The following is a 69,847-nucleotide window of genomic DNA, read 5'->3' as shown; positions in this document are numbered from 1 at the left end:
ATTGCACTAATATATGTAAATTAAAGGTCTTCAATCCGTCTAAAGTTTAATTTCCCCAATTAATTGTTTTATTTTAATAATTTATTTAGATAAATCTATTCAAATGAGATGTAGAATTTGTAAAATATTTTGAAAAATGTAATTATTAATAAGATTTTTTGCCAATCTTATAGAACTGCTTTATAATATTGTAAAATTTACATTAGCATAAGAATAGATAATGAAAGATAGTTATTAGTCAGCCTCTATCAAAATAAACACAGTTATGTATAACGTACAGTACAATAGACATTATAATCTTTATATCTTTATCAATTGTCTTTTTGATTGTTTTTTTATGATAATTTCTGTAGCTGTGTTTAGTGCCCAGGAAAATAGGGATAGATGAAACAGCTTTTGACCTACCTAGTCTATTGACGTCATAGTAAAGGGAAAGAGAAAGGGAAGAAGGAAAAAACCTAGAAAAGAGATGGGGTATGGGATATTTACAGACGTCAATGGAATAGGTAGGCCAAAAGCAGTGACATCTGTCCCCATTTTGCTAGGGCATTACAGACAGCTACTTTATACCTTAACCAAACCTTGAATAATAAATTGATTAATATATCTATCTAATATCAATTTATTCAGATCTTCAGCTAATTCCTACCTGGCAACCTTGCTGGAATCTGGTAGGATTGAAAGGTTGTACCCATCTGGGAGGAGCCCATTTCTGTTGCTCACTTTCCTCCTATACAAACAAAATAAAAGAATTGCTCTCCTATCTCCAAGTTTCATAATAACTGAAGATTGTTGCCTTTTTCTAGTAGCAAGGCTGCACTAAAATATACTTTGTCTGTCTGACCTTCAGTCTATAACGTTATAGAAGGAATGTGATTCACTCGAATGCAATTTAAGATAGATGACTGATAGAATAATAGTTTATAAAACAAATTAGTGTTAAATTGTGAATAATTGAGACTTCAAAAATTTTTTTTTCAAAAATTTGGAGGAAGTATGCAAATTGTATTTATTTTCCTGTCTGTATGAAAGTCGGTCATCTCCGTACCCATTCAATTCCATTTCTACAATTATCTGAAAAATAAAAATGCAAAACATTAGATTTCCTCGGATATTAAAATAGAAAATTACGAGATCCAAACCAGTCTGGTTAGCCCTGCAGTATTAAAAAAAACGGGTGTTAATTTTATGATTTTTATTTTGATATTGTCTGTAATACGATGCTATACATGGTTTTTGGTATGACCGAAAACCGGTTCTAATCCAGTGGATATTACTCGGTTTGGAAGCTATACTGGAGACATTTCTTATACATACTGCTTCGACCATTGTTAAATCTTTGGGTTTTTTATTTCTAATCTTTACCTAACAATTAAAAAACAAAACAATATGCAATGATAGAAAATATGCAATTGAAAAGAAAGAAGAAAAGCTCAATGATAATGTTCTGTATATTTCTCCTGAGCGTGCATAAGATTAAAATAATAGAGGTTTGTATTTATATCATCACCGCTCCTACAATCTAAAGTATCAAACTAATGAAGTTGTTATAGAATTCATTAATCCAAAAATCAGATGAATAGGATAACTATAACATGCAAAGGTTGTTCTAAATTTTTACATGTTTAAATAAACCATTACGAACGGACGTACAGATCGACCCTAATTAAAGAAAAGCTTCGCTTTTAAAAAGAATATTTGTCCTTGTAACTATGTCAGAATCAAAAATATGCAAAAATTAGGGAAAAGGAAGTAAGTTTGAATTCCAAACAAATTTTAAACATTTCTAGATTTTTTTATAAAAGCTATTGTTGGGAAAATCAGGGTTCTAAAGGGATAAGACAATGGCTGATAAATTAATGTACATCCCCAATAATGATATACAAAATTAACGCCTTCTGCAGCTTAAAATTAATGGTTGAAACGCTTGAACACTCATCTTATTAAACTAACCAATCAAAATTCAATAAAAGTCCCCAACGTTGTTAAGCCAAGTAATAAGAAAACCCTTAGATAAAAATTTGGGAACTAGTGTATAAATAGGCACATTGTGCCTTCTCTCTCTGGGGGAAAAGTGTATCTTGTGTTAAAATATTTTATATTTTAAATGAATGAAACAAATAAATGCATTTAGATCATTTTAACATACCCAGGGCGCGGCATCTAAATTGTCCTAATTTTGGAATGTGCTATATAAAAATAAACTTTATTTTCTCAACTTGGAAAGAGATCTGTAGGGGCTTTGCCCCTCAAGGTAAGGTACTAACCTCCTATAGTTTATTTACATAGCCTAAAACTTTCCTCAGACCAATATTAAACAGACATTCTTTTACTTGATCAAAATTTAAATAATAATCATCTTAATCCATGAAGAAGCATTTTTTAATTGGACAATTTACGTGCCGCATCTAGTATATCCAGTTTTATACTTCATTTTCTTTTTAAACATCCTTCAATTTTTAACTCTAAATCTGCATTCTGTTTTGGTCAAAATTGTAGTAAATAAACAAACAAGGAAAATCCTATATTTATTGATGCGAAGCTAATTTGTTGAAATATAAAAAATACATGTTGACCTGGATAACGGGAGACAAAGACCAACCTGCTGCAAAATTGTGTCAAAAAAGATCCATGTGACGTCATAAAAATGAGGGAGATAAGAGGGGAAGTGGGAAAGAAAACCACTGAAAAAGAGATGGATAATCCCTCATTTTTATGACATCACATGGGTGATTTTTGACCCATTTTTGCAGCAATTTGGTCTTTGTCGGATGGGGAACACAACGAGATCTTATCTTTGTATATCTCTGAACTTAATGTTTGTAATGAAGTTAATGATTACACAGCCAAAGGTCCTACATACAACTAACCCTTTGATTGCACAACTCTTGTATGACCATTCTAACTGTGCCTTGTAATTATTTGCGCCTGTTTTGGGCAAAAATACCCCCCCCCCCCCCTACTTTAAATACAGTCTAAAGTAATCAGCTGAATCCTTGCTAATCAGCCGCCTTGATAAGATAATAAAAGAAATCTGGTAAAAATTCATAAAAATTTAATTTTTTCATTAAAAAATTAAAATTAAAAACAACTTTTTAATGAACAGTGTAACTTTTAAACAATGAATACATCCATTGAAATACTTTCTAAGGAATTTTTACACAAAATATTTTACAAATGAATAGTTTTTAACTATTTTAAACACTAAATGAGAGTTTTTTCTTTTTAACCGTAGAGAAATTCCAAGATTTTAATGGATTTTTAAACTAAAAACTCTATCCTTATAATAAAGTAACAGGATGTTTGTGTGTTTGTGTGTTTGTCTGTACCGAAGGATCTCGCTAACCGCTGAACCGATCGGGTTCTCCTTAACAGGGTAGCTTCTCATAGGTCTCGGGAAGGTTTATAACTATTTTCTTGGGGGGTGGGACACCCCCAACCCCCCCCCCCAATTTTTTTTTTTTTAAATTTTTTTTAACTAAAATTAAAAATGAGGGGGGGGCAACCCCCCCCCAAAAAAAAGAAAAAATTTCCCCCCCCCCAAATTTTTTTTTACTTTTTCTCCATAGAGAAAATAATAAAAGAGAGAAATCGAGGTATTGGAAGGACTAAAATAGGCAGTGGGCCTAGAGGCCTATATTGAGCAATTGCCGCGCTGAATTTTTAATGTTATTCCACCACTTTTCAAAATGGGAATATCTTAAAATTAAATATAATTTCAAGACAATCATAGTTGCTGTTTGAAGCATAAATCTAATTTTTGTAGGATGAAATAGAAATATTTTGAATTAACATCCATTCTGATGAAACCTAATAAAAGAATATAAAATTATCATTATTAATTTTTCATGACTTTGCTACTGACTTTAATCATAACACTCATTATTAGCTTATAAGATTTATATTGCAGTCTATCTAACTTATATTTTTTAATAGATAAACGTTTTTTTACAAATTTAATATGAACATTTGATTGTAAATTATAATAATCAGTTTTTCAGTGCCATCTAGCTTTGGATATAGAACTAGAATATCAAAGCGTTCATAAATTTTTATTTTGCCTGTATTTTTCTTGTTTTGGATTTTTGTCACTAAAGGGCCAAACCCTGAGGGGTAAATAACATCACTTGAAAATGTTACAAATATTGTATAAACGAGTATTGTCGGAGAAAGAACATAGATAGCATTACAGATTATTCACTTATTTAGATTATTCAGTTATGAAATTTTTTATTTAATATTTAGCCTTAGTTTTAATGTATGTCTTTGAAGTAGACAACTAGCGAACCTGGTGGCTGAGAGCTAAACTATTAATTTTTTATTAGTAAACATTTAAAAGTTTTATTATGTTAATTAGATTTTGTCTCAACCATGACACTTTGGTTGAGCTTGACTTCCGAATTAGCGGGAAGTTCACGAGATCAGTTGGCGAACATACAAACCCCCAATACCAGGAACCATCAAGTTTCAACAGCAGGTTTGAATATAGATTTATTGATGAAATTATTTCAAAGACCTGAAATTACAAGATCAATTAATAAACAGAATAAAATATTATTCGTTATCTTAAAACTTTGAGCACTAAAAAAAATCTTTTTCTTTCTTATGGTTAAAGAATCTTTGGAAACTTTGGCTTTAAAGGAAAATTATTTGGTTTAATAAATCATTGTTAAATGCAACAATAAGGCACATAAAAATTACTAAAACATATATTAATCATAATTAAGTTTCATGCTTAGCTGGCTAAAGCCTTTTTAAAACTACATATAATCGTCCTATACACCATACTTCTTAATCAAATTAACAAATTCTACCTGAAGCTCTTATGGTTTCAAATCCCTGATATACTAGGGTCGTTCGCACTCAATGAGACCAATGATAGGCCCAATTTTGTTCTCCGAAATCTTCACACTCTCATATCTCATTCAAAAGTGGAAAACGTGGGCGCATATAAACAATCCATGCTGCGTCACATTATGAAGGGAAAGCCAAAAAAGACGACATTTGCGCTTAGTTTTAGGATTAATGATAAGGAATTAATTTTGTACTTGATAAACACAAAGCTTCCTCGAAAAGAGGTTAAGACACACCCCCCGTTTGAAAGTCAAATTAACTTCCTTAACGAGATTCAAGGTTTTTTGCGCTGAGCACTAGCAACATTTCTCACTAAACTCAACTCACCATAATCACAAGAGAATGGCCACATCCCGAAAACGTGACAATTTTGCTCCTAACTAAATGAAACCCCGTGAAATGCATACACAATATTATACTCCTCACTAGGACTCATAATACCTCACATTTTAGGATAGAAGGATGGGGATTGGTTTGTACCATACAACATTCCATGCACATGACAATCACAAGATCACATACACAAATCCTAAAATAGATAATCCTATTAATCATGATGTTGTAAATATAACAACTATACTAAATATAATCATTTCATAATCAATAGGTAATAAATCATTATTATAAATCAATAAGTACCTACGAAATCAGGTTGAAATGTAAATGTAAACAAATAATGGTAAAAATAAAACGAAATAAATCTTAGACAAGAAAATTAAGATTTATAGGTACTTAAAACTAAATTTGTTAAGCATCAAAAAGAGTAGTGAGAAAAAATTTTTCAAAATCCTTGGGCAGAAAGTTTTTCAAACCTAATGAATAAGAACTGTAATATCTTAATCAACAATAAAACTTTTTAATACTTAAAGAATAGCAAAATAATAATATCTTCGTTAGAATTTTCATTGAAATTATGAAAAAAAATACCAATTTTTCTTTGTAAAAAATATATGAGACTTTAAATATGAATTTTCAATCATTCCTTGATCTGAATAAAATGTTTTACTTGATTGAAATTCATATATAATTTTAAAAAAATCTGCTAAAAAATACTTGATTTTTTTTTCTTAGAATAAATATCGAATCACGCAACCTCGACACATTTATTCTTTTTGGTAAACTTTTCAGGTAAGCTTTATAATGAATTGTACTTTTGAAAAGAAATTAAACTCAATAAAATTAAATTTGAGCATATGAAATAGAATAAAAATTAGTCGCATTTCATTTGATTCTTATTTTAGGCATAAAAATAGGCATCTGAAAAATGTGGCTTTTTTTTTACTAAAAAAAATCTCAATTTCCATAAAATAAGAATCAATTATTAATCATAATTTTTAATAACCGCTTTTATTTTAATATCTGCGATAAAAATGAAGGAAAGGTTAATTTAAAATATGCATAGTTTATCTTAAATTAATTCTGTGATATTCATATAAATAATAATCAATATTTTAATAATATCATACATCGTGTTCATTATTATAAATGCTTATCTCATAGAAAATAGAGTTTACATTTTTAAACATGAACGAAAATATATATACCTAGGAAAACAATTGCTAAAAGTATTTCTCAAGGTTTAAAATTATCCGAAATCGCTAGGTACGTATATTACTACGAATCTCTGCTCTCGGAATGAAGAAAAATCTTAACGCGTGGATTAATAGGAATCCTTGCCTCCGGAGTGAAAGAAAAAACTTTATTTGCTTACAAATTAAAACAAATATCTTGATTTTTTGCGATAATCTTTTTAAAATAATAATAAGAAATATTTTAAACATTATCATAATAATTTTACATGTTGTGTTCTTTACTTTAATGCATTATCTCATACGAGAATCTGAGAATAACATTTTTTTAAGCAAACGTGAACCATGAAAAAAAATACCTCGAAAAATAATTTTTAAAAATCTATTTTTCTCAATCTAAAAAATCTGCAAAAATCATTTGGTAGTTGATACACACAAACTTTTGCTTTTCAAAATCATACTTAAAGAAACAAAATCTTTTAAAATCTGCTTTAAAAGTCTAAACAATTTTGTAGAATTTTTGTGCTTAAATATGAACAATAAAATTAGTTGAATAATGAATACTTATTCTTTGCAGAACCTTTTTAGGTTCCCTTCACAAGCTTAATATATAACTTGTAATATTTTTTCTTTAAAGATCATTTTCACATAAATAGTTTGTGTTGTAGATTAGATATGTGTGGTTTGAAATTTTTCAATGACTTTCTGGCGGCAACACCCGCCATATTTCCACCCGCCATTTGCAGGCCTCTTACCCTGTATCAGGCGGCAAGGTTGGCAGCAGCCAAGTCGATTCTTGATTCATGACAGCACCAGGGCAAGTAATAAAAGTGTGACTGTCATAAAACTTAGAATCATCTACCGGCTTTTGTCCGGCCGGAACCGAAACTCCCGTCGGCTCTTGTCCGGCCAGAACCGAATTTCTTATTGGCTCTTGCCCAGCTGGAACCAAAACTCTGATCGGCTCTTGTCCAGCCGGAACCGAAACTCCCGTCGGCTCTTGTCCGGCTGGAACCGAATCATTCAGCGGCTCAATACCCGCCGTAACAATATTCTCAACGGCTACAGTATCGTTACCAATATCATCAGGAATAACTGCAGCACAACTAACATCATTATCAATAGCAGCTACGGCAGACCCAACCGGCTCATTATCAACAGCTACGGCAGTACCAACCGGCTCATTATCAACAGCTACGGCAGTACCAACCGGTTCATTATCCACCGCTACGGCAGCTTTATATGCAGATTTCTGCTGACCAGCTCCATAGTCAGCACTTGTACAGATAAAACCACTACCAAAAATGGTTCGCCACAACATAGACTGGCCCACTTTCTGGTAGGTTGATGGAAACACGTCAGGATGTGTATTTCCAATGATGATATCTAAGCCTCCACTAATATATGTAAATCTTTCTGGCGGCATCTTAAATATTTTGGCGGCGGTTTCCGGATGGACCGAGCGCATCTCGTTGCCACCTCCGAGGTTAGGCATAACAGCTGCCTCAAATTCTCTCAAGTTACCATCCCTGTCCTTCAGATAGAACACCACATTGCGGCAGGATGATTCACTACCGTCAGCAACAGAAATGTTTGTATATCTGCCGGTAGATTTCAGCTTCAACTTGTGGGACATCTTCTCAGATATAAGTGGTAGACTCGCACCAGTATCAAACATGACGGCGGCATGGCAGGCGCCGCCGCCAGGTGCTACAACTGGAACTATTTGCAGCAGGAAGGTACAGGTGCTAGGCGCAGAACTTGATTTGTAGACTGTATTCACACTAGCACTAGCCTCATGCAACATACGACTATGATAACCGTCGCAATTATTGGTGCCACAGACACCAAGCTTATCCGATTTATTACAATTGTCAGCAGTATGACCATCACACAAGCAGAGTTCACACAACTTATTCTGCTGGACAACTTTTTTTCGGTCAACAACATCCATCTTCCTAAATGTGGGACAACGGAAAATAGGATGTTTATCCTCGCAATTTTCAACAGGACATGCACTGTTCCACTTGGAAGCCTTGTCCTTTCCAGCCTTTCCATTCTCATTGTCACTGCGGCCAGACACTTGCGCGGCGGCAGCTCTATCACGATTTCTCTTGCCGGCGCCATTGTCATAGGACATATCACCGGCCAACATGGCACCCCTGGTTCTCTCCAGCAGTTCTACAATCTTCTGGATGTTTGGTTGGTTCATGCTACCTAGCTCCATCATAATTTTGTCTCTCAAATTTTCAGGGCACTTGTCTTTAAAAATATGAATAAGAGTTAGGTGATTGTAATCCTTAGCTGCAGAACCAACGATGGCTTCTACCTCCTGCATCATGCTCTTGAAGGTAGCAATTGCGCTAACCACGTCCACAGGTTTATCCACAGGTTTCATCTTGTTCAACTTAGTTAAAATCCTCATGAACCGGCGAGTGTTTGATAAAAACATCTGATCAAGAAACGCCCATTGTTCATTATGATCTCTAATCGCTGACACTTGCTTGCGTAGTTCCGGGTTGGTTATCACCTTCTCCATACACAACATCAGACTTAACCTCTGGTCAGCAAATCCATAACCAGAGCATAGATCCTTAAAGACCTGTTTAAAGTTTGGGTAATCCGTGTCAGTACCGTCGAACGACGGCAACAAACTGTTGTCCCAGCGCCCATACTGCGGGTTGGAACTCCGAATATCCACGGCAGACATACTTCTGGAGAGAATGGCAGGTGTCCCACTCTCATCCAAATTAGATGAACGACGTTCCATCTCTCTAAGCCTTCGGTACATATCACGTACTTCTTGGCGCAACTCCATGGAAATTTTAAGCACTCCCATGTCCATCTTCACCTTCTCAATGACGTCGAGGTTCCTGGCGACAGTGCTTGACCTCGCGTCGTCTGAATCATTGTCAAGCCAGTACAGAATTTTTGTACACTGCTCCAACGACGCATAAACTTTATCTGCAACAGTTTTCTGCTCACTAGCTTCATCCAAATCACGCTTGAACTCGCGCAGCTCACTAGTATCCACGGCAGGTTTTAGACTTTTTATTAGGTCAGATTGGTCCTTGACCTCACTAAAAATGTCACGAATTGATTTTAAATTCACATTTTCACATGAACTAAAACTTTGGCAGGCTTTTAGATTTTCATAAAACACTTTTATCTGTTCGTCAAACACCTCTAGCCTTTCATTGCCAATAGCGATAGCTCGCTCAATTTTCTGCTTTTTAGTGAGCACCATATTGATTCACTAGGTAATTATTTCACAGAAAAATTGTCAATGTTTTTTTTTTCATCAATACACTATATGCTATTGATTTATTGAAGAATGCTAACGCCTATTCTTCAGATTCTTTGAAGAATGCTAATGCCTATTCTTCAGAACCATTTGAAATTCGCTTGTGCAGCTCCTTCAAACTCCATTCATTTGAAATTCGCTTGTGCAGCTCCATCAAACTTGAGGACTTTGAAATTGTCTCAACCATGACACTTTGGTTGAGCTTGACTTCCGAATTAGCGGGAAGTTCACGAGATCAGTTGGCGAACATACAAACCCCCAATACCAGGAACCATCAAGTTTCAACAGCAGGTTTGAATATAGATTTATTGATGAAATTATTTCAAAGACCTGAAATTACAAGATCAATTAATAAACAGAATAAAATATTATTCGTTATCTTAAAACTTTGAGCACTAAAAAAAATCTTTTTCTTTCTTATGGTTAAAGAATCTTTGGAAACTTTGGCTTTAAAGGAAAATTATTTGGTTTAATAAATCATTGTTAAATGCAACAATAAGGCACATAAAAATTACTAAAACATATATTAATCATAATTAAGTTTCATGCTTAGCTGGCTAAAGCCTTTTTAAAACTACATATAATCGTCCTATACACCATACTTCTTAATCAAATTAACAAATTCTACCTGAAGCTCTTATGGTTTCAAATCCCTGATATACTAGGGTCGTTCGCACTCAATGAGACCAATGATAGGCCCAATTTTGTTCTCCGAAATCTTCACACTCTCATATCTCATTCAAAAGTGGAAAACGTGGGCGCATATAAACAATCCATGCTGCGTCACATTATGAAGGGAAAGCCAAAAAAGACGACATTTGCGCTTAGTTTTAGGATTAATGATAAAGAATTAATTTTGTACTTGATAAACACAAAGCTTCCTCGAAAAGAGGTTAAGACAGATTTAAATATTACATTTAGGCTAATTTGAAAAAAAATAAATTTTTGATCATAAAAGGTGAACCCTCCTATTTTTAAACTAGGCGAAACATACTTTTCTGCTGCGCTAAGACCGTCCGCGGCTGTTTGTTTTTTAAGATTCTAAATCAAATTGTATTTAAAATATTTTCTTTAATTTTTTTTTAAAACATAATAAATTACAGAAAAATAATAATAATTAATAAGATAAAATTTTTTTTATTTTTTTTTACATATATAGAATAGGTTATGATTAAGATGCAAAAAGCCGCGGACGGTTTAGATAAATAGCAGACAAATTATTTTAGTAGGGGGGAAGTAATATTTTACAATGAAATTGGGGTGAGTATTCATCCTCTTATCCTTTTTCCTTATGTTTTTCTCTTAAAATCTAAAATAAGAAATTGAATTATCAAATTCGACTCTCTCCTCCTCAAGTGCCCCTAGAGGCCTCTAGGGGCGTAGCCGCTAGTAAATAATAAACTAATATAAATAATATTTTTAGGAGGTTAAATGTAAGGGTTTCAGATGTTTGGGGGTATAAACTATTGTATGTTTTTTTAATTTTGTTTGGTGTAAGACTTTAACTATTAAAGTTAGGAGCTTTAAAGTTTGATTGTGGTAAACATCCTTCATCCCCATCCTTGGACGTCTATGGATTTATAATCACTGATACATGTGGAACCTAATTTTGCTGCGCTACTAAAAAAGTTACTAAATATTTACATAACTAATCACTAAGGACATTTCTTTTAGAACATTTTCTAAAGTCACTTTGATAAACACATACTTAGTTAACTGTTTCTTACAACAGGTGTAAAAGAATAAAGTGATCTAGAGATGTCCAAGCTTTTTATTTTGAGGTGGGTAAAATACATGGTTTCAAAGGTTTGATGGGGTAATATAATGATTTTCGTAAAAACAATTTAAAGGGTAAAATGAGGAGTTTCCAAGTTTTTTTATGGGGGGGGGGGGTAAACTTCTCACTTCCCCACCCCTTTTCGACGTCTTTGCAGTGAGCTCAACATTTTTAGAAGAGAGGCTACTCAAATGTTTTTCTTCCTTTCTCTCTCTCTCTCTCTCAATCTCTCTCAACTGTTTTAAAGGATGTTAAGATGTATCTTAAAATCAATTTTAGACTCAATCAAATGCTTTGTTGACATCAAAGTAACATTTATGAATAATTCGGTACTGCTAATTCTATACAAAAAATATTATAATAGGTAGTTTTAACGTTTGTCTGTACGTCGCATATATCCATACATCAAGATAAGTTTTATGACTGATAAATTCTTATTTACAAACAGATGTAAAAAGAAAATTCTTGTTAAAATTTTATGTTGTGTTACTATCAAACATTCTTCTTCCCTTTTCATGTATTTTTTGAGGTTGAACAAAATAGTAAAGTTTCAGTGTTATAGCTTTATCTTAACATTTTTAAAACAGTTTATTACAATCCTGTAGAAAAGGAATTAGGATACTTAATTTTAAGCAATAAAAATAATCTACCCCCAAAATCTTGACACTGCAATAATGCGTTTGCCAGTATTGCTTCGAAACCGATTATTATTCGCTAGATTAAAACCGGTTCTTAGCCATACTGCTTACCCGGGCCTTTAGCCACTTGGGGCTTACCATCTGGTTTTAATCTTAAAATTTTTTAACATAATATCCGCGGAAAGCTGTCTAAGTATCTAACAATAGAAGTTATTCTAACTATTATTTCGCTAGATCATTATTTTCACTTTATTTCACTAATTTTTTTTGGCATTTGATTTTGAGAATGTTTTTCACTCTTACTTGAATTTTATGTTAATGTTGCTTTCTCAGTGCAGTGCAGAGGTAAACTGACAGCAAAGCTACACTAAAGTGTTCATTCAATCAAACTGAAGTTAGGAATAGAATCTTTTAGAAATGGCACGTTAGCAAAAACAAAGAAAGTCTTTAAAATAAATTGCTATTTTATTCGTAGTTAAGGTTCGAATAATTTATAACTTTTGTTATGATGATGTTAAACAAGATTTTTTACTGATTTTGTTGAGCTCTTTACAAAAATGTAAGCATTAGAGGAAAACTAGAGAGTATAGATTATGGAGAAAAAAGCTTCTAACAGAATATCTAAAGGTAGCTGTAATTATATATATAAAGCTTATTTAATTTCAATTTTTTTCAATCTTGTGTGCTTCCTTCATATTTTTTATTTTATTTTAGAGCACATTTCTTATAGTATGTATTTAAAAAAAATTATCGTACCTACTTAAAACGAATCTTTAAAATTTTTGAAAGCGTATTAGCTCTACAAGAATTATCAGAATGTCAGTATATCCATTTTAAAAAAAATTTGTAAGTTTTATTGTTACTAAATTTGAAAGAAAGAACAATACTATTATCGAGTTTTGAAATGGTAATATGGGGAGTGTGATTCCTAACCCGATTAGGAACAATGTGATAAGTCTAACATTTCTATAGTTTTATTATGTTTAAATGTAAGTACGTACAAACATGCAATAATAAGCACTTCCAGTACGTAAAATACCCATTCTGCTCAGTCTATAACTGTTTTGTCTAATGATATTCTGTAGCGTAACATTCTTTGAGGACGCAATACTTAGGCTTTTACCTTTTACACAGGGATATGGGGATAAGGCAATGAACAATAAATTTATCGTCCCCCTTAAAAATATATTTAGGCTCTAGGGGGCTAGATGTCGCTTCAGGTACTAGACCTCACTCCAGGCACCTTGGAACATACATACAATACTTATGATTGCAGTGTAAAGCGTCCATTCACCCATCGAACAACCAACTCTCTGAGATGCACGACCTTTGTCTGAGAAGTCCCAACTGTGCATTGTAGCGAGTTGCGCCTGTTTGAGGCATTCCCCCCACTCTAACTATTTACGCCGCGCATCTGACATAGTACAGTTGGGACCATTTTTAACGTCTTTAGTTATGACGCGGTGTCAGACCGAGATTCGAACCTATCACCTTCCCGAGGTCGAGCAGATGCGCTACGAGTTGAGCTACGGTCGCGGGTTAAAAAAATATACTTACAATCTTACCTATAGATAGGTGGTAAATATTTTGTGGAAGAAAGTAGGTATGGATTTTTTTACAGTCATTGACCACTCCCTCCCCGATATTACATGATTCAAAGGGAAAGAACATACTAGAAAGAGTAAATAAAAACAAGAAACAAAAAAAACTTATATACAAAAGTTTTTTAGACATCTACCGACCACTGAAAATTAACCACGGCCCGCCTACTTAAAAAAACCAAAATGGTATCACTATAAGTAATCTTTTTTTCCGTATCCATAGACAACAAAACCTCACAAAAAAGTATCTTAGAACTGGCTCTGTTAATTATTCTGTTAATATATCTACTCTTTAAGAAGTAGAATGTTTGCTATTTGCTTAATGAATTTAATAACAAAAAGTGTCCATTTTGCTATTTATTTATTTAAGAGCTTCCCGCTTACAACTATTGAATTCCAAGTGTTATTATTTTAACATGGGACTTTAATAACGATCTAAAACAAATAAGTGAACCAACTTATAGTGTCTAACTTTTTATCTTTGTGACGTAACAAAAATCGAAGTATGAGACGGGAGGTGGGAAAGGAAACCCCTAAAAAAGAGATGGATTTTTGTTACGTCACAAAGATAAAAAGTTAGACACTATTACTAGGTTCCAAATAAGTAGCACAGCTAGAACTAGCAGACAATAGTGTATTTCATAATCATTATATAAAAGTAACTGGATGTGTGTCTGTAGCTTAAGATCTCGCTAACCGCCTGATTTATATGGTTCTCCTTTCTACTAAGAAATTTTAGAAATGGTCAAACATAACATAACATGTATGAGAAGTCATTCAGAAGTAATATGTTTGGTTGTAAGAATAATAGTAAAATTAGATGGTTTACAATTGGCAAAAAACATTTGAACGGAATTCACCAATCTAACTTATTTTGGTGAACCTTTAAACCAAATTTTGTATGATAATTTGTTAGAATGACCTTCAGATAACCAACCCTTTGATTGTGCAACCTGTGCGAAAGCTTAACTGTGCATTGTATTGAGTTGCGCCTGTTTTTGGTCAAAGCAATTTACCTTTAAAAACATATTTTTGTTGTGCACCTATCATAACACCAGTAAAAACCATTATTAACGTATTTAGTTATGACGCGGTGAGGTCCCATCCCGATGAGTGTTTTCAGAATTTTGAATACAAAACATAAAAATTAATAACCATAATTGATCATCAAAAAAATTGAATACATAACTTTGGTGACAAGAGTAACCACAATATTATAATTTAGCCTGCATGAGGTTCTTATTTCATACATAAACATTTTACTATTATTATTTTGTACCGTTGCGGCTGCGCCTGTTAGGGTTCTTCAAGGGATATATTAGCCTGATAAACACTTAAACCCAACCCCTCCACAAATATTTTTGGGTGGGGGGCTATTCGTTTGTTTGTTAATTATTTTAGGGTAGGTAGGTTAGGTCATTTTGGATACTTATTTCAATTATTTCATAAATAAGAATTTTGTTATCAACAGGCACTCAGAAGGGAAGGACTAGCAACAAGAAAAAAGCGTAAACCTTTTGGATAGACAGACAAATAGACAGACGAATGGAAACAGTGGTGTGCATAGGGGGTGAGTCTTCAACTCCTCCCTCCCCCCTTCCTTAAATTAAAATTGCTGTGCACGCCACTTGATGAAAATAGATGAAAATAGATAATATATTTCAAGCAGATGTTGGAAGCCCCATGCTGAGTTGCTATGGTTTTAGTCTAATGCAAAAAAATTTTCTTCATTTTTTTAGTCGTTCATTAATAGGTTCGGTTTAGAATAAGAACATGAATATAAATTATGTTATAGTAGTTTCTAAAATCTATGCAATTTTAAAATCACATTCACAAGAAAATTTATATCTTTGTAAAATTAGAATCAGATTTTTGTTTTAAAGTTTACAATATATGAATATATAGATTGGATTTATTATTACTTGGATCTTACACTAGATTTTCATGTGATCTAATAAAGTGAAACAAGCAGCTGACTAAAATTATGATTCTCCCTTCAACCCTCTTTACAATATTCCCTCCCTTCCTACTGTATGAACAAACTGACCAATAAATGACAGTGGAAATAGCGACCCAAGTTGACTACAAATTTTCCCCTGTCAATATAATATCCACGTATATTCTACTTCCATTGATATAAGAATTATTTTAGTCTAGATTGATAGGTTTTTATCAATTAAAGGCAACAAAGTCTAATTCAACATATTTCATTTATCTGTCAAAACATGTTTATGATCATTCTAAAAGTATTAACACTAATAATTAAGGGTCTAGTTAAGGTCTAGTGCCTTCCATATACAATTTTATTCCCAAGTATTCATACAAAACAAATAAATAATAAAAAATAATAAAATTTGATAAGCAGTTTATAATGCCTGGTGAGAAATGACGTCATTTAATGCAAATGACCAATGAGAGGCCAGAATACATTTTACCACTGGCCAAAAACAATGTAAACTGGCCTATCATTGGTCATATGTATTTTATAACGTCATTTTTTCTTAGGCCCTATCATCTGCTTCAAATTTCCAAAACAAGTTTTCATTAATATGATTAATTAATCTTCCCTAATAGAAATAGCAAAGAACTTTAAATGAAACTTTTAACGGAAATGGTAGATCTCCCCGTTTGAAATAATGCAAAGAAATGAAAAATATGTCAGCCAAGGCCACTTTTATGAGATATTTATACCGCATTGCTATATAAACAATGCATTTTACGAAAAAACAGACACACATCTTTTTACTTTTGATTATTCAGAACAAATAGTTAGAAAGATGTAATTTATGACAAATGTAATTTATGACAAATGTAATTCATGACAAACGTACCTTTATGACACCTATACCTTTTTGACAAACGTATCTTTATAACAAATGTACCTTTATCACATCTATACCTTTTGACAAACGTACCTTTATGACAAATGTTTTTATGGCAAATGTTTTTATTACAAGCCTACCATTATGATAAATGTATTTATGACAAATATATTTATGACAAGTGTATTTATTACAAAAATTACTGAGCCGAAAAGAATGTCTAAAAAATTAAGATCTGTGTAACGGCATTGTAAAAACATACTTTTTCTCACACTTTCTCAGTTAAAGTGGCTGCTTATACATATTAGCCATACAAGAGTAGAAAGATGACCATTAATATAATTCCAGGGATAAAGGAGTATTTCAATGATGCTATATGTATGAAACAGGGTTACAGGGCAAGGGTGTAAAGGGCAATGATTACCTATTCTGTAGATTATAATTAGTAGTTGAAACTTTTGGACACTCAACGAACCCCTATTCGATAAAAGTCTGCAAGGTTTTTAAGCCATCGATAAAAAAAAAGTTATTATAAGACTTTGGGGACTAATGTAAGAAAGAGTACAATGTTCCCTGCCTCTCCCCTATTTACAGTTACAGGTTGATAGTTTGTTTGTTATTTTACCAGAAGTTACTCTGTCTAGGTCTTGTTCGTTTGATATCTACTGCTAATATGGCGCAAGATATCATTAAAAATACAGTCTTATTATTCTGATTATTATTCTTCATTTAACTATCCTCTCTATGCGTGATTTATATATAAACTCTCACTTTAGCTCTAAATTACTGTGTAAAGAAAATTTGAAAGGTGGTTCCTTCAGTCGTTTTCTCATTTATATCACATAAGATTTCATATTCAACTTTATCTAGGACATTGCTGTGATTTTAGTAGGAGTTATTGACCATGGGATCCTATTGTAATTGAAACACAGATGTTCCTTGTTTACAATTTTATAAATTCTTTTTCTGACTAATTTCTTTTCATACAGGGTGTTTTAATAAATTCTGAAAATATTTTTTATAGCTGTAACCATCTCCTTTTCAAGTAGGTATACATATTTAGTACATTGGTCATTGGTGTACCATTTTTTGAAAACGGTATGCCTCTTAACTAAAATGTATGTATATAACACAATAATGATCGGTATGTAATTAATTGGATGTTGCACCAGAATTTCATTTACTCTAATTCAAGGGCCCTTCCAGCTGGCTAATATAACATTACCCCCCATTCAACCCTTTTACCTCATCCCCTCCCCTCATACTAGACAAACGAAGTGACTAATAAGTGAGCAACCTAAATTGACGACAAATTTTCCCCAGTAAAAATATCTTTAAATAACTTTAAACAAATTATCACTAAACCTCTTAAAACTTATATTTGACTCTTCTAAAATATAAGAACTGTAGTTTATTTCTATTATTTATTCAGACAAGAGACTTATATAAAAACAAAAAATATAACAATTATATTTACAAAAAAATACAAAAACAATATACTGTATCTATTTGGAATAGACACTACACTGTAAAAAATATTGCACTTTTATTGCACACTGTAAAAAAATATTGCAACAAAATATGGAAGGAAAACATATGATGGAAGACACAATAATAAAACTGACAAATTTTTAAAAAATATAACAACAAAAAAACAGTTAAAATGGTAACAAAAGTATAACACATTCAATTAACATTGAGATTCAACAACAAAAAAGCATACTAGAGCATAAAAATATACAATTCTAAAAATCAATATAAAAACAAAATTAATAAAAATACTAAAAATTACATTATTTTTATCACAGTAGAGTAAAATACATTAAAATATTGCAAAATAAACATATTTTATTATAAGCAAAGGAGACAACATAATATTTTGAAAAATACAGGGTCTTACTTTATTTTGGCCACTAATTATCAGTCAGATTATGACACAATAAGTGATGTGTCCAAAACGGTTTAACACACTGTAATATATAAGCATGATTATTTATATTTTGTATGTTTATCAGTCAAATGTAAAGTTTAAGCTATTTTGATTATTTTATAGTATATTTTGAAATTGTCTCCTTTATTTACTGGGTGATTATGAGTTTTATGAGATTTGCCATGAATATTTTTGATAGACTAAAATTGAGTAAAACTGTAAATACCAAAAAATCTGTGGATGAATTCTTATTTCTAAAAGTGTAGCTTTTTTATACTTGGGACTATGAAGTAAGTTTGTTAGTCTATTAAAAATATGCATAACAAGGATGATTTTATTCATGAGGGGATGATAATTGATATTGCAATTAGCCCGGCCAGTACATTAGGGTAGAGTCTCTTATTTTCCCAATGGGTGATCCATAAACCATCACCTCCCACTAATGATTCAATGGGGTGGGAGACAGTTGGAAGGCCCACTGTTAGCATAAGTGATTCTACCTACAACATTAACATAATTCATAATTTACAATAAAACATACAACAAAATTTACTAGATTTCCGCATTTTATTGCACATTTTAAAACTTTTTTTTATGATAGTTCAAAGATAATATATTATTAAACTGTAGAAAATTTGAAGTAGAAAAAAGCAACAAATTGATGCTTTATATCAATCAAACACAGTTAGCAAAGGAAAATACAAGAAACTACTATATAATCAAAACATTATGGTCCGTCCCAAAGATGTTAAATCAGTAAAATCACAATATTATTTTAGTCTTAATATAGACTGTAGTTCCCTGTGATGGTATAGTTTTAAAGAGTCTTAGAACCCGATTTAAATATTGCACTTTGAGAAATTTAAACTGATGTTCAATTTGTCTTTAAAAATTTCCCATCCAATCTTGTTCTTTCTAGTTGTAAAAAACATAAAATTGGTCCTCGTATAAAACAGCAAATAAAATATTTTTAAAAGATATGCATCATAAGATAAGAAAGATAAGAACTTATAGTTTCGAAGAATTTTCTTACGGGTTGTATGTATATAAATAGGTTTTGCTTTTTTAAAGTTAGAATAATGAGGGAAAAAAGTTTAGTCGAAGGGCCAGAACATTAGCAATAAGTAGTATTAAAAGTTCTGATGAAAGTATGACTTGTAGGATGTAGCAAATTGACGTTATAGATTACAATTGTACCTAAAATTTTCAAAGTTCTCATATTGTATGTTTTGTACGCAATCCTTCATAAAACATTAAAATAAAGTAAACGTAATTTCTCATCTGGTAAATAAAATTGCCTATTTCAAAGATAGAAAACTGTCAAATCAACCACAAATGGATATCTATCTATCTATCCACGTTTTAGCTATCCTAGTTATCTATCCATCTAACCAACCGCAAATAATCTTATGAAATAAATCATTTTAGGAATGTTAAACCAATGGACCTTAAAAATATGGACAAAGTCTAAACATATTTATATTATTGGCTGTAATTATATAATATTTATACTGATGGAATTACAGTTCTTGATATCATTCCGTTATTAATAACAATTTTAGCATGCTATTGATCTATTATAAGCATATTAACTTGTATTTCGCATGATTGATAAGCATTATGACTTTATCCTGTGATTTTGAAATGATTTTTCCTTAATTTTTAAAGCAAATATTACATTTTTTACAACTTAAAATATGGGAAATCTAGTAAGACAAATAATGAAAGTTAAATTGCACACATAAACTTAGAAAAATCCACACACACAAAAAAAACATTCATTTATAACATTTATACAATTTTCATTCATTAGTTAAATAAACTTTACCAAGGAATACAAAAGGACAATGGCTGATAAATTAACCTTCCCCTAATTGTTAACTGTGAGATTCTACGTTTTTTAGTCTGGAAATATCAAGGAGAGAAAGGGATGAATATTGATTTATCTGCCATGGTCCTGTCCCTCCCTGAGGACATATATTTCTACAATACAGACAATATTGCACATTAGCAAATATTTGCTATTTTAGTTTTGTCTGAATTTGTAAGAACATTATAACTACAACATTTGTAGCAAAACTACTCTATAACTATTAGAGATGGAAGCACTTTTTATATACAAATAAAATATTAGGAAAACTAATAAACGTATTATAGATATGATAGGAAGATAGTATGATAAACATACATATAATACAAATAAATGATTCATAGTAAGATTGGGAAGAATAAAAATCACAGATTAGATAACTAGTTAAACACTCATTTCTTTCAAATTGAGATTCTCTTTTTTCTATGTTTTTTTAGTCTTTTTATTGCTAACTAAGATCGTTGTTTTAGAAACCTTTTTAGATATATAAATCTTATATAGTTTGTTTTTCACTTTTATTATGGAAAATAACCTAGCTGCAAACCAGGATGGTTATTTGACCGGCCTCCGACAACGGCTGCCCGATGCTTAGCTGCGCTGCTATTGTGGTGAGGGTTGTGGCGGATGCTGCTGCTGGTAGTTGACTGCTGCGAGCAGGAGCACGAGTCTGACTCGATGCCGGAGGTTGTGGTGGTCGTGGGAGAGTTTAGTAACGGGTCCAGCATGTCTGATTTAGACCCTAAATAGATAAGATGGTTAGATAGATAGATATGAAACGTTAGATAGAAAATTGAAACTGATACACAGATAGAAGTAAAATGTAAAAAAATATGGATAGATAGGTAGATTCTTGATGTAGGAGATTTCTATCGGGAGGATGGAAGTACTAGTAAGATAGACAGGTATCCTGTTACTTTTATAAATGTACATATACATAGAAAGATAATTAGATGGAAAGATAGATAAATATTCACCTGAGCCGCTAGAGCTGCCAGGAGTGAACATAGCCGCTATTTCAGCAGTTTTCTTCATAGATAATATGTGCTGTTCGTCTGGACGGGTTATCTAAAATAGAAATATATGTTGAGCATTAATGTTATCGTTATTAAGACAAAATGGCTTATTGTATTTTATAGAAAAAAGGCATATGGTTTTTTTGAACTTTCAGAATAGTTTTTTTTTAGTCAGAGACGGGGAAGTCAATTTACCAAAACATTTAACGCTACCAAAGACATGCTTTAAAACCTAATAATTGGAGGAACGTTTATATGCTATCTTTTAAATTATCTGAAAAGTTGCATCGTTTTATAGCAACTTTCCACGGTTATCAAAATTAAGAATTATATTTGTGTTAGACTGAGGCCTGTGCTAACAAACTGGTATTAATTTTATGATGTTTATTTTAATATTCGTGAAAAATTGTCTGCAATACGATACTATACATGATTTTTCAATATTGCTGAAAACCGGTTCCAATTCAGCGGAAATCACTTGGTTTCGAATCAATACTGGAAACAAACTTAAAAATGAAATACCTTTGCACTATGATGCGAAGATCCTCTGTAGACAATGTTTCCTCTCTGGTCTACAGCGGACAGTAACAACACTTTCTGTTGGGAGCCATTAGAACCTAAATAAAGAAAAATGATAAATATTTTAATTTGATTTAATAACATTTTAATAAAAATCAAATATTTTCCAGTATGACTTCAAAACTGGAATAGGACCGGTTCTCAGCCATTCCGAAAAATAATGTATAGCATCGTTTTACAGACTACTTTTCACAAGTATAAAAAGAAAAATCATTATTAGTACCAGTTTTATTAGACCGGGCCTTAAGCTCATCGGGGCTAATAAAAACTGGTTTTAATCTTAAATATTTAATTTTAATATCGGCGGAAAGCTGTCTATAATACGATGCGATAAATAACTATGCCATATATCTTTCCCTGTAGCAAATCTGATTAAAACTAAATGTTCTAATAAAAAGTGCATCATTCACAACAACAATACATAAATAGGTGTATTTCAAAAGGCTTTTTTTTACAACTATATCAAAATAGGTAGTCAATGTACTTACTGCTGTAAAGGTATTGTAATCAAATGTTTTTTAGGCATATAAAACCCGGTATAAAAAGGCGTTGATATCAGCAATTAATATCTTTTTAATTATCTTTTTATATTCATCTATGTTAATTGGTTTCAGGCCTGCCGTAACAAATTAACTTTCGGCCTAGTTTTATAGAGTTTTATTAGAGTATGCTGCGCTTAGGTTTTTAACCATCTGCCCATTGTCCAATATTGTATCTCTATTTCAATCTCTTTTTTTAGTCTATTGACAAATGTAAGTGGTCACTCCCAGAAAAAAATGTTCAAATAAATCAATTTGTGACTCTAGAATTTTTTAGTCTAATGTTTAATTAAACGAAGAAAAGGAGAAATAAAAGAAAGGGTGAAGAATAAGAAAGATAGATGCATTCAGAGCAGTAGCTATTGAGAAAGTGTGTGATCGTTTCTGTAAATATTTAAATATTCTCGCCTATATTTAGTGTATAAAATTCTGTTTTCATTAATGTACCTCCTATAAATTATTTTTCTATTTCATAAGAAATTAAGTTTTAGTGAAATTGATTGGACACCAATGAGAAATGATAAGAATGGGTAATGAGTTTGCTTAATTACTTTTATATTAATATCTTTAACATAGGTAAAGTATGTCAGTTCATTAAATAAGTATATTTCAGAGATACAAGAAGAGAACAATGGTTGATGAGTTAATCTTTTCTTCATTTCTTATAGAGGAATTCTGCCTATAGAAACCCTTACAGATAGATTTAACTGCCATTGTCATCTGCCTTTCCTTAAGTCTAATTCTGCAGGGATGTAGGGAAAATTTGGCTTTTTATTACATTGGTCCCCAAAATTTTATAATAACATTTTCTTATTCGTTAGCTCAACAACTTTGCGGAATTTTACTGTATTTTCATTGGTCTGTTTATTTAGTAGAGCGTACAATGTTTTAACTGCTAATTGAAATCTACAGAAGGGTTAATTTTGTGTATCATAATTGGGGATGAACAACAATTTATCGGCCGTTGTCTTATTCCTTTAGATCCTTGGTAATTTTGTCTTTTGTAAAAAAAATTAGGAAAAGAAAAGGTATACGACTACTTTAATCCCCATTGTCCTATCCCACCCTGACATAGTATCCAATAATTAAGAATCAAATTCTAAATATTTCCCTAATAGCATAACTTAAGAGCAATCACATTATTAAGAAGAATTGTTATTACATATTATCATTAGAGTATCCAAAGGGGTTTAGTATTGTTATTAGGATAATAAGAAATTTTAGATAAGTAATTATTATCCAGTTGAGGGAAAAAGATTCGGAATAATCTTTATTAGAACATGAAAAGGGCGTTTAAGGGGGTGGTGTAACAAATATTTTTCTCTCGATATATTATTTTTATCTCGATCATTGCAATTTAAATATTTCTACTCAGGAGTCTACAGGGATAAGACCGATATGACCGATTTATTGATGTACTTCCCTAAAGATGATATAGAAAATTTCCCTTCTTTATATTACAATTAGTGCTCCAAACGTTTGGACACTCAACCTATTAATCCAACCAATAAAAATTCAACAAAAGCCCTAAAGTTCTTAAGCTAAGGAATAAAGAAACGGTATCATAAAACTTTGGGGACTAGTGTAATGAACAGACCCTTTTCTCCCTGATTTCTTCTAGTATCTGTTCAGTATATTGGAACTGTAACAAATTTTAATCATTAAAAGTATCATTTGATTAGCCACCTCAAATTTCTATAGCATTGTTGTCCAATTTCAATTTCTTACAATCCACTGGTCATGTTTGGATAATTTGTAAATATTTTGACTTTTTTATTTAGTAAGTTCTGATATTTTTTGGATTTGTGTGGTATCAAAAAAAAGGGAAAGAACTACTTAAATAAAATTGTGAATCAAAATATAATTTCATTGGAAGTAAACTTTTATAATGATTAATTTTTCTACATATTTTATTTTAAATTTGATATTGAGGCCTACTTAATATGCATATTGCATACCATTCATTGTTGGGATTAAGGGATGGTACAATGAAAGAAAATTTATTCTATTCAATTAAAAAAGTAAGATATTTTAATATGATATGAAAAAGTTTTGTTTCAAACGGAATAAAACAAGTAAGGAAAACCATGTGTTCAAAGGTTCAAAAGTAAAAAATTAATATGTTTAATCTCTTTCTTTAAGACCAGTCTTTGTGGCATAAATTTTTAAAAAACATGCAGAAATAATTTCCATTAACATTTACTTACATTTCTGACTTTATAAAAGGCTTCTTTAAAATATTAATCTATCTATCTATCTATCTTATCTCTTCTTATCATAAGATTTCGAGCCTTCTATAAAAGGTTTGAAACAATTTATTTAAAGTATCTCACATTTCGCGCGCCTTTTTATTTGATATGAGATAAGAATAAATTCTTTCATAAGATAAAGGTATATTTATTTACTATACATAGAAAAAAAACAGGGATCTAAAGGGATAAGACAATGGCAAATAAATTGATGTACATTCCCAATGATGATACACAAAATAACCCCTTCTGTAGATTACAATTAATGGTTGAAATGTTTGGACACTCAGCTTGACAAACCAACTAATCAATTAAAAATGATTTTTGTAAAATTTTAAATAATCCTTTTTTTGAATCATTAAATATATATTTATCAAAACATAAAGTATGCTTGCTAATTGCCTAAAATGCAATATATTTTAGCAAAAAAAAATGAAAAATGTTAAGATGCATTATAAGAAATTCCCAGTAAATCTTGTAAAGACAAAATTGATGGAAATATAATTGTAGGCTAAATACCCATGCAGCTTCAGAAAAAGCATCATTTTGACTTAATACTGTCTAAATTGATGATTTTCTCAGATGATTACAAATTTTAACTGTTTCTGTAGATTTTCACTTTAATTCAATTTCAATATTTGATGAAAAATCTCAATTACTTTTTGTTGTAATTTATTTAAAATTATTATTAAGTTTTGATTATTTTTGTGTCAAAAAAGTTATTGATTTATTGTTGAAATAAACCAGGCTTTTAAGAAATAGTCAAGAATCTTTTAATGTTTAGTTAAATTCCTTCAATTTATCTTTTAATATCTAACTAATAAAATGTTATGTAACTTATGGATGCGCCCCTTACTTTACTGTCTGTCTGAACCGCTGAACCGATATTGGTCTCCTTACATAGGTTCAGGGAGGGTAACTTATTGTAAATAATAAAGAAATATACACTAATCTTACTATTTCAAAAGAAAGAAATATTTAATAAAAAATACTATATGAGGGCTTATTTCATTTAAAATTTGCATTAATTTATGTTTCTAAGATCTTAAATAACATAATATAACACACACATACAAACATTCTATTACTTTGAAAACAAGATAACATGTCACAAAATATTTGATATTTTGTTGGGAGAATGTTTGAATGAAAATTCTCACTCCCTGTCAATTTCTTATTCTCCATTCTTGGGACAAAATGTTTTTAAATGTTCAGACAATTCAACATTTTATTAAAAAGTCTTAGGATGTGTTTGCTTTTGTTCCTTTATATTTATAAAACAGTAAAAAATGAATACAACAGACAATAATGTTCATAGTCAGCGCAGCAATAACAAAAAGAATATATTCAAGTTAAAAGGTAGATACTAAAAAAATTACTTCATTGTAAGAACATTTTCTAAGAAAAGATTAAATCAATCAGAGGCGTAATTAGCCATAAATACATAGGGATAAAGGGATAGGACAATTAAAGATAAATCATATTTTCCAAAATATTTTTTGGAAAAGGATGGCTTTCAACATGTTACCCATTATAATAAACCTTACAAAATAAGGCATTTAGTTAATTTTAATTAAAGGGGAAAGATTAATTGTCCTTTCCCTATATCTCTGAAAGACAAGCAACTTCAAGCTTTAATTATAAAGAATGTTTACTAAAAATACTTTACATTATTTGCTTTTAGTCTTTTTATTGAAAACAGTTTTACACTGATTAACTATGTGAAAAAAGTATTTTGAGTAAACGGTTTATACTAAAACTAAAAACCATTTAATTTCAGATTTAAGTTTTTGGGTGGTTTTAGGTAATTTTTGCTAATTTATATATTCTCAAATATGTAAAATGTATGTAGCAAAGTTATGAATTAAGTGAGGGAGACTAAGTTTAATATAACATGCAGAATATCTTTAAAAGCTAAAACATTACCTGTAGGGGAGGTCGATGAACGGACAGACAAATTTGTAGGCGACACTGAAGACCTTGCCGAGCCGCAAGAACTGCCTTCTGAGCCGCGGCCGTCGGAAACATTCCGCCGCGGACTTGTGGTACGGCTCCGCCATTGGCTATCGCCTATTTTTCATCATAGAATAATAAGTATTATAAAAGACTTCAAAGTTTAACAAGGACACATGCATAAGTAGCGCAACAATACAAACAAATTTTAAAGTTACTGTCAATAAATCATAGAATATTACATTAATATTAGTTATCCGAATAAATTCTTAGCTATTTTAGTTTATTTCTTTTTTATTCAAGTGTAGTTTATGGAGTATGTACGAACTTATTTTAATGTTTATTCTAATACTAATTATTCCATGCCTTTATAAGGACCACTACGAATAGTGCCACTGTCCGAAGGTATAGGGGGTAAGCCTCTTGATGACCTGATGCTACTCATATCATGAACAGAATATTCAGAACAAGAACAGCAAGTTGACCCATTGTCCTTCACACTTCTCAACGTTCCAAGTTTCACTGAAAATAAAAACAATAAGTAGAAGTTTTTTCTATGCTTTGCTTCCTATATAAAAATACTAACCCTGATTCTATCTATCAAACTACCGAACTATATATCTCTACAAACATAAATATCAATATAAATCCATATAACTAACTATTTTGCTATCTATCTAACTAACACTTATTTATCTAATTATCTACATATCTTAATAGTAATATTATTTATCTAACTAACTATCAATCTACCTAAATATTTATCGCGCTAACTATCTATTCTATACATCTATCTATCTACCTATCTATCCATCTACCTATCTATCCATCTACCTATCTAACTACACAACCATCTATCAGTCTAACTATCATTCTACCTACTGTCTATCTAACTAAAACTTGTTTACATAATTATCTAGTTAACCAACCATCTATCTACCTGACTATCTTTCTATCTACAAACCTAACTATCTATCTATCTATCTATTAAATCCTCTAAAACATTTGTAAAAAATCCACGTATTTATTTTTAATGAAAAAAATAGTCTCTTTCTGATGATTGCAGAAGCATGAAACTCTGAGTAAAAGAAAATAAAAATTTAAGATAAAATGTTGTTTTACTTTTAAGTATCTATCTATTTATATATCTGTATACCTGGAGACAAGCTAAGATGGCTGGCAGATGAATGATGATGGTTTGACCGGATAGTTCCGCTCATACTATAACTATAGCACGAGGTGTCCGTTACTGTGCCGCTATCCGCGGTTATCTCAGAGTAAACAGACGCGTTTGTGTCCACATGTTTGGCGGAAGATGCGGCTTTATCCCGCGGATCGCCGCGCATTGAGCAGTAGCATTTTTCCGAGGAGATACACGAATCAGCATCGCATTCTTGTGCTACTTCTTTCAGCTCGCCTAGGGATATGCGACGCAGCTTTTTGTCGCGACACGCGCATGAACCGTAAGCGCAAACAGACTCATACGCGCATTCGCTGCACGAGACATAAGCATCGTCTGTTTGATCGGCCGCGCTTTGTTTCAGCATCTCCATACTTTTGCTCAGGCTAGTCTGTTGTAAATCAGCGGGTAGAATCGGCATGGGGCCGCTTATATCTGCCTTAGTCAGCCCTTTGCTGCTGCGCGCCGATTTCCCGGATTTTGTGTTGGTGCTGCTGCCTAGGCCGCTAGTCCCGCCGCTGGTTGTTGACTTGATGCTGGTATCTAGGGTCGAGGAGTGCTTGGAGGAGCTGCCGGCCACTGAGTTTGCCTTGCTGGCCTGCCGAGAGAAGGATTTGAAAAAGCTACCCAAGGATCCAGATTGGTGCTGTTCAGACGACTTTTTGAATACCTAAAAAATTAAAGAAATGTTTTAGTGATCATGTCTTTTATCCTTTTGGGGGGTATGTTTTTTTGTTGTATGTTTGTCGTCTGTGTTTGTTTGTTTTAGTCTATATATCTGTCTAAGTGATTGCTTGTATGTTGTCATTCAGAGTGTATGTCCATTTGTGTTTGTCTATTATTAAACATACCTATATAACTGTCTTAACTCATTATTTAGAAATGTATTTATCTATCCCTACCTTTTTATTGCTGGCCATAATGGACTTTGACCGCTCAAATATTTCATCCTGGCTCATAGTCATGGCCAGCTTGAGTAGTAGCTCTCTGTACACTGGCTTGATGTCGTTGAAGGACATCCCGTTCGGGCTGATCACTCGCTTCAGCACGTCGTCGATACTTTCCACACCCTCCTTCTCCTTCAGCTCACGGAATAGTTCCTAGATAGATAGATAGATTGATAGATAGGTGATAGACAGATAGATAGATAGATAGATAGATGAATAAATAGATAAGAAGCTAGGACAGATAGATAGATAGATAGCTTGATAGATAAATCGCTAGATAGAGTGATAGTAGATGAAAGTATTTCTATTTAATTTTAAAGGACAAATAATAACTAATTTTTCTAACAATTATGACCTACTGTTTTTGTTAGCAATTAATTGGTATAAAAACAAATAAGCTATTGAGACACTTTAATATTTTTCGCAGCATGTCGAATCTTTTAATAAAAAAGACAAATCGATTCTTTTTAGTACATATGTCTTTTCGCAATACTAATTACTGGGAAATACTGTACATTTATCCAGGGGATACGACAATGAAAGAAGAATTGATCATGTACAAAATTAAATTAAATAAATTATTAAAATTATTGGTTGAATTGTTTAGACACAGGTTTATAAGGAACCAATAAAGTCTCCAACGTTTTAAAGCCAAGATTAAGAAGTTGTTCATACTTAAAACTTTTTGATAAAATAAAGACAGTTCTTTTTTATCAGTTACTAGATTATAAAATAGAGTAGGACTTTGCAAGTTATATTAACACCTATCTATAGTGTTATCCAGGGATAAATGGATAGGACACTGAATGTTAAATTAATAATCTCGCTCATCTAATTTTTTTTATGTAAAATTATGTCTTACATACCCTGTAAATTCTTTATCAAAGTAACAAGATGACTATATGTGCTTGTTTGTCTGTCTGTACCTAAGGATCTCGCTTACAGCTGAACCGATATGGTTCTCCTTTACATTGTAGCTTCTCATAAGTCCTGTTAGGGTTTTTAATTATTTAGGGTGAGGGTACCACCAACCTCCTAAAAGAAACCAACGATAATGTGGGAACTGAATCACCCCCTCCCCCCTTTCAAGTGGCCCTGGAGGCCTCTAGGGGTGTGCCCACTGGTATTGTAAAAGAAAGCGATATAAATTAATTAAAGACCTTTCCCTTACACCCTGTAAATTATCAGAAAGATATTAGTCGTTTTTATCTGTAGTTTATTTGTTTTTTGAAAGTATTAGAGACAGTTATTCTTAAATAAACATTCAAATTTAAAACAAATTAAAAGAAATTACTTTTCTAACTTTGCGGGCATCAGTTAGACTCGACATTAAAATACGGTAAAGGTTTTTGAAAAATGTAAGAAATTATTTCTAATCAATTTACTCTTACTTAATACTGTGCCAAAACACTTTTTTGTGCATTTTTCTTTTAATCGTTATCTATTATTTATCTTCTATAGACGACCATATTCTTTGACGCCAACAATTTCACTGCTCAGTGTGGCTGAGGATATAAATCGGTTTTAAAACCAAACTGAAAAGGAATATTATTACAACAGAAAAAAAATCCTTGTATCCTTAACAAAATCTTTAAACACTCCATTTATTTTTTTTGCAAATCTTTTTTTTTGTGCGAATATGAAAATATGCGAAAAAGAAACCACACCGCTTCATAAAGCAAAATTATTGTATTCAATAAAAAAGGTGTAAAAAAGAAGATTTTATCCAGAAAATTGAAACAATTAAGAAAATTAAATGAAACTCATTTTGGTTTTATTAATTTATGCAAAAACCAGAATGGTCTAAATAATAATATTTAACATTTACTACAGGAAAGAGACCAATATTATAAAAAAAAGTAATGCAGCAATAACAAGTTAACTACGTTCTATACAAAAACTAAAGTACTACATATAGTATTTAATCTTTTAGAACGAAAAATTAACTACATTAAGAATTATTTTATTGAAAATTTGGAGGTAAAATAGAAGTTTCTTTCCAAAATCAAATTAGCAAACAGGCAATTTGACCTAAATATATGTTTCCTATTTTTGATAAAACTTCAGACTTTAATTCCACATCCTTACCGACCACTACAGACCTCACACACACCAAAACATTTGTATTTTCAATTAAGATAACTTAAACCAAGGATTTTTAATTAAAAATGAAAAGATGTTTCTATTCTTAAACAAATGTTTTATTTTGCTCCCATTTAAAAGTTATACATCTTAGTCTTTTATATTTCAACCAACTGACCTAAAACATGCCCTAGTCCCACTAATAGATTCAGTGAAAATAAATATTCACATAAAATCTAGCAATTTTAGTTTATATATTAGCTCTAGGTTTTATTTAAATTTTTGTCGCTATTTTATTCAATTTTAATTTTCAACGTTTTGTATAAACATACAATTAAGGCCTACTTCTAATTTTAATTCAAAGCAGACACTATAGGCGCTAATGTAAATTTACAACGCAAATTAAGCAACAAATAAAAAAGGGAAAACAAGAAGGGGCTGGGAATGGATATAGCATACACGTGGATATATTGATATTGGACATTTTTTCGTCAATTTAGCTTGCTAATATGGTTCTTATTTACTGGTCAGTTCGTTCATCCAGTGCGAAGGAAGGTGATGAGGTAAAGGGGGTGGATGGGGAGTATCGTTATTTGAGCCAGCTGCGAGTATTCCTTTATCAGAGTACATGAAAATCTGATGCAACATCCAAGTAATAGTATATCGAATGGTTATATTGACCCGTTCTTTTTAGATATATGAGATTTAAAATGGTTTAGAGGTTTATCTAGATAAGAGGGGTCATTAGAAGAGTTTTATTTTTATTATTTTGCAACTTCTTTTTATCTAATCTTAACATTTTCTGTCTGCCTAAATTATTTTGAGAGAAAGAAAATAACTGTACTTTATTATTTTTTATGAAGCAAAGCTTTTCTGTAAATGAGTTTATTTTGTCAATTTAGGCATTGATCCCTATTAAAACTAGAAAATCATGCATTTTATCTCATTTCTTACATATGATTATTCAGTTGGAAAAAGTTGACAGATATACATAAAATCATCCTGATAATAACTTTTTGTCGAACGTGTAAGGCAGACAGGCAGACAAACATCCTCTTACTTTATACACATACATACATAAGTAAGGAACGAAACATAGAGTACCTATAAAGAGTAAGCGAAGCGTGCCAACAAAGTTCAATCCAATTAGAGCAACTTTACAAGAGTGTTTATATATTGTAAACAAAATAGATCACTAGATCAATTCAAAAACTATTTGAATAAAAAAAGGAAGCATAACAAAAATAAGCGAAACCTTTCTATAAATCTATCTTATTTCTTCGCTTGTAGAGCTTCATAAAGCATTAATAATGGATTAATCATGCTTTTTTGGATAATTTTGTGTTTTTTGTGTGGATATTGAGCCATTTTACAAACATTAACAGCATAAACTACAAATAATTAAATAATGCATTACCTTTAAAGTATATAATAAGAGTTATAAAATGTAAAACGTGTAATAATAATTAGTTGATTATGTTTTATTTCTATTTATTATTAGTAAGATTGTATGAACGCATGTAGGTGGACAAATAGAGTAACCCTTGTCATGGTCGCGTTGCTAAAAAGAGACACTCATACACATACTCATGTTCGTAAGTTCTCATTGAGCTCTTGGGAACGGCTTTACAATTATAATTGCAATGTTCATAAAAGATGCATAAAATGTTTTAAGGTCAGGTTTAATTTCAGGTTAATAATTTCTATCAATCTGGTGTCCAAATAAAAATATATTGTAGTTTCAAGTTCCAAGTTTGAAAAGGCTTTTTTAAATTAAATTTTTACCTAAACTTTAAGATATCTATTTATGAAGTAATTTCTTAATAAGATAATTATTTGCCTATTTAGCAACTTAAGTGACAATTAACTAAGATTTAAGCAGTAATAGGAATATTTATTCATCAAATTGAATCATATAATGTTTGTATGTATTTCTTTCTAAAAACACCACTTTTCTCTTTTAAAAATAGTATCAATATAAACGTAAAATGGGCCTAATTTTTAATTTTGTTGATTGATTTTAAAAATTTAAAAATAATACCTTCCGAAATTTTAAATTTTGCCATCTTATGTGTGTGTGTTTTTTCTATGATTTTTAATCATTTTGAGCTAATTATTGCCATAATTGTATTATTTTATAAATATACAAAAAAACACAAACATAAAAGCATTAAAATTTATGAATAAATGTCCCAATTTTCCAAGTATTAGGCAACTTTAAACCTTTAAATCTGCTCGTGCGAGATTTAGAATAAACAAAAAAGTTTATTTCATCAGTATTTTGTATAAATTGGAAACATTTTTTACTTAAAATCTCTAAAATGGTTGTACTTATTAATCTTTTTTTTCAACATAGCTAAGTATGTTTTATAGTGTCATTAGAAAATAGTCAATTGTCTTGAAAAAAAAACGAATATTGTATGCAGAAAAATATTCTTTATATAACTAGTTTTAGGCTGTTTTTTGAGGCAATTTAATAATATTACAAAAATAATAGAAGAAGCAAAATGTTGACCATTCAAAATTCAACTATGCTTACTTTTCAAGAGATTTTACAGGATTTCAAGGACTATTTTCATAAAGTAAAGTAACAGCATTGTAGAAACTAACCCAGGTATTTAATTCATTGTGATTGTAATGTGTGACAGGAACCCGGGTAACTATCCTAACTCATTGTTCCATGAAATGACCAACACACGTCCATCTTATCCAATCTCATTGCCTTTCTTTTTAGTAACAAAGCTGATCTATAATTCACTTTGTACGTCAGTTCGTAAAGCTATGAGGGAAAAATGATTTTCTTGGCTGCTATTTAAGAGAGACTGCTAATTTGTTGGTGAAGATACCAAAGAGCTAAGCCAATTTACTTTGTACGTCGGTCTGAATATCATTCTACAAGAGACATATATATTTATTTATTGAAAGATCTCTTTCTTTTGTGACCACTAAACATCAACTCTCTAATTCTTTTTTTCTGTTTGTCCATCCATAATTTTTGTTGTGCTTCGCTACAATTGAGTGTTATCACATTTATTTGTTTTTACTATGGAAAAGTTTAACCTTAGGCTAACAATACATATATATAACCAAAAGTATTCTTATATGTTTTGTTTAGTTTTTATTAACATGAAAAAAGAGGGACAGTAAAGTATTTATAATGCAAAATGAAGTATTTTTTGACACATATAATTATTAAAATGCGTAACTGAAAGTAAAAACATTTTTTTGGCAGATATAGTCATTAAATCACTTATTATTGCATTTAAGGACCAGTCATTGACATACATAATACCTATTGTAAGAATTAACAAAATTGAACTCATTATCATATTTTCGATATGATTTTCTAAGAGCATGCTTAAACTAAGTATTTTTTAATAATTCCATTTACATGCTATGTTGATATAATAGCAGCACATAAGTTAAACAGAGTAATATTTTTAAAAATGTTCACATCTGGCCCTTGAACAATGTTTATAAATGTCTCGGGGCTAACCCTCTCCCCCGCCAGGGACACATGAGTATAACACCCCCCACAAAAAAAAATTATTTCTGCAATTATAATAGAAGGGGCTAATGTAGTATTTTGTTTTATTTACTGGTAACGATATTAGCATTCTATTTTATGTATTGTATATAATACATTTTGTTTAAATTATGAACATTTTTGACATCTGTATATTTACCTATATCTTTTCTGCCAGCCAAATCTAACACTTACTGTTAAAATTTTTATTATTTAGTTGATAAATAATGATAGTACCAAAAAAGTAGATGAATAACACATTTTGTCTTAAAAATGATCCTTAAAATCCCTGCCCTCAACCTATATCATATAAATTAAAATTTTATTACACGTCTCTATTTAATAACTAGACAGAATCGCTCTTCTGCTCATTATAATTATTGACAAAAAAGTTTTTCTTCAATTGACATATATATGTAAAAAATTGCTTTTGTTTAAGATTTATTGATGTATTTCTAAATTTCTTATTGTAAAAGACATTTAAAATATAATATAAAAAAATGGGGTTCTCATATAAAAATCAAAATTCTAGTATTTCTTTCTTCATTAAATAATAATATAGATATTTATTATTTATGAACTGGATTAGAAATTTGCAAGTATTTCCCCCTATCATGTTAAAATTTAGTGCTGTTGTTATATCGACATTAAAAAGATATTTTTAAATTTCGAAATATTAGATTCTGACAATCTGAAATTTGTGAGCTATTACCACTTTTATAAAAAATATACATTTCTACTCCAAAACATAACATTTTATAAACGAAGGAGGGGACTCCAAACTACACTGGTACCCAAAGTTTCATAACCGCATAATCTTATTCATTGGCCCAAAAACTTTAAGTTCTTGAATTTTGATGGGTTGGTTATAAGGTAGTAGCGTCCAAATTTTTCAACCAATTCAATTCAATCTACAGAAGGGATAATTTTGTTTATGATAATTTGTCCTTCCTTTTTTTGCAATTGAAAGTAATCCTTACCTGTAAATTATATTGATTATTAGTCTTTGCAAAGCTCTTTGTTCTTCCAATGGTAACTTTTGTCAGTATGTCTCCTTTGACCTCCGACTGCTGGAAAGCCGCCGTCGGCCGCCGACTGCTTTTACGCCCCAAATCATCACGTGACATTTGTCCTCGGCGCGAAGCGCCAGAAATTGGATCATTGCGGCGACGGCCACTTTTGTTCGATTTATTGCTGCGGTTGCTTTTGACGCTGCGCGCGCTACCGCGTATACTTCTGCGGCGCACAAGGCCTGTGACTACGCGCGGTTCATCGCCGCGAGTGCGCTTCTTGCGTGGCGGTCGGATTGGAGGTTCGCCGCGGCGGCTTTTGCGGGTGCTCTTGCGCTCAAACTCGTTGCGACGCATGCTTCGCGGGGAATGTGGGTCAACCTAAATAGTAAGTTAAATTAAATTAGATAGGGGAAATGATAGAGGTGGTTAAATGGATAGATTGATAAATGTGAAAATAAAAGATGATCTTTTAGATAGATTTATGAAAATAGATTGACATGAATTGTTTATTAGATTAGTAAGATAGATTATTCCTAACTAAAAAATATTGATATAGTGTTAAATAATGGTTCATAGTGATATAAATAATATATAGAAATGGACAAAAAATTGAAAATTACAGGGAAATATAATAGAAAGAAAAAAAATAGATAATTTACCTTGCCGGCATTTTTATTCTTTTTCATGGTATCAACCAAAGCTTGGTAAAGATTTGCCGCTATAATAATCGCATCCTCCGCTGAGGAACAAATGAAACCGTGGCATTCCAGCTGTTTTGGCATGCCCGCGCGCCGCATAACGCAGGCAAATACTGGCGGATGGGGCCCCGCAGCGGCCAGGTTGATCTCCTCGTAATCAAGATCGTGAAGCACCCTACATTTTTCAATGTTCATAAAAATATATACTTTTAATAAAAAAAATTTGGTATATTTTATCAAAATTCAGTCAGGTTGTTATTGCTATCAAAGTAAAATAATAGAGGTTGCACAAGCGATATGTAATTGTACATACGGGTGTAAACAATGCGCAAATTATAAATGGGTCTTGAATATCAGCCAATAGCGTCGCAAATATAAACACAGTCAAGTTGCTAGTAGACGAAAAAGATTCCTACCACCTGAACCAGGTAGTTGTCTGGATTATACATCCATACTCATACATTTATTGCTGTTCTTCTTATAGACATTATTTTCTCTGGTTGACTAAAATTTCTTTTTATGCACATTCCTATTATTAATATCTTCTTCGCTGCTACCGCCACTGCTGTCCCTTATCAGCGGCACAAACGAAAATTTATGCCGCCGATCGCCGGACTTAGACGTTACCGGACGGTAGGCGAATTTAACAGCCGCCCACACGGCTATCGTAGGGAAGGAGTTGAATAGTTCTTGCACGCCTTTGTGAAGTTCTCGGATGTATTGAACTTTTAGACCTGTGCATGTTAAAAAGTTTAATTTTGTGGATCGAAATAAGGAGATATTTTTTACAAATAAGGTATCTTGAATACTTTATTTGATGATAGTTAATTTTCTTCAGTTTGTTACTTTTTATACAAAAAGTGCAAAAAATCAAGGACGCCCAAGCTTTTTTAGGGGTTAAAATAGGGTGTTTCAAATGTTTGAGGGGGGGGGGGGTCATCCAATCTATTAAAAATTTTCAAGGGGGTAAAATAAAGGGTTTTAAAGTTTGAGGAAGATAAACACCCCTTTACCCCCACCCTTGGACGCTTATGTAAATAACATAAACTTTATGTAGATCCAGGCAAAAATAATAATCTTTTCCTGTATCAGAAATTTCCAGGGTTCCAGGTAGGTTTGAGTGACCGAGACTCTGCAGGGCTTTGTGCTTGAAATATAGCTCTTTCAGGGGTACCTAGAATGTATGTTTAGGTTAAGTAGAGATTATATGAAATATTAAAAGGTATAGGTGCTCTGCAAGGTTTATTTTTGGCTTTAGGCACTCTCAGGGGTATCTAAATATACATATAGTTTGGTTAGATAAAAATAAGTTATTCCGCAGGGTTTTGTGCTTGAAATATAGCTCTTTTAGGTTACTTACATACAAATGAATTTAGGATAATTGTAAATTCGTTGAAATATGGTTAGCTTAGAGTTAGAAAGGCAAAAGAAAAAAAAACTTGTATACATTTCCACTGTCTAATTCTATGCTTTCTTGAGAGTTAAAATGTTTTTAAGGTTTCTTTTTCATAAAAGAAAGGGAAAATCATAAAGAAGAACATTTACTAAAACCAAATTTTAGTAGGAACCTACTTATAATTTGTGCATTATGGCCCTGTATCATCTAGTCAGTCACTGTAAAAAATTAAGAATTTCTCCGTAGCTATTAAAGATTGAGGTCTAAAATTCTCAAAGCAGATTCCCCTAGTTGAAATATTAATCCGAATAGCTGTCCTATTCCAAGTTGTTTGTATATGAAAGAGAGAGAGGACTTGGGGAGAGTGTGATTATAAAGTTATAATGATCATGACTTGGTAGTCATTACAAAGAAAAAGATCTTCCCACTTTTTTTCAGTTGAAATGCTTTTCTATAACAAGGGTCATACGTCCGTCAAGGTTTTATGACGTCACAGTAAACTAATTAAAGGACAAAAATACACAAGGTGTTTCATTAATGTAGAAATTTTAGTGTGTGTATATATTCATTGAGGTCGGAATATTATTCGCGTTGACTCAAAACTGACATATATCTGAATTATATGACAATGTAAAAATTGACGTCAATTTAGGTTGCTAACATGGTTATCACTTATTGGGCAGTTCGTTCATCCAGTAGGAGCGAAAGGGATGGGGTAATTGGGAAGGGTCATTATTTTAGCCGGCTATAAGTTTCATTTTATTAGAGTACATGAAAATCTGGTGTAAGATCCAGGTAATATAAATCTATTTCTATGTATAATATACCCTACTCAAAGAGTATCTACATTTGTTAGTATGCTGGTATGATTTTTTGTCCTTGTTAATCCTTTTTGAGTCTCTTTTTTCGGCATCTTATTTTCGTCTTTTGCATATAATGATACCGAGATAGAAAGATGCTTAATTTCATATTTTTCATGTATAAATTAATTTAAAATGTCGTAATATTCAAAAACCCTTGAGTCATATAATTTATTTTGAAAGTAAAAAACATAAATAACCTATCATTTTCACATAGTTAAATAATATTATGTACAAAAATTTTCATGTTTAAATTTTAAAAATCTAAAGTGATATAAAGTTTTTAAAATTTAAGATGACTCTATGAGATTTATAACTTTTTCGTTCATACTTAGTTTTACTTTCAATAAAGTCAGGAATTAATATTTTTCTTTAAAGTAATGAAGTTGTTTGAATGTTGTTTATAAGATCTGGAAAAGGGGGAGGGGATTTGGTAAAGGGGGTATCGTTATTTTAGCCAGCTGCTAGTATTAATTTATTAGATTACTTGAAAATCTGGTGCAACATCCAAGTAATAATATATCTATTTAACTAGCATAACAGACAGTATACTCCATTTCCCAATCCCTTGATGTGTGATTTTTTTTAAAGAAACTGTATATCAAAGCATGAAGTCCTCCTGTCATAAAGCTGTTTCTAAAAGCTTTAAATTTCTATAAAATAACATTAAGAAAAAGGCCTAGAGAAGAGGATAATTGAAGTGTTACATCATAAAATAATTACCCATAAAAACCACGTATTGTATTAAAATATAGAATGTCATGTATAAAAAGTTATATTGTCAAACCTAAGCACACTTGTTATATGATATAACATTTGATACTTAGTGAAGGTGCATCTGTAATAGTTATTTCTCGCATCGTATTATAAACGGCTTTCCGCGGATATGGAATGTACAATTATAAGATTTAAACCAATTTTTTAGCCCGTAGGTGCCGTAGGCACGGGCTAAAAAAACTGGTTTTAATCTTATGATTGTACATTTTTATATTCGTAGAAAGCTGGATATAATACGATGCTAGACATAGTTTTTTCGTATGGATGAGAACCGGTTCCTATCCACCGGATTCGAATGAATACGAGAAAAACTTTTTTTCCTCTAACTTTTCAACATTGTTAAACAGTTTACAAATTGTCATCATTAAGTTTTATAACGAGCAAGCAACATGTGTTTAAATTTTGGGGGGCCTGTTGATTTATTATTTTGCCCTTGTTTTTAATCATCCTAACGTCTGGAACGAGTATTTTGTGAAACAAATAATGGACAGCTTTTTGCGGATATTAAAATTAAAAATTATAAGATTGAAACTGATATTTAACTGAAGGCCAGGGCTAAAAAAAGTAATATTTATTTCATGATTCGTGGAAAGTTGCTTATAATACGATGCTATACATGATTTTTCATGATGCTGGGCACCGGTTCTAATCCATCGGATATTTATACACATTGCCCATAACTTTTTACTTTTTCTCATATTTAAAACATCTTTGCGGCTTTAAATCCATGTCCGAAAAAACCTGGCTTTTAAAATGAGTAAATGAGTCCATTTTAAACTTAAAAGAAATTTTAATTTTCAGTCATATGTTCATGTTAGGTTTTTTGTCTAAAATTAATGCAATACACTTTCAATTAACAAAGGGTGAAATGGGTATGTTGAAATTTTATTTGTCTGTCTGTTAGTTTGTCTGTATGCCTCTGTAGTTGTGTCTGTCTTTCTGTCATGCATTTATTTGTCTGTCTGTAAGTTTGTCTGTATGTCTCTGCAGTTATGTCTGTCTTTCTGTCATGTACTCATATGTCTGTCTATTAGTTTGTCTGTATGTCTCTGCAGTTGTGTCTGTCTTTCTGTCATGCAGTCATGTGTCTGTCTATTCTATATGCATGTCTCCTCTTTCTTTTAATTACACTACACAGTGTTAGGTTACTTAACAATCCTTTGACTGCAAAACCTTTCATAGTAGTGTTAATAACATACACTTGTGTCACTTTGTATATAAACAAACATAAAAAATCAATCTATTCTACTATTGATGTCTTCTTAATTACATATAAGCAGTAGATACCATATTTAACGTTTATATCATGAGGTCGTGTGTAAGTGAGTTAGACTCAGAACTGATACCTGTTAAACAACAAAATATGACAACTATCTATGTGTGTGTTTACCTATCTAACTGTCTATCTAATTATCTATCTAATTATCTATTTAACTATCTATCTAACTATCTATCTAACTATTTATCCAAATATATATCTAACTACATATCTACCTATCTATCTAGATATCTATCTAAATATCTTCTACCTATATAACAATATATCTATCTATGTATCTTTCAATCTATACCTGTAAAGACTCAAGGCTAGTTGCCTTGCTGCGGATAGGAACAGCCCCCAGGTATTCTATCTTATACTTCACCGGCTTAGACTTGATTATATTCAGACTTGACTTGTATTTTGTCTTCACCTCCACTCTGCTCTCCAAAGTGCCCTGCGGGGAGGAACTGTTGCCGCCGCCGCTCCGCCGATCCCCACTCAGCCGCGGCGATGTTGATGTATCAGTAATGGCGCTGAATGAAACGGAGGGCGGTGATGACGTTGGTGAGTCGTTAAAGTCCATCCGTTCTTGGTGCACAGAAATTCGGCGGACATTCTCATCCTGTTCTCTGCTACGTTCACGCCGCCGTACCATCGCCGCCAAACCTTCCTCTGCCTTATTATTAAGACCGCCTCCCCGTGGTCCCCCCAACTCAATATTGCCAAGATCAACGGAAGAATTGAATGATCTAGTCGACTGTGACAAACTGTCAATGGAGATAAACTTTTCTTTGCGCTCAATGGTTCGTTCAGCAATTGTGCTGCGCGATGTGAATCTTTCTGTTTTGCTTTTGTCTGAGTCAGAATGGAAAGGGTTGTCCCTGTCTTCTTCAAGGATGGTTCTGATAAAATTGGAATTTTCATTATGTGACTTTTTAAAATATATTATACGAAATGCCCTAATTGATTTGTTTTTATGTGTTTTTTTAGCTTTTTTCCTTAAAATGCATTGTTAAGCACAGGAACCCCCTCATATTGTTTTTGATAATTAAAAATAAAGCGGGGAGAGGGAAGTTTTTTTTGTTTAATTTAGGTTAGGTTATATTGGGTAGCCCAACAGTGTTAGACGCCCCCTGGGTGTAGGCATATATGGAAAAAATACAACCCCCCCCCCCCCTTTTGATTTATTTTTGATAAGGGATGAGTGGTTTCAGTAGTCGTCAGGCACTGTAACATCATTATTTTCTATTTACTTTTACATAAGAGTCACATTGTAATAAATCCATTCCTATTAATTTTACTATGATGGTTTGACTCTGTTATTGCTGCGCCCCTGGCCCTAATAACCTCATGGATTTCGGCGGTCGTGTTCCTGGCCTTGATGGCCTCCCCGACGCCATAGTGTGTGGGGGGCGGGGTCTGGTACATGTCCTCCTCCTCCGGCCTCACGTGGGACACCCCGTGCATTGTGTGCTTCACGTTGCTGCTTTGCCTGCGCGAGATCATTAAATTGATCATACATAAATTAGTGGGGCAGTATAACAAATGAATAACAACATGAAATGCTTTAAATTTAAATTGTTCTTTTAATACTACTTTGGTTATCGCAAATTTGAAAATAAAAATAAACATTCTCCTAATCAAGACTCATATAAAGCCTTTCTAAAATAGAAAATTGAACTAAATCAATTAAAAGCGGGATCTTAACGAGAAAAAAACCTTACTACTTTACTACTACAAAAGAAAAAAATAGGTGACTTAAACGAAAGTTAAAACAATATCGTTATGCGGCATAGACTAATTGCTTTCTATATCTTTCATACATTACGATTTAAAAGTAAGATATGTTACAGCTTTATAACTCAAGGTATTTTAAAATCGATAAAGCTAGTAATCAATCTAATTTCCTTTGTTTAATATCCGTGACATCAGTGTTTGCGTCTGTGAACATCTTCTCTATCTGTCTCTGTACAGCTGATCTTGCCTAGGGAAGGATGGGGTTAGAGATTTTAATAAACAAGCTTGACAACAGTAGCTGTCCATAGTGCCCTAGAAAATGGTTATAGATGTCACTGCTTTTGGCCTACCTATTCTATTGACGTCAGGTAATTTTTCCCCCTTCCCTCTCTCTTTTTCTCTACTATTACGTCAATAGAATAGGTAGGCCAAAAGCGGTGTCATCCATCCCCATTTTCCTAGGACAATAAACACAATAAGTAAGAATGCTCAAAAATAATTAATGGACGAAGTTGCAACGTAAGTTATAGAGCAAATGTTCAGTGATAATAAAAAAAGAATAAGAAAAGGTTTAGCATCACTGACAAACCGACGTGCCAAGTATTATATCCTATATCCTCATACCATTACTGACGGACTGACGGCCGGACAGACAAAGTTAATTATAATTAATCTACACCCTTATTTCCCTTAATATTTTCAAGCTAAAAAGGCAAAATTTATACAAATTTTATTTCACTTAGTTTTTGTTCACCTTTTCTACTTAATGCAAGAGCAAAAAATGCGAAATATAAATTTAAATTACTTTAATCAATGTCTTCACTGTTTATTTTCACAATTCATTTATGAAATCTTTAAACTAAAACATTCTAATTCAGCAAAAAATGCATTAAAAAGCGAAGAAAAAACACCTTACCTCTAGAAAAGATTTTCCGCGCTGAATATGCATAAAATTTGGCGGCGTTTCGGGCTTTCGCGGGCTAATGGTTATGTCGGGGCGCACGCGCGGACCTGACTCGGGGAGTGGGGGAGGCGGGTTCTTCGGTTGGGGAGGTGGGACTTTGGGTTGGGATGGTGCAACTTTAGGCTGTGGAGGGGGAGGGTTGACGGGTGGACGTAGATCACGCAACCTCTCATCAATTCTTGTTGGACTACTAAATATAAATAATACATTTTGAAAAAATATTGATTCATTTGGATTTTTAAGAATTTTAGAAATTATTAAGTTCATGTTTGTACATACGTAGTACTAGAATAAGATCAGATCCACGTATTAGTCAAAGATTTTCAAAAATACATAAATAATCAAAGAAACAAACGTAATTTTCACAATGTATTTTATAAATGATTGTCGGATTGATGAACATTGCAATTTTGATTTTATCCTCATTTATAGGTAAATATTGTTAAAGCTTCAAAACCATTTAATATTTTGAAAAACCTATAAAGGCCATTTCAAATTTATCAATGGACTAATAGACCTATGTGAAAAAGCGCTATTACAAACAAAACAAGGATAGTTATGTCCATAAATAGCAAAGCAATGATAAATATCACAATCTACATAAGTAAAGGAATTGTAATTTATCGCATCGTTTTGTAGAAAGCTTTCCGCGGATACTAAAATAAAAAAATTATAAGGTTAACAAACTGATTTCAATATTTGTGGAAAATTGTCTGTAATACGATGCTATGCATAAATTTTCAGTGTGGCTAGAACTTGTTCTAATACAGGAAAACAGTAAAAGTGCCTGACTATGACGTCAGAAAAAATTAACAATTAACCAATGAGAAGCCAGTATTCACAATGGTAAAATATATAGCGGCCTCTCATTGGTTAATTGTTAATTTTTTCTGACGTCTTAGTCAGACACTTTTACTGTGTTCTAATACAGCGGAATCGGATATTAATCGGTTTCGAAGCCATACTGGAAATAGCTTTCAGTCATTCTATCCAGTCAGGCTAAAAACCATAAGTTACAGTCATTTATAGCTAGATTTACTGAATAGGACGTACTGACGTATTGAAGTTATAGGATAGTAGCGCTACTAAAATGCCTATTGTGCCATTGAGCTTTTTCTTGCCTTAATGTTGAACAAATGTCGACATCATTTTTATATTAACTGTAATACAAATGCTCAATTTCAAACGCAGGGTAGGGATATGTTTCTAGAAGAATTAAGTTGACTCTCATACTCTAAAGTGATTACAGGACTTTTAATAAATGTTCATAAATGACATATTGTTGTAAGAGATATTTACGTCGACAGTAACTAAAGCAGGTTTAAATTGCTAGCTGAACGATTTTATATAAATGCATGTTAATATTAGCTTAAATGCTATAGAATAAATTTTCTCAAGCACATATTAATAAATTTTTAATAAGATTTTCATATTAGGTGTAAAAAGAACAGTAAACTGATTCACAGTATTCGTCAGGGAAATTAAAGTAAAAAAATTATGTCAGTAATATCAAAATGTGTTATAACAAGAAAATAAAAAAAAAACAAGAAAATAATCCCTAGAATATATCAAAACAATTATATGATTCAAATGGATTAGAACTATTAAATGTTTATCCATGTCTTTTCCTGACAATTAGAAATGGTTGTCGCTCTTTTTGAGCCATTTGAACATCAGACACATTTGCTATAGAATTTATTATTTCTCTGACCAAAGCTTTTCTTTACAAGTTGTGTTTATACGTCAGTATGTTATATAGTTTTCAAAACACATTCAGATTAAAAAGGTAATATAAAAACTTTTTTGTCTGAAATATTTCACCATTCAAAACAATTGTTGTAAATGTATTATATTAAACCACACTATCGTCTAATATAAAGCAGAATATTTTATTATAAACAAAGTTTGTGTGTGCTTGGAACGAATGGATGTTGTCATCATTGTTAGTATTAAAGCTCAATTGAAAACTAAATCAATGTGTTTTTTGGTAATTCGTTCACCTATATTAATGTTTGATGTTTAAAGTGATAAATGCACATATCATTTTATGCTAAAATATATAAATCTAAGACTAAAAAATCATTATATTAGAAATGTAAGGATTTAGGCCTGTTAAACTAGAGATCTGTTAATATGTCAACAAAATACTTTATTAAATAATCAAAGAATCTGATTTTAGGCTGCCATTATTATTGGCTAATATTATATTTAATTTTGATGTAGTCGTTATGTAAATTAGATCTGTAATACAAATCTAAGAAATTATAATAATACTTTTCAAGTTATTTTAGTCGACGAACACAAAGATATTGTATGTCAATAAAAATGCTTCCAGATATAGCAGGGTTAGTTAGTTGGGTTTAGATTTTTAAAGACCTTTTAATTTTATCTCACAAATAGTGGCATAAAAAACGAATATCCAGATAAAATTCAACATAAAAATAAATACTTTTAAACTCAATTTATACAGCTCCAATTTTGTAGACTGTTTTTTGAGACAAATTAAGAATAAAGTACTTTTTAAAATGCAGATTAATTTAAATTGTAATGATGCTTTGATTTTAAATATAAAAGACCTTAATAATTAGGAACTGAGAAAAATATGATATACCTGACGGGGTTAGGTCTTGGTCGGGGCGACACATGTCGGCTCTCCTCTCTCGCCAACAAGTTATTCTTGTTATCCAGGCGGGACCGAGAAAAATTAGAGGTAGATGGTTCGAGCCCGGGTAGGTTATTGTTGTTTGTAGCATTGGCGTTGATCATCGGCGAGATATCGGCGAGGCCCCAGCGGCGCGGTGTATCGCCGCTCTCCCGACTACCCGCCGACGAGAGAGTAGTGGCGCGGGAATTTGCGATACCGCCACAAAATTCCGGCGGCGGATCGAGCTGCAGCGATGGAAGGCGGGCGTGGTTAATGGCGGGTTGGGACAATGACTTGTTACCGCCGATCACGGTGGAGTTGGAGCGCATGGCGGATTTGTTGACGCCGCCGCTGGTTATGCCGTTGGTGTTTAGGCGGCTAGAACTTGCTAGGGATGACGGGATGCTCGGCGTTTCATGCCGCTCCGAACTTTTTAACATTTCCTACAAAATAATATCGAACATTAACTACAAAAGGAAACTGAGATCATAAAAAGATTAACATACAGATAATCAGAAGGACAGATGGACTGACAATTAGTCATACTCAAAATAATAAACATAAAAGTTTTACCTCAATCTGTTTTTGAAATTGTTCTTTGATTTGTAGGACTGTTGCACTGTCATTTGCCTTCCGAGTCTGAAAAAATAATAATTAGATAATATTTTTATTAACAATAATTATTTCTTTATAGGAATAAAATTTAATCTCTAGAAACATAAAAATCAAAGTTAAATTTGTTTATGATCTAATGTATATAACAAATAGATAGGCAGACAATTATCAAACCTCTACTAAATCAGGATTATAAATATCCTTGTTTAAAAAAGGTAAAAATAATTCGACTTTCTCCTCTCTCTGTCAATGAAACTAAAAGCTGAAAACAACGAAAAGTTATTTGAAAAAATATTAAACCTGCGGTTTTTACTAAATATTTGGTGAGAAGATATGTTGGTGTTCATTTAATGTAACATCTTTATAAATATAGCAAAAAGATATACATTATAATAATGGATGTAGAATATACGTGGATATTATGACAGGAATTTTTTTTCGCAAATTTAGGTTGCTAACATGGATATCATTCATTGGTCAGTTCGTTCATCCAGTTGGAGGTAAGAGGATAGAAAAAAGGGGATGAATGAGAGGTTTCACTTTATTAATGATCCAAGTAATAATAAATCCATTTATATAATAATATTATTATAAAGTTATAAAGTTTTGGTAAGTATTGTAAATTAATCACTGAATATGACATTTTTGCAAAAAATCAGGTTAAATATTTTAGATAAGAGATCAATTTCATATCTTAAATCGTAGTCAATGAAATACTTTTTTTCTTTAAGAGATTTTTGCTTAAAAATATGAACACTAAAAAAATTAATAAGATTTTCTCTTGGTAGGTATTATGAATCTTGTTAAATGAAAACTTATTTTTCAAAATACAGACATGTATCAAGAATATTCTTTTGTCATTTTTAGTCAATGGAAATCTTATAATTCATACCAAAAACTTTATTAATTTACAATAGAAAGATTGTGTGTTTCTTTTGTTTACCTATGCCTAATTTATTTCCAAAGTATATATATTCATTTTTCTACATTTTTCTTTCTATCCTTAGTTTTTGAAAATATGATTATTGTATAAGTACTATATGATAATATGTTTCTTTCCTATTATTTGGTTCCAAATTTGATAAGGCGTTTGTAAATTTAATTATGAATTAATCTCATAAAATCTCAAAATTTCATATGTTTGTTGATAACAAGAGAATGAAAACGAAATTGAGATAAAAATATAAATATAAATGTTAAATGTTTAAAATTTAATTTAATTAATGAAATTAATTTTATTCAAAGGCTATCATTATATGATACTAAATTATTTTTTTTAAATATCCATGTCTGCCCTGTTTTCCTGAAAATGAAGCCATCTGTAAAAATGCCTGTATATAGGTTACAATATGGATACAGTTAGATCTTATGAAATAGTTTTGCCATTTCCCTTAGTTTTTCTGCCAAATATAATGGAGTTATCATAGAGAGTGATGAAGGTTAATTTAAAATAGCAATTGGAACAATGTTCTATATTATGTTAATAACAGTGCTTTTTGTACAAGGTCTTAACCATAGCTGCTTGTCAAATTTTGGAAGGAGTTATTTTTTTTCTTAAAAATGCGAGATAACCAAAAGAATCGAACCTAACCTGACATAAGAAGCAAACAAATAACTTCATTTTTAAAATATAAGGGTGTGGGTATTTTTGCTCAACACGGTACTTTCAGGGATAATATCTTGAATTTTAATATGCAGTTGCAGAGGGGCCTATCCAATTAATGCTTGATCAGTTTATAACAATTTTGTCTCAAATGTACAAATATTTTTCCTTTAGTTTTGCCAAAAATATAAAGATGTTTCAGATTAAAGATCACTATAGAGTTCTCTTTCAGCTTAATAACATTACAATCGCAGTTTATTAAACGTAGTTAATGTTTCAAATATTTCTCCAGAAACCGCCAATACTGCTAATTGACTATCTCGGAGACAAATATTTTCTGAACATTTTGTACGAGTTACAAATGTTACATTTTTATAACAATTTTCCTGTTTGATACCAAAAAATGATTCTGTAGTTGTCATTTCTATAATTTCACAATAGAAATTAAGTCATCGTTGCCCTGTGATTCTATTGTAATACCATTATCTTTAAATTTCCTAAAAATGTTAGCAAAATTGTCTCAGCGCAATTAAGATTAAAGATTATAAAAATGAAACATGCTGGATTTACACTAATTCAATTATAAACAAGGACAATTATGTCCACCATCATTGGTGTAGTAATAACAAGTTAATAAATAGCCAATTAAGAAAGAAAATTGTCATCGATAACTATAAGGGAAAGTAAAATATAGACTAAAACCATCCAAAGATTTAGGACTCAAATCTAAACATCAAAGAGCTCAAAACCAACCCAGAACCTATGAAAAGCTTCCATAAAATGTAGTACTCAATCTTAAGCTGCAGACCAAAAAAACCTACTATTCTATATAATAGGATAATTTTTCTGCAATTAATTTCTCACAAGTATATATCCCTGTCCAAAGGAGACTAATCCTAATGAATTTACTTTCCCTTATGGTTGATATCGCCGCCATCATATTTAGCCAACAGAAGGCCAACTTAGGCTTTCAATTTCATATATAGTTTGTGCGCTATTTATTACAGCGATAGGTCAATGGCAATTAAAAATTTTATCCAGTACGTTTGAAAATATATTCTCCCTTAAATTTACATTTGAAAAATTAACTTCTTACTCCAAGTAAATAACATAACTCAATTATGGGATGGTTTTATTATATTTTATTTCTATACTAAATCTTGGGATGATTTTTGGGGTGTTTTTTGCCCCCTTCATACTTTTTCGAATACTGAGTAATAGACAAAAACATGCTTAGAAGAAAACTGTTTTGACTGAATAAAAAGCTGATTGTAATAATAAATTTGCATTAAAATTAGAAGAAATTTATTTTTGTAAATAGTCTAAAAATGCAATTTTCACCTCAGACATGAAGAACTTAATAATTTTTGTTTTATTTTCTACCTTCCCTTTCAATATTACACCATGTTTAGATTTTACTATTTAAATATGTGAGAAAATAATATTATACGGGGGAAAGTATATCCTACAAACCTTGGAGTTTCTATTATATCGACATTAGGCTTATGGTTATAATGTCATTATTAGAAATGCGATACAGGGTATATTAATGATGGGAGCTAAAGGGATAAGACAATGGACTATAAATTGATGTACATCCCTAATGAAGATACACATAATTATTCCTTCTAAACAAGTGATGGAAATGTTTAAACACTCAACTAACTGAACACGTTATTATAACACTTCGGGAACTAGTGTAATAAACAGACCATTGCCCCCCCCCCCTTCCTCTCTCTCTCTCTGATAGTAAAGATTTCATGCAATAAAAGTTATGAGTATTTTTGATGTTGAAGTAAATTGCATATTGTCGAAATAAACCAATAAGGTTTTAAGTCAATTTAATGATCTTAGGTCTAACAGAGGGGCGGTGAGAGAGATAGCACTTTTGTTTTCAACTAATGAAGTTCTATAACCGAGAAAATAAGTCATGTTTTAGCCAATTGCCAGGGAATTATGGATAAGGCAACATTATAAATACGTGAGGAAAACAGGGATAGAGCAATAGGAAAAAATATATTTGCCAAAAGGCAGGGTTTAAGTAATAGGACAAAAGAGGCATATCATAATATTTAAACTTCAAAACTTTAAGGAGTCATATTTATATCTTTTTTCCGTGATTTATTTCTATATTTGCACATACACTCACACACACACGCACATACATACACAGAGAAGAAGAATTCTTACACCATCTGGCCAAATACACACACACACACTCACACACAGACACCCTCATACACACAGAAAACCATTTATCCTATTAATTTAATTAGTGTAAAAAAATGTTTAATTTCTGAAATGTTATATACTAACTTACACACTGACAGAGATAATTATATCTAAAAATATTTAGTATTATATTAAATAGAAGGATTTATATGCAGAATAGATCATTATTAAAATAATTTTTCCATAACCTCATAAAAAATATATTTTCTTTATTTAAATATTAGTTTTAAAACCCCTTCTAAACATAAAAATTCATTAGAATTTTTAAAAGAGATACTTTTATATAATTAGGGTAGGTCCTTCCGTAACGGTTAGCTCTTTTCATTCATTTAGAAATGATACAATTGTCGATTTCAAACTTTGCATGTTTATTTCTATATTAGTCAGGTATTCAGGTATAGGAACCGTGGCAACTCTATAATTAGAAAGTCCGTACATTCATGGATGTTGTTATCCTTGTTTTTTTATACAATCTTTATAAAAAACTTAGCACTCTATTAAAATATTTTTTTTTAATACATATCTTTATCCTTATAGTTTGCAGATGTTTTATTTTAAGATAATGTTTTGTAATTTATTATGATTCTTTTTACTTTCTTATTTTTATACTGTACGTTCTCATATATATTTTAATTTAATTTAATTTTCATAAAAGATAGCGGTAAGGGGAGTAAATAAAATAGTAGGATAGGAAAAGAGATATAAAGAGAGAGAGAGAGAGAGAGAGAGAGAGAGAGAGAGAGAGAGAGAGAGAGAGAGAGAGAGAAAAAGAGAGAAAAAGAGAGAAAAAGAGAGATAGAGAGAGGGAGAGAAAGGGAGAGATAGATAGATAGAGAGAGAAAGAAAGAGAGAGAGAGAGAGAGAGAGAGAGAGAGAGAGAGAGAGAGAGAGAGAGAGAGAGAGAGAGAGAGAGAGAGAAGAGAGAGAGAGCAAGAGAGAGAGAAAGAAAGTGAGAGAGAGAGAGAGAGAGAGAGGAAGAAACAGAAGAAAGAAAGAGATAGAAAAGCGAGAAGAAAAAGAAAAGAAGATTCTATAAATGAATATAAAATCATCCAAGCTTCGTTAATAATGGGCATTATTGTCCCTGTTATTTATCAATCTTTGTTCATACTTATATGAACAAGGATGACAACATCCATAAAAGCGAAGCACTGAAACAGTAGGACAAACGGACATTAACACTTGTATAGTGTTAGAACTTAATTATCATAATATAAATGTATGTCAAAGCAAAATTGTAAGTAAATTTGTTGTAAACTGCTTGATACAGTATAATTTTTATGGACATACTTACATTTTTAGGGCTTGATTATAGAGTTGCTTCGCTTATTACATTATACTTTGTTGTCCCAGGAATCAATATACAAAAAATCAGATAAATCCGATGATTTGATCACATAAAAATTTGTTGTTAAAAAAGTAAAAAAATCAACATGTTTAAAATGGACGTACGGACATTTTGGTAATGATTATAGAGTTGCTACGCTTTCTAAATCGTACCTAACTACTAAAGGAACCACCATGCAAAATTTGAAATCGATAGGACAATTCTAACATGCCTAAATTAACGGAAAAAGCTATCCGTTACGGACGTACGGACGGACGTACGGACGTACGGACGGACGGACCTACCCTAATTATAGAAAAGCTTCGCTTTTAAAAACGTTATCCTTGTTTTTATCAATTTATTTGCTTCATATTTTTATCTGTAAACAAGGATGACAATATCCATCAAACAGAAGAACAAACAAACATGAACATGTAGAGTATCAAAACATGATATCAATCTAAAAGTTTACAAAATCGGACGTAGTCGTACAGACCCCAATCATAGAAAGGCTTCGCGTTAAAAATATGTTTTAGAACATAGTTATTCTCACACGCATAGAGAGTAAAGCAAATTCAAAAACAGTGAAAAATAATCAGAACAAAAATTCATGAGTAGAATAGGTAGGTATACGTTTCGGGTAGTAATGTTTAATGCTTGCTTTAGGAAAGATTAACATACTTATCATACATGGTATTATTTACAACACTTGTATGATAGTCTGTCAATTCTGACCATTGATAATTAAAGATGTAAATGATCACATTCATTTAAATGAACTTATAGATTAACTTTTTGCCCATAAACTTTTATTTTGCACTTAAAGCTTTGTTTGCCCCCTTCTTCAATTCATTTTTTTCCGTATGTCTGTCCGTGTCTCGTATAAAAATAGATTTTGATGGCAACAATTTTATTATGAGAACTTAATTATAATAGGAAAAAAATGAAGGATTAAAATATTTAATATTTTTTTGGTTCTACCAAAATTTTTGGTTAGCTAAATATTTGTCCTAGCCGTTAACAATTTCTTATAAAATGTTGCATAACTTCTACTTTAGACACATTCTACTTGGCAATTAGTTTTCATGTTATTTCATGCCCCTTTTTACTGGCGGATTTATATTGCTTTGCGCATTATTTTTTTTGCAGTTTCGAAGGGACCTAAAAATTCTCATGTATTTCAAAATATATTTTCTCAAACTAAAAAGATGGAGAAAGTAACAATTATTTTTGTCATTTTTATACAAAATTTAGGAACTTTAATATCATATTATTTGAAGCGAAGCTTCCACACACAGGGGCGTCCAAGCTTTTTTTTTTGGGGGGGGGTAAAATTTTTTTAAGGGGGGGGTAATTTGGTTTTGGGGGGGGTAAAATGGCGCGCGAAACGCGCCGCAATTTTTTTTTACCCCCCCCAAAATTTTTACCCCGGGGGTAAAATTTGCTTGGGGGGGGTAATTACCCCCCCTGACATCTGTTGGCAGAGGTAAAATTTGTTTACCCCCCCCCAAAATTTACCCCCGGGGTAAAATTTTTGGGGGGGGTAATTTAAATTTTATAAAAAATTTAGTATTAAAAATGCGCGCGAAGCGCGCAAAAATTTTTTTTGTTAAAGATTTTCTATTTTGGGGGGAGTATTTACCCCCCCAAAATCGTTTGGGGGGGGTAAATACCCCCCCCAAAATCGTTGGGGGTGCCTAAGGCACCCCCAAGGTAGGGGTAATTTTTTTTTGGGGGGGGGGTATTGTTCACAAAATTTGGGGGTGCCTACGGCACCCCCAAAATCGTTTGGGGGTGCCAAATGGCCCATTACCCCCCCCCCCTTGGACGCCTATGTCCACACACTTAGGACCAATCCGTCCGTCCGTAGTATTTGCACCAGGAAGAGAGGGGACATTGGGTTGTTTATTGCACTAGTCCCCAAAGTTTTGTGATAATGTTTTCTTATTTGGTGGATTTAAAACTTTGGGGGCTTTTAACAAATTTTAATTGGTTGGTTTATTAAATTGAGTGTCTTTCATTAACTAATTGTATTATACAAAAGGAGTATTTTTGTGTGACATCATTGGGGATGTAAATCAATTTATTAGCCATTGTATTATCCCTTTTGACCTTTCTTGGGTTTTAAGTCTATGGGTGAAGCCAATAATTGATTTACAATAACTAATATTTTTTATCGTTAAAAAACTAATAAACATTAAACATACATGTAATTTAATTATTTTCTTAACTATAATTGACTGAAAAAAGTAATAATCATTATATTCTAAGTATCCTTTTTTTAATTAACTAAAAACACATATCCACAAAAGTCAATTTCTAATCAATTTGTTAAAAAAAAGCTAAACACTAAAATTATTATTATTATTAAAATTATTATTATTACTATCAGTATCCCTTTTTTTTAATTAAGTAAAAACTCGTATCCACAAAAGCCAATTTCTAATCAATTTGTTAAAAAAAGCTAAGCTCTAAAATTATCTTTCTTTCTAAAACAACAAAAATGACAACGACAAAAAAGGCGAAGCTTTTTGAATAAATAAATAACATCTTAACATATCTTATGTGAAGCTACCACAAAATGGCTCAATCGGTTTATTACTCATAGAAATCTTAAGTTATAGACAACATAAAAAACCTCACTACTTATAAAAATATTGGTATATCAACAGCTGCGCCCCTAGCATCTAGGGGCTCAATATTCGAAGGGAAGAAAAATAGCCTAAAACCCTACCCAGACTTATTTTTAAAAAATCAAATAGCCTAAAACCATCTCAGAGCCTATAAGAGGCTTCACTGTAAAGAAGAACCATATCGGTTCAGCGGTTAGCGACATCTTTCGCTACAGACAAAAAAAAGCTTATTACTTTGTTTTATAGGATTAAATACTATAGATACATAAAATACTGACGTACAAACCTAACCATAGAAAAGCTTAAGATGGTCCAATTATCCTTTTTATTTTATTATTTGTGTTGGTATAAGTTATCATATTTTCTTCGGGGCATAGAAGAATTTTACTAAATTTCTTAATTATCCACTTGGAGCATTAGAGTTATTTAGAATTGAAGCCTTTTTTCTTGGAGACATTCTTTTGAGATATTTAATTTTATTTATTTTTATTTTCATAGGCATCAAATGATTCTAAAATGGGGTTGTAAGTTTCTGATTCTCCTAAATAATTAAATTTCCTAACTCTTTTACTACTCTATTGTTATTCTAAAGTAAGAAGTCTAATTAAGGATTTTTTTGATTTTTCAGTTTACTTTTTATATTAGCAAAACTTCTCAATTCGTTTAAAAGTATTGCATCTATACTCTAATATAAATTAAATCTCCTTTTAGCGGGTCATTTCTCAGGTACCCTCTCCCTTAAATAGTTTAAAAGCCTTCCCTTTGCCCATATAAGCTTCAATTAAATAGGAGAATCATATCGGTAAGCGAAACTTTTATACAAGTACTATGTCCATTCATCTGAATTTAATAAAGCTGTTTTTTACTACTAATGGATATTGTTATCCTTGTTTAAGTTCTAAGACCCTTTAAGAAGCGTTGTTAGCAGATTATAATTATTTTGGGTTTCCAGGGCAGACAAATAGGTAAGGATAATAGCCATTATATCACCCTCCATATTTGCTATAGCTAGCCAGTGCAGAGATATGGATTCAGAATATCAGAACAGGAAATATTTGCTATGGCTAACTAGGGCACAGTAAGCTGTAGCCAATAGCTGAAACAATTTTAGATTAAGTTAATGTGGATAATGTTGTTCGATTTGTTAATCTGGATTCTTATTTTTAAAAATTTGGGGTATAGTCCCTTTTATGAATTCGCCTGTTTCGTCGTATTTTACAGTAGATTTTCTCCTATTTCTAGCTCCTATGAAGGGCTCTGACCCTGCGAGGCATTAATCTAACCTAACCTAAAATAATCAAAAGCTACTGTGGCAATACGACGAAACGCCCCTTAAGAGGCGTTGTCACGAAAGGGACTATACCCAAACTTTGTTTTATACATTAAAAATCTCTGCTTATTTCACTCACAGTTATAAAACAGAATAGATAGATATAAAAAGGCCAGTTAATTCAGATTTTCCTGTATTTTTGCTAAAAATTAACATATTTATAGGCTTTTAAGTAAGCCATTAAGATTTTATTACATTTTTAAATAGCTTTTGAATAGAATATTAATAGTAGGATCTTAATGAAGATATTATATTTAACTAAAGCGGTCAATTTTTGAGATTTTAAATACATATTCAGATTACTTTCCCAAAACGTATGAAAACTAGGTTTCTAAACAAGATATGACTTTTAAAATTAGTAGAATATTTTAAACATACACCTCAGAACGCCTGTTTAACATCGTAAAAATTGATTTATCACCTTTTAGGCAAAAACAAATGGGGCATAAAAATGGGGTTGGGAAATGAAAATGTTATAATTTTTGTGTCCATAATGTTTTTAAGAGTAAGGTTGTTATATGTATAAAGGATGTGTCCGTCCGTTCGTCATTAACGGATAGCTCATATAAAAATTTACTATTATTACTTTTCTAACACCCAATTTTGATTTGTTAGATTTATTCATATAATATGATATTTCAAATGTTGATTCCTAGGACAACCAAGCAGAATCATTAATGTTTAGACTTATAAATGTTGTTCAATTTTATTGATTTTAATAAGAGGTTGTTTTTATGGATGTTGCTATCCTTGTTTTAGGTCATTTTGGTGTTGAAAATACTCTAATTTTAGTTTTGCAAGTTAGGCTCGCAATTTAGGGGGGAAGTAGGTGTGTAGAAAATATATCTGATCCTTTTCACTTATCTTTTTTATTCACTAGGTGCTATTTTACCTCCTAGTGGTCTTTCCCGGACAACGGATCTACAATGCAAGAATAAGAATACAATTGACTCATTTTCAAATATTTGATTCCTTTGTATTCTTTAGCTATAAGATACGGCAAAATTTTTAGTACTGAAAATCCTAGGTTTTATCTCCCCCCCCCCCCTGAACCAAATGTCGTCTTTTCACTGAAAGTAAAATATACACAGCTGACTCTTGTTTACTTTTTACACTTTCATTTTTCCCGCATGGAGAACTGCTGCAAAAAAACTTTTCCCTTATTCTTCTTTTCTTTTATACTTTCGGTGAAATAAAATTAAATAAAAACTAAAGATATATTACCTCCACACTTAACCAGACCACCCAAAAAAAATTAAAGCTTCTCCCGCAGACAACATATGATTTTCTTAGTGTCGAAATCATATCTTTAGGTCTAACAGGCATTAAACCCAACCCATTTCAGATATGTCAAGCACAAATAATGTTCAACCTACCTGTGATCGGAACACAGGGACCCAGATTGGCCGTGGTGCCGGCAGCGTAGCCAATCTGAAGGACGGCAATAACGCCGTTCTGACAGTTACTGACGGGGCAGGGGGGCCTGTGACGACTTTGGCAGCCCCCACCCAGCAAGCGACGAAGTCCGTTGAAACCCCAAGAAAAAAGAGGATTCATACTGCAAGAAAGGTAGGAACTTTTAGTAATTGCAAAAGTCCTCTGTTATCAAAATATAAGAATGAAAATGAAAGTCTCTCTAAACTGAAAAATTTTAAGGATCTGCAAGAAAGCTTGAGATCTTCTCCAAGACTTCAAGGTACAAACAAAACCTTTGTACCATTGGTCAGGGGAGACACAACCGGAACTGGTGCTACCCCTGAAAAGGGGAGCAAGGTAAAGGGAGTGTTGCCTCTGTCCAGTAGTACACCCCAAGCGGAGGCGTCAGCCAATGCCGAGTACAAAGAGGAGGCCTTGACTGAAAAGTCGCCCACCTCGAGCAATCTATCTATCCAGGGGGAAGGGTATCCTCCCTTGCCCCTGGCTAGTGAGATAAAAAAAGGTTTTTCAAATGCCAAGTACCTAGAATTGTTGAAGAAATCAAAAGCGAAACTGCAGGACAGAACTGTTGCTGGGGAATTTGAGCCAGAATCCGGTTCTGGCTCAGATTCTTCATCAGACAGTCATTCCAAGTACCTAGCTAACTTTGCAACTAGTATGGATGAAAGTGGCGGCGGTGGCTTCAATGGCTTCACTCAAGAAGAACTTGGTGCTGCCCAAGAAACCAGGGCAGCATTGAACAAAAGCTTTGGAAGTGATACCATTGAATCCACCAAAGCCAAACTTCATGAAGTAAATGATACTAATGAGAATGACTACGTTGGGGAATGGCAATCTGCTACTGGAAAGGGAAGCAAGGGTGAAAAGGAAAAGGGCAAAAGTAGCAGACAAAATCCTCCAACCAAGCCAGACTCTGATAGTACAAACATGCAAAAATCTAATTCTGTAAACATTCAGGAAAGGAGAAAAAATCTGGCAAGGAAAGGTGGAGAGGATGGAGAAAGGCAAGGAGAAAAGCCAAAAAAGGTTAAGCTGGATAACACCTCCTCCTTCTCAAATGCCCTAAAAAAAGGCATGAAAATTGAGATTCGGTCAACAAGATCAAACTCTGACTTAGACCAGGTAGACTTTAACCATCTTGAGCTGTATATGACCAACACATACATAGCAGCCAAAGAAAAACCTGACTTTAATATAGTTAGAGACTTGGTGGATAGAGGACGTTCCATGGGAGGTGTTTGGTACACCCTAAAAAACGAAAACTACGTAAATTGGATTATGGATTGCATCCCTAAGGCAGGTATACCGGAGGGCAGAACCGACTACCAATATAAAGTCTTTGGTCCAGGCTGCAGGCCCTACAGATACTTTCTGATAAAGGGTATAAAGGAATGCCTCTGGAGACAAAGGGAGGAATTTGTTGCCCTCATCAGAGCCTTAAATCCTCATCTAGACTACATAGTCGAGGACTTTGAGGATGGCCATAAAAGGGATACACACATCAGAGTGTGCCACGGACTTCTCAATAAAAAGAAGGAGGTAAATTGGAAAGGTCATTTCTCTATAACCTTGGAACTGGACGAGTTCATGATCAAGGACCTCATAAAGGAGGGGAACCTGGTCTCCGTTGCTCTCTTCTCACAGGTTAAAGCTGTGGGTGGTGGCATTGAGAAGGCCATGAGACAAATGGGAGTAAAGGTCTTAGAAGGCACTACTAGCCTAGAGGATCTCCTGGCTGATACTAAGCTGCAGGATGACATGGAGGACGTAGTTGGAATGGATGAGATTGGAAAGGCCAGAGAAATACTGGAAAACACAAACCAGGAACAGGCAGGAACCCAAGAGGAATCTGCCATGGATAATGGTGAATAGGTAAGAATTTGATCTTCAATAATCTGGGTAGGAATAGATCAGGTGTAGCCATAAAAATCTCACAGTTAAATCTCCATCACTGTGTGACGGCTATGACTACACATGACCAATTTTTACATAGAAATTACAACACTGGTAAATCGCAAATTAAATATTCCGGCTCCATTTCTCTCATACAGGAGCCTTATTTTAATGCAAGAAATTTTAAGGTCCAAGGCTTTTCAAAGGACTTAAAACTCTTTGTTGGTACTAATAACAGCAAACTCCGGGCTTGTATCGTTGTAAGTAAAAATATTGATGCCTGGCTTATCAACCAATTCTCAAATGAGGATATGGTAACAATAGGGATCAAACAAAACAATAATATTAACATTTATTGCTCTGTCTATTTACCATATGATAGTCCATCCCCGCCCCCCAGTGACTCACTAATTAAGTTGGTGGATCATTGTAGGGCTAAGGGTTGGGGTATCATTATAGGATCAGATGCTAACAGCTGGAACCAGGTCTGGGGCTCCTCAGACAACAACCCCCGGGGGACAGCCCTCTTGGACTGGATCCTGGGGACACAACTTCATATTGTAAATAAAGGTAATAAACCAACTTTTAATGATATTAGAAGGGAACAGGTTATAGATATAACCTTATGTAGTAATAATATTGTGGATAACATTGAAAACTGGCATGTCAGCAATGACGTCACTCTCTCTGATCACAACAGAATAGAGTTTGACTTCATTCTTGAACATGCAGATAACTCAGATGATACCTACAGAAATATTAAAAAAACCAATTGGTCAACTTTTAAAAATGAATTAAAGGAAAATTTTCAGGACTCAGGTAGCGAGGACATTGATACAATGGCCACAGAGCTTGAAGAAGCCATAATTAAGTCTTATTTAAGTAGTAGTAAGTTACTTAAATTCAAAAAAAATAAAAAGCCACCCTGGTGGAACAAAGACCTTACTATACTCCAAAAAAAGGTCCATTCTACTAGGATAAAGTGTAACAGGTATAAAACACCAGAAAACCAGGAGGAACATAATTCCTTCAAAAGGGATTATAAGTACAAAATTAGGAAGGCAAAGGAGGAGGGTTGGCAAAAATTCTGCACAGAATTAGAAGATCTGACCTCTGCAGCTAGACTACAGAAAACATTAAAACAAGGTAAAAAACAAATGTTGGGTACATATAAAAAACCAGATGGATCATATACAGAGACACCTGAGGAAACTCTAAAACTGTTACTGGACACTCATTTTCCAGACAGTGAGGTAAATATAGATCATATTCCAAGAACATATGAACCAAGTAATCTAGATGTCAACAAGGTAATAAATACCCAATCGGTAAAAGCAGCTTTTAAATCCTTCAAACCATATAAAAGTTGTGGGCCAGACGGGATTTACCCAGCCATGCTACAGCAAGGTATAGACACTATCTATAATACAAAGTAGAACGATGTCTGTCTGTCCGTCTGTCCGTCTGTCTGTCCGTCTGAAGCTTAAGATCTCGGTAACCACTGAACCGAATGAGCTCTACTCTTCAGGGAATATACCTACTGGTCCTGTGGTGGTTTTAAGATATTTTCTTGAGGGGTGGGACACCCCTAACCCCCCCAAAAATAAAAAAAATCCCCCCCTTAGGGGAGACTTCAACGTCAAATAAGGTGGTATCGTACATAAAAAATTAAATTTAACAAACAAAAACATTTAAAGTGCCACTAGAGGCCTCTAGGGGCGTAGCCGCTAGTAGTACAAAAGGTAGTTAGTATCTACAGAAAAAGCCTCCAGACGGGAATTATCCCAAAGGCATGGCTAAAGGTAAAAATTGTCTTTATTAGTAAACCAGGTAAAGTAGATTTCAGTGATCCCAAGTCGGTCAGACCCATCAGTCTTACATCCTTCTTGTTAAAGGGTCTAGAACGTATAATTTTCTGGCACCTTAACAAGACAACCTTCAAGTACAACAAGCTTCACCAGAATCTTTTCTCATACCAGGAAGGTAAAGGTACAGAGGATGCTTTGCACTCTCTAGTTCATAAGGTTGAAAAGGCCTTGGAGAAAAAAGAATTTGCAGTTGCTCTATTTCTAGACATAGACGCTGCTTTTTCAAAGGCAAGTATTGAGAGTATTCTCAAAAACATGGAAAGGAAAGGTATTGATCCAGGTATAGTACGCTGGTCTGAATACATGTTAGTACACAGAGAATGTTTTGCAACCTTAAATGGTGAAACAGTAATGAAGGTACCAACTAGAGGCACTCCCCAAGGAGGTATTTTAAGTATCATTTTCTGGAACCTGGAGCCAGATGACCTTCTGGACAGGTTCCCACAGGTACATCCCAGTCTTATAAACTGTTTTGCAGATGATATTGTGGATATCATATCAGGTATTGACATGAGCACCATAGAGTGCAGACTCAGGCAAGACATAAAAATTTTAGAAAAATGGGCCACAGACAGCGGCCTCAGTTTCAGTGGCCAAAAAACCAAGGTAATGGTTTTCACACTGAAAAGAAAGTACAGAAACCCCATATTGTTTTTACAAGGTGAACAAATAGAGGTGGTACAACATTTTAAGTATTTAGGTGTCACCCTAGACAGTAAACTGACCTGGTGTAAACACGTTGAGAACATCACAAACAAGGCCACCAAGACTCTGGCCATGTGCAGGTCAACCATTGGCAGAAATTGGGGACTTAAACCTAAGGTATGTAGATGGATTTATATCAGCCTTATTAGGCCTATATTATCCTATGCAAGTGTTGTATGGCTAAAGGTTGCCATAGAAAAAAGTAAGTTTTGTAAACTTGAAAAAGTTCAAAGACAAGGTTGCCGCCTCACCCTTAGTGCAATGTGCACCACAGGGTCAGAATCAATGGAGACCATCCTAGACATCAGACCCATTGAGATTCATCTCAAAGAAGTGGCCCTAAAAAGCTACATCAGGTTAGTAAGGAATGGAAACTGGAAACATAAACCTGGAGAAACCCATAGTAAGTATAATCATTCAGTTATTGTAACTGAATTAAGCAAAGAAATACAAGATATTTCAATGCCAACGGACAAACTTCTTCTTAAAGAGAGGGAGACCTGTGATTTTAACACCATCATTAAATCCAGGACAGAAATGGAAAGTATTAAAGTTCATATGAAACCCAGAACCCCAAATACAATAAATGTATTCACCGATGGTTCCAAAACAGGAGCAGGTAGCGGTTATGGTTACATTTGTAAAGGCACAACAGATATCAAGGCACAAAACTTTGATCATCTAGGTAAGCTCGCCACTGTTTTCCAAGCTGAATTATCAGCACTGGAACAAGCCGCGGCAAAACTTATTCAACTCAATATTTCGGACAACACTATCAACTTTTTTGTTGACAGTCAGGCCGCCATTATGGCAGTAAGTAATTTCACAGTGGTAAACAAGAGTGTTCTTAATGCAAAGAAAGCTCTTAATATTCTTAGCAAAGATAATATTGTTAATGTAAACTGGATACCAAGTCATGTCGGCCACCTTGGCAACGAGGTGGCGGACAGACTTGCCAAGCTAGGTTCCTATGGAGGCGACAGCCATAGGACCAGGCCAGAACCATACTTACCTGTGTCGCTAACGTACATTAATTCTACCATTAAGGAATGGGGACTCAGAGAACATCAGAAAAAATGGCGAATCAGGAAGAAAAAATCAGACTGCAGGCAGACAAAAATGATGCTACCCAGCATACGTAATAAAGCCTGGAATTTTATCCAAAATTGGACAAGAAGAGATGTCATGTACATAACTCAAATTCTAACAGGACATGCATGTGTTAACAAACACCTTAAAGAAATGGGGTTTGCTGACACAAAAGCATGTGAACATTGCAATGACCCCATTGAATCTATTGAACACATCTTAGGAGATTGTCCCAAATACAATCAAATAAGAGTAAACATCTTCGGTAATAACATTATATTAGCTAAACACTTTTGGGAACTCAATCTGAGGGATTTAGTAAAATTCTTCAAGAAAACCAAAAGATTTAGCTACTTTGAATAAGTAGTAGCAACCATAATGTAAATATATATACACACTTATTTTAGGTAAATACTGTATATACTGTAAGCTCTATTGAGAGAGGAGGAGAGAGAGAGAGAGAGAGAGCGGGGAAGGTGGAGAAGATGAGGTATGAGGTGACGGACCTAGAGTCTGGCCTTGGTGATCAACAAGTTGGCTGTGCAGCCCAGGAAGATCACCACCTCACCCGAGGTTATCAGGTAGGCTCGCAATTTGTTTTCTAATTGTTATGTTCATATCTTCATTTTGTATATTTATCTACAGAGATTTAGAGGGAGAAGACAATGGCCGATAAATCCCAATTGATAATACAAAATTACCACTTCTGTAGATTACAATTAGTAGTTAAACGTTTAGATACTCAACTAAAAAAATCAACAAATCAAAGTTCAATTTAAAACAGCCATTGAATAAGAAAACGTTATCATAAGACTTTAGGGACTTGTGTAATGAACAGCCCATTGTCCCCTATCTCTCTCTCTATTTATCTATATCTGTCTATCTATATATCCTTTTTATTTTATCTATCAATCAATCCATCTTTTCAATTTATCTTTCTATCTTCCTATTTATCAATCTTTTACCTGATACAAGGATGACAAAGAGCCAGCTGAGCGCGACAACGTGTTGACCGGAGAGCTCTGGACGCTGTCACCGAACATCCTGTTTGCTTTGACCGGCGGGGCAGGCGGGGATTGGCGGGGCGCAGAGAAGTACTCATAGTCCTTTCCGGTTAAAAAGTTGTTTCATATGAAAACATTAAATTATAGATTTTTAAATTTTACATACAACATTTATGAATTTATATTTTTCAAATGAACTTAAATGACCTATAAAACAAGAACAAAAACAAAAACAGTCATTAGTAGCGACGGAAACAAATTGAACGGAATAAATAGAAAAGCCAAATAATGGATTATAATGTAGACAATCATTGATTTTAACCTTCAACATGCCCCAGGGGAGGACAAACAGACTTAAATATAGAATTATAGAGTAGCTTCGCTACTAAAATTATAATGCATTGTTTAAATCTCCATAATGCTTGTAATAACCGTTTTAATATTCAAAAAGCATTCCAAGCATAAAATACAAATCATTGAATACAAGTTGTTTAGAATTGATTTTTTGTTTCTCCATAAATCATTTTCAAGTAGTGCAGCAACTTTTCAATACTTTAATCAAATAAAATAATAATGATATGTATAATATAAGTTGATCAAAGAATGGAATCGCATAAAAGAAAATGTTTTTAATTTACTTAAAAATATACAAAAATCATATTCCCAAATCTATTTTTATTATCTTAAGATGAGACAGACAAAAAAGCTTTTTGTCTGAAACTATTTATGTATTTTTAGATAAATATAATTATACTTTACTGATTTGTTTAAAACTCCAATTAAAACAAATATTTTAATTATTAAAACCGTTCCATTATTTTTTGATAAAATTTTTTTTTATAAAATGTATTTTTTTCTTTTTATTTTAAAATTCCCTATTTTAAAGTAACTGTTACTATAACAGGCAAAAATTTTAGTAAAGTAAATTGATGTTAATATATTTTCGTGAATGTCTTATTTGTTATATTTTACAAGGCTTTATATATGGTAGAAACATGCTTTTTTACCCATATATTCTCAGGGATTGGAAGTATATTACTTTTTAAAAATTGGTGTGGAGCCCCTACTCTGTATTAATTCATTAGGGTAAGGGGGGGGAAATTTCGGTTTTTTTCGGTTTTTTTGAAAAAAAATGGGGTAAATATTAATATTTTCAAATGAAACCAAGACCAGTAGAAAGCTTACGGAAAGGACTATCAGGTCCTAAAAGGACATTATCCTAGGACTTTTAGAAGTTGGCCGAAATTGACCGCAAAAAAGTTACCGATATTTCCCCACCACGGGGGGAAATATCGGTAATTTTTTTCAACCTAAAAAAAATCGATGAAAAACGGCTAAACGGCCAGTCGAACATAAATAATCATAATTAGTATAGGTTATAGGGATTATCCACAAAAAGTTTCATAATGATCGGACTATTCCTTCTATGTTAAAAATGAATTTTTTTGAAAGATGCGAATTTTCGATTTTTTTTTTCGAAAAATTTTTTTTTTTAAACTTAAAATTAATATAAGAAAAAAACGTATTTTATTACTTTTTAGGCCTGATCCTAAAACAGCTCACATTGAACTATAGATTTAGCCCAAAAAACATGAAAATTGATTAAAAATTGACCTCAAAAATTGAATTTGAAGCAAAAGTGTCATCTTTGCAAAAAATCTTGACTACATTTTAACCTTAAAAAAATCGATGAAAAAAGGCCAAACGACCAAACAAGCGTAATAAATCATAATTAGTATAGGTGATTGGGATTAACCACAAAAAAATTCATAAAGATCGGACTATTCCTCCTATGTCAAAAATATTTTTTTTTCAAAGGACCAGAAATTTTGATTTTTTCCTCGCAAAATTTTGATTCAAAAAATAAAATAAATTTTTTTTTGTTTTTTTATCTGTTCTATTCATTTTTAGGCCTAATTCTTAAAAAGTCCATATGGAATAATAGATTTGACAAAAGAAAACATGAAAACATGACCTTAAAAGTTAAATTTTAATTTCTTTTGAAATTACCGATTTTTCCCCCGGCGCCAACTTTGGTCATTTTTGAAAAAAATATTAACCCGATTTTAAAGCTCTCAACGGATTTGGAAAAAGCAAGCAATTTCTAGTTCAAAAAGTTTTTCAGATCAGCCCTAGGTCTTACCAATTTTTGTGTAGGTCGATCTTTACACACCTACTAAAAAATTTTTGGGAAAAAAAAAATTTTCGTCCGACTTTGAGACCCAATAAGTACCCTTAATATTCATCTCACAAAAAATTCATTTTATACTTTTTTGTAGGCAATTTAATAAGGAACAAATTTGCTTTTATGTTTTTTTCTGTCATTTGAAAGGAACAAGGAGAAAAAGGTCATTTAATGAAGGTAGGTCGAAATTACCGAGAATAGCCCCTTACCGAAACTTCCCCCCCCTTACCCTATACATTTTCAATAAACATTTCCCATTTTGCTCTCGAAATATTCTCATAATAAAGTAACATGATGTCTGTCTGTTTGTACCGAAACATCTCGCTAACTGTTGAACCGATATGTTTCCCCTTTACAGCTTCTTATAGGCCAACACCCTCAAAAGAGAAATGACCCTAGAAAAAAATGACCCCCCAAAAAGAAACTTTTTAAAAATGTTTTAGAACTGAAATTGTAAAGATTAGGTTGTCGAATTCAACTCCATCCTCCTAGAGGCCAATATGGGCGTAGCCGCTAATATTTAATAAACAGGTATTATCCCAAAATTCCCTGGAATTTCCTGTCGTCAAATCACAATCCATGAACTTTTTATACAATCATTTTATGACAGTTTACGTTCGAACATTTTTTTATGGTTTTTCAAAGATTTTTTTCTTTCTTATATTATATTTCATGAAAATCAAAAACACATTGGGGAAAATGTATTGGTAGAAAATAAATCACTGAACATGATATCATATAGCTAGTTCATTTCATAAAAAGTTTTTCCACTTATCTAAATTCTAAAATTTATCGGTCAAAAACAAAAAAAATCAAATATTACTCATTATCAAATTAGCTACATACAACTGCAATTAAATAATAATTTTAAAAATGTCTTAAATTGTTAAAAATTATATTGATAAAAGCATCAAAATATGTCGACAATTTTATTTAATTTGACATCAATTTTCTCTTCCAATAATGTAAAAGACAGATATAATGTCATTCTTTTAATACTGCCAAATTTTAGAAAGAAAAAAAAATTTTAAAACAACACACAATTAAATTTCTAGAAAACTTTTAAAGCTACAAAAGAAAAAAAAATATGCGTATTAATTTGGAGCAATATTAATTTGTTGTCGATTGTCTTATCCATGAAAATTTTACAAAATTACTATAAAATCAAATTTCTTGACTATATTAAAAGACCTCTAAAAATTTGTCTGGTGTAAACGATGATTTGTGTCCGCCCCATCTTTTAAAACATCTTTTATCCAGAGAATTACACTCAATGGGATTTCAGAACAAGAATGAAAACATAAAAAAAGAAACTATTCAAGGATTAGGTGAAGTGGGTAATACTTTTGATAATAAGATTTATAAAGAAAAATAGAGAGAGAGAGAGAGACAGAGAGACAGAGAGAGAGAGAGAGAGATACAGACAGAGAGATACAGACAAAGAGAGAGACAGACAGAAAGAGACAAAGACAGAAAGAGACAAAGACAGAGAGAGACAAAGAGATTCCGACAGACAGACAGAGAGAAACATAAAGAGGTATAAGGATAAAATTAAGGAAGTAATGGGGGAAATAAACCATCATACCCATAAAGTTATATACTAGAGATGCTACGCTTCTGTGTAAGAAACATAGATACACAAAATCAGAGAAAGAAGAGGAGAGAGGAGAAAAAGCCAATTACGTTTATTTCTAACCATATGACGAAAATTTAAACAATTCTTGCAATACAACAAAGTATCGTAATAGCAAAATTAATTTTGGGTATTTTCAATCTTAATAGCTAGAATAAATACTTTTAAGTTTATAAAAATGGACTATAATATTAAACTTTTAAGAATTATTTGCTACTGTTATTCAAATTTTTTTGCAATTTTGTATGGACGCTTCTTTCATCTGTTGCTTATGTTTTCAAATCTCTTTTGTATTACTTGATGTCGGCAAAATTTATTATGATGTTTTTCTCCTTCTAATTTTAAAATCTTACAGACTTAAAATCTTTACAACGGCTAGTTTGTGCACCTAAAATAGAGTCTCATTGGTCTTTAGAACTTTTGGGTAGTAGGCGAATGAAAAAAAATTACCCCCGACCCAACTAAATTAAAAAGCGAGGCTTTACCACAATTTTCTTTTAAATTGGAGAATTTATTGAAAACTTAATGTAATTAATTATTTCTGAATATTAATTAAAAGTTCTCAAACTTTCTACGATATAGTTACTAACCAATTACAAAAACTCTTCTAATTTATTGTGAAAAGAGTACAATAAAAACTGCACATTTCAATAAACAAATAGCAATAAAAAGAAGCAGTTAAAGGGTGTTGAAAATAACCAATCGTCCAAAACTAATGAAAATAATCCAATTCATGCTCAAACAATGAGAATAAGAAAACAATATTGAATTTTGTATCTACTCACCCCTCCAGAGCACTACAGCTCGAGACCTAGCCCTTGAAGAGAAATTTGCTCTACCCGGAAAGTGCATATTTGATTACAAATTAAGACAAGTTTGTCTTTTTTAGAAGAACAAACCGTCATATGTACTTGAAATCTTGAGGATATACCCTAAAATATTCAAAGTTTTTTATGAGGAATTAAAAGACCTGTCTATAGGCTATCCTACGTTTAATGGGTCTAAATAAATATTTTTAAAATCTGATTTTATCATTTTTGAAGAAACACTTTTCCAGCATGCAACGTTGTCAAGTGATTGGAGTTTATTTCATTGGCATGCGAAAAATCTGGATTTTAGACCATTAGACAATAAAACATTCGAGTTGGACAGGCTGTATATATATATATATATATGTCTGTAAGGTCAAAATATTATATCTTGGGTAACTAATAAACAAACCCCTCCCCACAAAAAAATCAATAAAAGAGAAGCACAACCTAATCTAGCTTGTTTAGATATATTTTTTACAGATTAAAATTTAAATGTGCATCATTCTTTTAGAACTCAATTACATCTTTAGAATGAGCTTGCTTTCTGACATATGTTTTCATGTTTCACATGATAAAAGTTGGTTCTAAAGCTAAATTTTGTAAAGAATTACAATAAGATTAACGTTAAAACTACCCTGATAATCTATTGTGATAGTTCAGTAACTAAATAACTCTAAAAGTGATAACATTTCGACTACCATGGATAAAAACTTGTGAAATTTGCTCGATAATTAGTCCAGAAAATAATGTTCCTTCAATAATTCTAAAATAATATTGATATTTGGTTGAATAGTTGATTAACCCTTTACAGTCGGGCCCCTTGCCGCACCTTAATCGGTCGGGGGGGGGGGGCGTTCAACGCCCCCCCTTATTATCTCAGTTCCTATTAGAGCTAGAGGGCTAAATTTTTTTGTGCAAGTCCCCTGTTTGATAATGAATTTCCGACCTATTATAAGTCTAAGTCAATTTTCGCTTCCTTCACCCTTTTATTTAACAACCTTTGTTTTTAGGTCTTTTTTTACTTAAAAATTTCAAACGGCTGTAATTTTCTTACTTTTGAAGCTAGAAGAAAATTTTTTTCCAGAAAATGTTTATCTTTATGTAAATTTTACATTAGAAATATCAAAATTTAAATTTCAGCGGCCGCAGCTGTACTTTGCAGCTGCCAGCCGCCGCAGTCGGCGGTCGGCGGGAAAACTGCGGCGGATCTTCATGAAATTTTAATACGTTATGTAGACATGTAAGAAAAGCTTAAGTTTAAAATTTGAAGTATCTAAGTCAAAAATTGCGACCACAGGAGCCTTTTAAAGATTTCTGGAGACCTGGAGGATTAGGACCTGCAGGATCATACCTGGAACCTGAAAGTGACTTGAACACCTGTATTTTATATAAGGATGTACTACTAGAGGATTTTTTAGTATTTTGGTATGATAAAATGCTTTGTTGTAGTCAAAAAAATATTTTTGCTCTTTACCTGGATGACCCTGCCAGGTTTGCTGGCATCCTGTGCCCGCCAGGATGGAGATATTCAAAAAATTCCAACTCTCAGTTATGTGTCATACCCATACTTAAAAAGTCAAGCAGTTTGGGCCCTTTATCTTTCACACACAGAAAATGAGATGGAAAAAACCGGATGGGGGGGCGTTCAAATATATCTGTAATGCATACTTTTAACAGATGAATATATTAATAACATTTCCCAGTAAATTAGATATTTTCTGTATTATAAAAACACTAA

At 32.3% G+C, this 69,847-nt stretch overlaps 3 protein-coding genes across 5 annotated transcripts in view; 1 reads left to right on the top strand and 2 right to left on the bottom strand.

Annotated features, from left to right (window-relative positions):
* The window catches only part of LOC145314586 (fibroblast growth factor receptor 3-like), a 24,406-nt gene extending 23,336 nt beyond the window's left edge, over positions 1 to 1,070 (bottom strand). For both annotated transcript variants that reach the window (XM_080154565.1, XM_080154566.1), the window contains exons 1-2: positions 1,020 to 1,070; positions 650 to 732 (exon numbers count right to left, since the gene is read on the bottom strand). In XM_080154565.1, the coding sequence (XP_080010691.1) occupies positions 650 to 732; positions 1,020 to 1,062 (126 nt within the window). In that variant the 5' untranslated portion in view covers positions 1,063 to 1,070. The remainder of the gene's footprint in view (positions 1 to 649; positions 733 to 1,019) is intronic.
* Positions 1,071 to 20,742: 19,672 nt separating this feature from the next.
* Positions 20,743 to 63,577, bottom strand: LOC145314940 (uncharacterized). The gene is made up of 17 exons (XM_080155016.1): positions 63,441 to 63,577; positions 46,317 to 46,382; positions 45,711 to 46,186; positions 43,052 to 43,289; positions 42,308 to 42,382; positions 41,669 to 41,892; positions 40,709 to 41,357; positions 37,124 to 37,278; positions 36,066 to 36,279; positions 35,374 to 35,784; positions 28,741 to 28,938; positions 27,815 to 28,508; positions 27,025 to 27,180; positions 26,632 to 26,775; positions 21,861 to 21,955; positions 21,300 to 21,390; positions 20,743 to 21,064 (listed from the first exon to the last, which is right to left on the bottom strand). The coding sequence occupies exons 1-17, from the start codon at positions 63,516 to 63,518 to the stop codon at positions 20,844 to 20,846; spliced, it is 4,185 nt and encodes a 1,394-aa protein (XP_080011142.1). The 5' UTR covers positions 63,519 to 63,577; the 3' UTR covers positions 20,743 to 20,843.
* On the top strand, positions 56,307 to 59,383 carry LOC145314584 (uncharacterized). Of its 2 annotated transcripts, none has more exons than XM_080154563.1 (2): positions 56,307 to 58,792; positions 59,273 to 59,383. In XM_080154563.1, exon 1 carries the CDS (start codon positions 56,831 to 56,833, stop codon positions 58,790 to 58,792), a length of 1,962 nt encoding a protein of 653 aa, XP_080010689.1. In that variant the 5' UTR covers positions 56,307 to 56,830; the 3' UTR covers positions 59,273 to 59,383. The 2 variants fall into 2 exon arrangements, with proteins under 2 accessions (XP_080010689.1, XP_080010690.1); XM_080154564.1 differs by lacking the exon at positions 59,273 to 59,383 and having other exon boundaries at positions 56,307 to 57,052; positions 57,140 to 58,792.
* Positions 63,578 to 69,847: the final 6,270 nt, after the last annotated feature.

This window comes from Acartia tonsa, chromosome 3 (genome assembly GCF_053477335.1).
Source record: "Acartia tonsa isolate MP-2025a chromosome 3, ASM5347733v1, whole genome shotgun sequence".
Taxonomy (NCBI): Eukaryota; Metazoa; Arthropoda; class Copepoda; order Calanoida; family Acartiidae; genus Acartia; species Acartia tonsa.
The sequence above is the reverse complement of the archived record's forward strand: the minus strand, read 5'-3'. Positions and strand labels throughout refer to the sequence as shown.

Coding starts and splice junctions, on each gene's coding strand:
- LOC145314584 (XM_080154563.1), top strand. CDS start 56,831: ATGTCAAGCACAAATAATGTTCAACCTACCTGTGATCGGAACACAGGG.
- LOC145314940 (XM_080155016.1), bottom strand. CDS start 63,518: ATGTTCGGTGACAGCGTCCAGAGCTCTCCGGTCAACACGTTGTCGCGC. Junction 46,187..46,316: donor AATTTCAAAAACAGATTGAG/GTAAAACTTTTA, acceptor ATTATTTTGTAG/GAAATGTTAAAAAGTTCGGA. Junction 28,939..35,373: donor ATAATCAATATAATTTACAG/GTAAGGATTACT, acceptor CTATCTATCTAG/GAACTATTCCGTGAGCTGAA.